Raw genomic sequence first — 72,089 nt, forward strand, 5'->3', positions numbered from 1 at the left:
TAATAAAATTTGGTTATATATCAAAAAAAAAAATATAGAGTTATATGTTAAACTCAAATTACTAAACATGTTTTCAAAATGATTGTTGGACACATTCCGAAATCTTACCCAAGTATTATTCACAGTTCCATAATTTACCTAGTTTTATATTACTATTTTTTATTTAAAATAGTAAAAAAAAAAACAAATTATAACAAATTAAATAAAAAAAAAAAAAAAAAAACTTTCTCTAATCTAAAAAATGATATTTAAGTGCAAACAAATTTTGACATAGATTAGCATTGTTTCCTTTAACAACAGAAAAATGCGTTCAAGTGAAAAATCCAACTGGTGAACTTTTGCCTCCACAATCTACAACCAAAAAGAGTTTCACAAGAACTTGAATATTATAAAACATAACAATAAATATAGTGATACGATATATTATGATATAGAATTTCGATTTATTTATCACAATTCTATTCTATATTATTCACAATTCTAATTGGTTAGTAAACTCAAATACCTTACCAACTCTGAAATATGGTGCATGGTCCAGAGTGTCATTCCATGACACTTGTGTCGGGTGAATTAGTGTAGGTACTCCTTCTGCCTACATTTGGATATTTAGGTCAAATATTGAATCACAATAATCTGTTGATAGAGAGATAATCTCATGGTCTTGGCCCCATAACAAGGAGATGCGGATCCATGAATAGAAAGATCATAATAGTCAAATGATCAGTACACCAATCCAAGAACCTCAATCACTTCCTAAATATTTCGGGGTTCACATCTCATTTTGTGAAGCTGAGACCATGAAATCACAAGACTTCATTGGAAAGCATGTTTTTGAAGTAACACGGTTAGCAAGTTACCTCAACAAAAATGCCATAGTAAGTAATCCTTTTGATGCAACAGTTCATGACATCTCCAACACTAAGTTTAGCCTGCAGTCACAGACAGCATAATAGCGTTAAGACTATAAATTACTTGTATCAATGGACATCTAGCTACAACATATGCATAAATTAAATGATTGAAATACAAAAAGCCACCCACGATGCCATAATTAAACAATACAATTTAAGAAAAGGCAATGCTTTAACATGATGTTTACATAAATCCAATCTATTTTAAATGAGAAGACATACTTAATCCCAGGCACAAAGAGTTCGACTAGTCATCCTGTAGGGGCCATCCATGTAAACCAACAGCAAATAGTTCAAAAATTGATATATTTAAATTCTATTTTAATAGACATGCTATTTAGAGCATCTCCAATGCACTAGGCATATAATACTTGTTAGTTAAAATGCCTAGTGTGATTCACTTTTTTCAATTCCAATGCACTAGGCATATGATAAGGCATTTTGGCTCAACTCATATTCACTAGCTACATGTAGCTAGCCTTCAACGCTAGGCAAAATGTATTCAATCATTAGGATCATTTCCCTCCATCTTTGTTGTTGACGTGGCATTCTATAAAATTAATAGTATTTGGATAAATAGCTAAAATAAAGAGTATGGTTGGAGTAAAAACATAAAACAGTTGATAGGCAAAATAAAATATATACTTTATAGTAATATTTAGATAGGTAAAATGCCTACTACCGTTGGAGATGCTTTAGGAAGGTGAGATTCCAGATTGATATTTCAACGCAAACAACACTCTTCCATGTAAAATCTTTAATTGCTTAGATAAAACTATATTATAACTTTTGTTAATATTTTCCAATATATTCTCATTGCTAGCTGCCTAATTCTTTCCTCCATTCTTCACAAACAAACTTTAATCATTGTCCCATAACAAAACTATGCAATTACTGCCTTGCCATGATGGCAATTAAAGCAAAAGTAAAAGCAAGCAAGAAGCATCTATAAGTTTAAACTGTACCGAGTTTCTTACCATGACACTTTTCTTTTTCAATGACACTTCAATTCATCTCACAAAATTTAATCTGACATTTCAACCTCTCATTCTGCCATTTTTTTTTTCTTTTCGGAAATGAACTCGAGATTACAAATAATAACTTGTTTGGTTTTGGTTTTCAGAAAACAATTTTCAAAAAATTCTACTCTTTTATTTTCCGTATTTTAATATTTTCAATGAATTTTTTTAATATCTTAAGAAATTTTTTATTTTAATTTTTAGATACACCTAACATATATAAACTTAAAAAGTATAATATTTGTGAAAAAAATATTTAAAAATATACTAAATACTAAAAAATACAAAAATTCAATACATTTTTCGTATTTTTGAGTATTTATTAATTTTTAAAAATATTTTTTCACAAATATTTTACTATTTAGATACATCTAAGTAAGGTGCATCTAAAAAAACAAAAAAAAATTACTTAAAATTTAAAAAATATACACTAAAAATAAAAAAATACGAAAAACAAAAAATTCGATTTTCAAAAAACTGAAACTAAACACAGTGAATAATAACAATGCAAAGGAGCACACACTCGCGTGTGCTCACACATAGACAGAGACAGAACAATCAGAACTCAACTTGTAGTTTATGTTGAAATTTTGATCAAGCAATTAGAGCACATCATAATAAAATTTCAGAGAGAGAAAGGAACCTTTAATCCTTTATGGAGGGAGGAAGGGAGAGAGAGAGAGAGAGGCCTCGAGGTCCTCCTAATGCAAGTGATCGAGATGGCGCTTGGCGGCGTCCAAGAGCGAAAAGGCCAATTCCTTCAGTTCCAAGATCGGACTTAGGGTTTTCTGACGAAGAGATATAGATGATGCTACAATGTTCTTGCTCTTGTTGCCATTCAGCTTGTTTGGTTTCATTTTTCTGAAAACAATTTTCAGAAAATTATACTTTCTTATTTTTCGTATTTTTTTGTTTTTACTGAATTTTTTTAATATTTTAATCAATTTTTTTTTAATTTTTAGACACACTTAACATAAATACACATAAAAAGTATAATTTTTGTGAAAAAATATTTTAAAAATTCAATAAATACCAAAAATACAAAAAAAAAATGAAAATTTAGTATATTTTTATGTATTTGTTAATTTTTTTAAATATTTTTTCATGAATTTTTTTACTTTTTAGATACATCTAAGTAAGATCCATCTAAAAAAGTAAAAAAAATGCTTAAAATTTTAAAAATATTCACTAAAAACAAAAAAATATGAAAAACAAAAAACTCAGTTTTCAAAAAATTTAATTCAGAAAACTCAAACCAAACACACTGATTGGTGTTGTTCCTCGAAGATAGAGTCAGTTTTAAGAGGCCGTTATATCACATAATCAACACAAATATTACACCGACAAATAAGCATTTTCGAAGAACAAATGTGAGCAACAGCTCGAAAACCAAGTCAATGAGACTGAAATCGATTAATCGATCAAGCTTGGATACTGAAATCGCTGTCGAGAGAAACATTATGAGACTCCTCGGGGACGAAATCAACAAACCACCAATTAGAAGTGCAGATCAAGAGTCTTTGAGAGATCAGATTAGGGATCGAAATCAACAAATCACCAATTCTGTAGAGAAGGAAATTAGGGATTCAATAGAGAGAGAGAGAGAAAGAAAGAGAGAGAGAGTTTGAATGAAATCCTGACTATTGAAGTTCAAAGAATGAAAATAAAATAATGTATTAGTTGAGTTTATTGGGGACCATCTAAAATTGTAGGGTAAGAAGTCACTAATCCTTTTACAACCAAATAGATTTGTCTCAAAAATGTAATAATATGATTAAATATATATTTTTTAAAATTCCTTCATTTTGTCCTTAAAAATATAATTTTTACAGATAAATTATTTTTATTCCTAAAAATTTGTATCTAAAATCTTAATTTCTTATAGTGTACGATAGGCTTGAAGGTAGACTGGTTTAGATTATCCACATGCAACTCTCTCCTCTTATGAGGAAAAGGGATTTTTTAAATGACCAAAATAAAATTTAAGCACAAGTTGGAGAATGAAAAGCATAATTTTGTTTATAATGTTACTCTTGTAATATCTTTAAAATGTGCTGACTTGAGTACTTTTTGTCCAAATTCTTGATGATAAGTGACGAGAGAGGTTAAAAATCTAAGAATTAAATTATTGCAATTTGAATATGAGTGACTAAAATAAAATTCATGTGAAAATTAAAGGTGAAAAATATAAATTACCTTAGTTTTATGTTTTTCTTTTTTAATTTTAATAAAGTGACAATTTTGAAAGCCAAAACCTAACCTTCCAAATGTACTAATTTATATTACATGGAAACCCTTTTTCTTTTTACTTTATGAGTATTCGTTTTCTAATTGCACATGCTCTACTCACTCTTCCACACCACAAATTTAATGTAATTTATATTGTAATTCAATGGGGCTTGATACCAATTAAATTTTGTTTCCATTAAATTTAAGGATAAATTACAATTACATCCTTTGAATTTTTTTTTTAATACCAATTTTCTTCTCGCATTTTGAAAATTATAAATATTTCAATTATTAGAATTTTCCCTACAACTAGCCTAACAGGAAATCAAATTACTCAAATACTCTCTAATACCTAATACGAAAATGAAACTATCCTACTATCCTCATTTTTATTCACCCACTATCAAATCCCTCTTTCTACACCACCAAAGTGTTTAACTTCTTAAAGGTTAATATAGGCATTTCTGAAGAAAAAAATTTATTACTTGCATCTTAATTACATTATAGCATCTTCAATTAGGCATTTTATCCATCTAAAAGTTACTATAATGTATTTTCTTTTATGTTGCCTGCTCACTTTTTTATGTTTTCACTCCAATTATACTTTTTATTTTAGCTATTTATCAAAATACTACTCACTTTATGAAATGGCATATCAACAACAAAGACGGAGAAAAAGGATCATACAGGTCAAATAGCTTTTGCCTAACCTTTGAAGGATGACTATATTTATCTAGTGAATGTGATCGTTGAGCCAAAATGTCTAATCATATACGTAGTACATTGGAGTTAAAAAAAATGAATTATAGTAGACATTTTAACTAACATGCATTACATACCTAATGGGTTAGAGATGCTCTCATATAACGATTGATTAATGGAGAGGGTCAGTTGTTATGTGATTAAAAATATTAAAGGATGAGATGTAATTTCTTAAACATGAGAGAAGAATTTGTATTTTTTATAAACCTCAAAAGATATATTTGTAATTTATCTTAAATTTAAACTATCTATCACAATTTGTTTGTTTAAAAAATGGGAATCGTAAATTAATGAGACACTTTAAAAACAATTACACTATACATGAATTTTTTTTTATTTGTGAAGTTGACAAGTAGACAATACTTGCTCTAAAGTACATGAAAAAAACTTGTACCAAATATATGACTGGCTTATAGTTATGGAATTATTTTTTTTCCACTATGCCCACTTATTTGAGTTTTTTTTTTTTTCATTTAAAAATTAGTAGTTTATATTTCAAAGCTTTTTAAGTACAGTGGTGCCTTATACCCCCAGTGGGGGTCGCACCCCCAGTGAGGTGGCGCGCCCCCACTGGCTGCCAACTGAAAAAAAAAAAAAAAAAAAAAAACAGTTTTTTTCCGCCAATCATGGCCCTCCACCTCACTGGGGGTCGACCCCCAGTGGGGGTATAAGTCATTTTTCTTTTAAGTATTGAGTAGGCTCGATGAGCCTTTGTTAAGAGACAATCACGATAAATTAAAATTAAAATTTGAAATACACATTTTATATTTCCTCCATTTCAATTTATTTGTCTAATTTAGAGAACTTAACTTATTAAGAAAATATGCAACCATCACATTTTAAATTTTGAAATGAATTTACCAGCACTACACTACCCTTCTACTTAAATTTTGAAATATGTTTATAATGATTTAAAGTGGGTGGTTTTGAAAATCTAACAAAATTTAGTACCGAAAATAGAAAGTGAACAAATATTTTGAGTCAGACCAAAATGGAGAGGTCGATAAACAAAATGGGATGGAGGAGATATAATTTAAATAGTAGTGTTGCATCCTCAATTTGCCCCGCCTCCCAAACCCGCCTAAATGAGGTGGCAAGATAGAATGTAAGTTCCATACCAATTGCTGACTAACTTTTGAAATTTTGCTTGCCATATCATTCATAGGATTTTGAGAAAAAAAAAAATTGTGTAGATGAATCATTTTTCTATTTCAAAATATTTTAAACACATACAAATAGATTGTATTCTCTCAAGTTAGCCATCCAACTTGAGAGAGTGCTTGGGTTTGGTAGTTTCATTTTAGAGTCGACCTCAATAATTTAAATTATTCACATTTTAAGACTTGTTGAGTAGAATATTCATACAAAAATTAATATGATCAAATATTGATAACTATATATTTGAATCACATTTGTTTTACAAAAATAGATGACAATCATAATCTCAAGAATAGTCATCTATTTTTTAAAATACAAAAGTGATTCAAATATAAAACTACCAATATCTCATATCTAATTTTTCACATAAATATTTTACTCAATAAATACTAAAAAATAAATAATTAAAATAAAATCGCTCTCAAAAATGAACTTACCAACCTAAATACTCTCTCAATTTGACAAAAGAGAATGAACAAAAAAAAAAGCCAAAAAATCACAAAAAGTCAAAAATCACGAAAGGATAAAAAAAATCTATCATTCCAAAGCTAAAAAACCAAAAAAACAATTAATAATACCAAACGAACAAAAAAGTCCCAGGTTAAAAAAGTTAAAAAAAATCAAAAAGTCAACTAAAAAAAATCATTACTAAACGAAGGCTAATAATATTAATAGTAATAATAGAGACTCCCCTCAAAATACAACCACACAACTTTCAAAATAATCTGAATTATTCATATCACCATCAGACACAATTCTTAAAAAAAATTCAAATACACCACTAAGGATGGCCAAGAGAATCCTCTTTTGCAAGGGCCCAGTGGTTATCGTTTCATTTTAATATCAGCAATGCTAGGTATCATGAAAAAACCTTTCATGAAAATAATCATGAAAACTTTGTAATTCTTGGATTATATTTAGAATAAAGTACCACCCACTAATTAAGATAATTCAAGAATCATAAATCTTTTAGAATCATTTTCATGAAAAAAATTTCACAATTCTTAATTTTTCTCTTTTAATATTTAAACCGTTGTCATAACCGACAAAACAAAACCATAACGTATCTCGAAACGCGGAAAGCCAGCAGTGTCAGTCCCAACCTTTCCCAACGGTTACTTCTTTCCCCTTCTCTCCTACCTCTATCTATATATATATACCCACGCCCCTAACTCACCATCACCACCATAAAACATTCTCTCTCTCTCTCTCTCTCTCTCTCTCTCTCTCTCTCTCTCCCTCCCTCTCTCTCCAAGAAGCTAAGCAGTGTCCATGGCTGGTTTTGCAAGAGCTATGTCTTCTTCTTCTTCTTCTTCATTGGTTGTTCTATTGTTGGTCTTCTTGGCAAGTACCAGCTTATCAGAAGCCAGAGAGTTCTTGGTTGGAGGGAAGACAGAAGCGTGGAATGTTCCTTCTTCCTCCTCTCATCACTCTCCTGATTCTCTCAATCAATGGGCCGAAAGCTCCCGCTTCCTCATTGGTGACTCTCTTGGTAATCAATCTTCCTCCTCCATTTCCAAGCTTTATCTCTTATCTCTTCCCAATTCAAAATTTAAGCCAAAAAAAACAGTAACAGAATTAACATAATCTTGTTGTGTTCTTGTTTGGTAGTTTGGAATTATGACAGCAACAAAGATTCAGTACTGCAAGTGAGCAAGAGAGACTATGTGACCTGCAACACTTCGAGCCCCATTGCAGAGTACAAGGACGGCAACACTAAGGTGAGACTCGACAAAGCAAGACCATTCTACTTCATTAGCGGAGCCGAGGGACACTGCGAGAAGGGACAGAGGCTGATTGTTGTGGTCATGTCTGAGAGACATAGGAGGCACTTGGGAATTGCTCCGGCACCATCCCCTGCGGAGTTCCAAGGTCCAGCCATTGCACCGACTAGCGGTGCCACCAGGTTCCAGGGCGGTTTAGTGGTGGTGACATTGGTTGTTTTGTCTGGGTTGGGTTTGATGTGGTGAGGGGTTTTGGGGGTTCCTCAATATTTTTAATTCAGTGCTATTCAATTTGATTTGATTTATATATTTGATGCATGGAGAGAAAATGAGATGTATTTTTTGGGGGCAATGATTTGATTTTCTATGTATGTGGGTTGACACTAGATGAGGTTCAGCTACACAACTAAAATTCAATATAAATTCATTTATTTATTTAATGTGCAGTGCCTTTTTATTTGGATAAATTACAATGTCATCCTTGGAGTTTGATTTAATACAGATTTTCTCTATATTTTAAAAATTACTCTTTTCTTCTTTTTTTTCTTTTTTTTTGATAATCGAGTGTCCAATTTGCACACATCTCAACTAATTTCAGAGTTTGGAAAGAAAATTATCAAAAGAGTGTTTATATAATAACAAACAACTAACCCGGTCATTTTATAAACTCATGTCATTATATTTTATCATCTCATTATCTCAACCCCCCAAAAAATAAGTGAATTTATTTCTCATAACATCAACTGTTAAAAAGCAACTAGTCTTTGAGTTTGTTGGAACTGTTAAAAGCGAAGAAAAAAAACTGATGTTTTTGTCTCAAAAAATCACTTAAAAGTGAAGTTCGAAAATGCTATGGACTCCTAAATAAATTATCAAATTTTTTACCAAACCTCTCACATGGATGAGACGCACACACATGTGATTTGTGTGAATCTCACATCCATATAAAAGGTTTAATAAAAAATTTAATAATTTATTTAAAATCCCTAACATAAATAAAATTTAATAATTTATTTAAAGTCAGTAAATGTCTGCACCCACCCAGAATGATGCACACGTACTTTTTTTAATAGTATTTTGGAATAGTTCTTTGTTATTATACAAACACTCTTTCGGTAATATGAAAAATAAAAATAAAAATAAAAAATCCTTATCATTATATATTTCACTCGGTCAAAATAAAAAACTCACATCAACAAGAAAAATATTAAAGCAGAACTGATCAGGAAACAACCACAAAAGCTCTTGCAAGTAGCAACACATGATTTTGTGTTTAATTTTTATAATTGATTGTGCGTAGCTCAATTGCATTAGCAACGGTCAATTCTAAAAATATAAATCATAATCCTCTTATAAATAATTACAAGATAAAAAAATTATAAATGATCTCACATAGATTCTCTCCCCCCCCCCCCCCAAATCTTAAGAAAAAAGATTGAGAGCTCTAAATTAAGAGCTCTAATAGCTCTAATTGATGTGTAAGTCCCATGTGATGTGATGTTTTGGCTTTGGTTTCTTTTTTTCTTTTTTCTTTTTTCATTTTCCACATCATTAGTGCTCTTTTAGAGCTCCCAAATTAGAGGAATGTATCATTTCTACAAGTCTCAAAGAGCATATCATAGTTTGAAAGGGCTTTAATTATGTTGTTACATGCAAACCCATCAATATGGGCACTTCTGAAGAAGAATGAAGACGGTTACAACCCGACCACTACATAACTAATGATGATGGATCAATTTTCGCGAACAAATGAATAAACATAAAATAAATGAAAATAACCCAATGCTCAAGACTTCGGCTAAAGTAGATTGGGAAGGGAAGAAATGACCAAATTTATTCTGAATATATATATATATATATATGTATATATAAACTGAACTGACTGAAACCACATGAATTATTGAAATCAGCTATTCATGAAGTTCAAAATTAATTGCATGACTGCAACAGTTCTGTTCCAGCAACCTCTCACAATTTATTCAGGGAGACTCCTCAACTTTCCTTTTTCTCACTAATGTTCTTCCCTATATCAGTTATTGTTAAGTTCAATTTTGGTTGATCCCCAACAAATGCATAGAGTGCAACTCCAAAGCTACTCATGCATAGAGAATTTTTTGGCACAGGCTCGGGTTTTGAATTGGATACCCAAAAGTAGTTATACGCACATGTGGATCCATTTGCCAATGACAACCCAAATTTAAAACCTAAAGACTCTGGAAATGCCAACAAAACCAAGTAGTTGTGTTGCATAGGCAGTCTGGACTATGGAAATCAGTACAGCCAGGTAAGACAACTACTATGATCTCTAAATTGGTTACGATCAAAATACTGAAAGTGACTTTACAACACCTCTATGAAAGTTCTAGAAGCAACAAGATACTGTTTTGCAGGAGGGAAAAAAAAAAGAAGAAGAAAAGCAAACACCACCTTTAAACTAGGGAAAACGCCAACAGTAGCATAAGAAATGATATGCAGATGCTCCATATGCAACCTTTACACTAGGGAAAATGCCAACAGTAGCATAACAATGCCCCTCAACTGAAATTTCGTCACCAACATTAGAACATCTGCTCCATATGATTCTGCTAGAGAAGAAAAAAGAAAAAAGAGAATTGTCAGAAAGCAGATTATAACTAAAGCTATACAAGTCCTCAACCACAAATACCATTTAAATGCAAACTTTCAAGGTTAACAGAAATTGGAAAGACAAAACTCCACACTTTTCGTGCTGACTAGAAGTTCAAAAATGATTTGTAAAGGAAAACAAAGATGAGAAAAAGGTTTATAAATTCAAAAACATGTATAAATTTGATGTTACCTAGCCACAATGACTTACAAAGAAAAAAGAGATGAGAAAAAGGTATAAAATTTTAAGAAACATGTATAAATTTGATATTACATGCCGCAATGACTTGTAAAGAATAAATAATGAAATTTTCGTGACGTCGATACGGATGTGGTTTTGCCCATTGAATAGGATTGATTAACTTATTACACAATCATTAATAAAGCATAAAGTAAAGCAATCACACACAACAAAACATGGAAATTCCAACGGTAAAAACCACGGGAACATAGCCGAATCCATGAGCCTTAGGTGTTGAATCCACAAGCTTGCGGGTGTGCTGCTTGTACTGAACGAATCCATGATCTCTTTCTTCAATCGATGATTGAGTGTCGAGCCCATGATACCTCTGGACTCCACCACGAACTGAACACGATCCACTAAAGCCTTGGAATCCACCAAAGTTCTCACAAACTCAAGAAATAATGATATGTAGAAAGCTTAGAAAATAATCACTAATAAGCTCTGCAGAGTAACGCCTCTTCAAGAGATCTGTCCAAGCATGTAAAAGTCTCCCACAGGGTTCTGTATTTATAGATGGGACAATCCTTGAAGTCCAAACTGTATTCTGGCTCAAATGGGGAAATCAGAACCACGCAGAACACTTGCAAGTTACAATACTCCGTCAAGTAGATAAAAACAATCATCAAACCATGAGAAGCCAGCTCGAGCTGGTATACATAGCCTCTCAAGTGGCCAATAACAATTTGTGCATTTAAAGCTTGGAGTTCACAAATAAAATGCATGGTCAGCACATTGTCCCCCAAATAGCCTAACAATTCCATTTTATTTGTAATAACGTGAACATGATTAATGAAAGGCAAAAATGTCAAATAGACCCTTTCTTTCTTTCTTCATTTTCTTGATATTTTACTTCCCGAATCCAATTATACCTTGCATATATATATATTTTGATAAACAAAAGCAATTTTATTGAGAGCAGCATCAAGCTGATGCTAATGAAAAGAATACAAAGAAGAACCACAATATGGGGGGAAACCCCCTAACCAATCAAGTCATCCAAAAAATCTAAAAAATGAACACATCCGGATCCACCCTTCCCTCAACCCAACTGCACAAAACTATTAACAGCTGATACTCTAATCAAGAATTATCCATTGTATATATTACATACATACATATACATACTATTACATACTAATGCTAGTAGAGAGGGAGGGTGGTTGTAGTGGATTTAGTAGAGAGAGAAAGGGTGGTGATGGTGGGCTTTTGTAGAAAAAGAAAGGGTGGTGTTGGTGGGCTTTTTTAGAGAGAAAAATGGGTGAGGTGGATTTTGGTAGAAAGAGATGTGATAGGGTGGTAATGGTGGTGGGGATGGTGGGTGGTAGCAGGAGGTGATGGCAGGTTGATAATGGAAGAGAAAAAATGTGAAGAAAGAAAAAAAATATTGTATAGGGTTCCAAAGATCATTATGCTACTGTAAATTGATATAAAAATAAAATAAAAATCCTGTGTGTATCCATTACTATGCATTAACCATGCCAAAAGAACAACAATGATAAGATCGCAAATTATTATTCCCATGCAAAACAAAACATATCACAGGTCTGGCTTCCTACAAATGAAACAAAAAATTGTTTAAATGAAGATTAGACAAAAACAGAAAAACAAGAAAGAAATGAGAAAGGTAAAGATCTGTTCGAAAGGAAAAATACATGAAAAATGGGGAGGAAAAAAAGAATGAAAGGAAAAGACAACTCTACATTGCAACACAAGCAAATGGAAAAACAAAGCTAAGATGGCACACCGCAATGTTCCTTACGTGGGTTCCAGCCTATGTCACATGGACTATTCTACATGTATAAAGTACCCGTGTTGAACACTCGACACCTAGATAAGGGCATGACATATATGTTCAACATGTATAAATATTTACATAGCAAGCATATTTAGTAATTCAAATTTACCATGAAAACCTATCAATAAAACCTGATATTATGCATGAAATGCTCTATGAACCTTGTGAACAGCATTTTAACCTAAAAATTAAAACAGGTATATTAAGAAATCCTTGGTCATGGGAATTAGATGAATCGGCCACGTAGACACATACCTACACTCAACACCGGTACCCAGCCATGTAATATAGGTTCCAGCCATGGAAATCATCAACCCATGAATGCAAGGGAGTTGTTACCTGAGCCGCACAAAAATAATAGTATCATATGCATAAAGTGAGACCAGTTAAGATCCATCAGGTTGTCCCATGTCAAAGCATACAAGGAAGCCCCTACAACTTTTTCTCAATCATTCTGTTGAAAACTTCCATATCTAAGATGAAAGGCAGAGGAGACGAAGGATCTCCCAAATGCAATCCCCTAGAAGTATTAAAAAAAGCCAGTTGGAGAGCCATTAAGTCCTCGTTTGGGAATAGGCTTTTTTTAATAACTTTTTGACTTTTTGGCTAAAATATGACGTAAAAAAAACTAGTGTGTTTGGGATGACTTTTTGATTTTTTACGAAAAGATGTGCAAAAAGTAGAGAGAAAATGAATCTTTGACTTTTTTTGTATAAGTTGTTGGTTTTTTGATTTTTTTAGTGACTTTTTAGCTTTTAGGCTAAAAACTGATGTTGCCAAACGAGGCCACTAACAACCTAACTGTGTCGAGATACAATATCGAATCCAGCCTCTCTACTAATCACCAAACCCCAACATATACCAATTTTGATACTAAAATCGTCCTTTTATAGCCACCAACACTACAACCAAAATCTACCTTCCTAGGACTTACACACCACCATAAGCAACACAACTTTTAGGCAAGTAGCAAGAACTTTTGTCAAAAGTTTCTATCCCTTCCAATCATGCCCAAAGGACTAAAGTCTCTAATATCCTCCCTCCTCCTCCCCCCTCCCTCTTCTTGCAAATTGAGGAAGAAGGCATTAAATCTCTATTTTCCATTGTTTGGTTGGTTAAAAAAAGCATGGTTGTTAAAATCGCGATCCGGATTGTAGGATTGTACGATCCTACGATCCTACTTTGCCAAAACGATCAAAATCGTTGTAGGATCGATGTTACAACAGAATCGCAAGTAGGATCGTGTAGGATCGCATGGGATCGTGTAGGATCGTATAGGATCGTAGGTAGGATCGCAAGTAGGATCGTAGATTTTATGATTTTTCACCTTATTTTTAATATGTATCATTTTAATTTTAATTTTTATCTTTTTTTTTAATAGAAAGTAGGATCTTACAATCCTCGATCCGATCCTACAATCCGATCCACCAGACCCTCTCACCGATCCTACCTAAGATCCCGATTTTAACAACCTTGAAAAAAAGTAACCAGTAGTTTTTAAGATATTTTTCATCAAAGGACAAAAAACAAATTACATATTACAAACCCGCAAGTCATTTTGTATATCTCACTTGATGTTTTGAAAACCCCAAAATGGTGAAGGTTGCTCTTGCTCAACCCTTCGAAAGACCCGAAAAGAGTGAGGCAGGAGAGATGGTGAAACATTGAATCGTTGTTTCATTCGCTCTTGTTTGAGGAGTCATTGGTGAATCACCAATGATTGTTTTCCGACTACATTGCGCTTCATCGGGTTTTCTATTGATCTAGGGTTCATATTCTATCTCACTATTTTATTTTGTTTGAAGCAACAGAGCATATGGTCACGAATCGTGAGGTTGCTTAATCTCATATTCAGATCTAAACTCTTTCAAGGCCTCACTGATTTCTTAATCTAATATTCAGATTTGAGTGCTCTCTCTTGCATATGTATATTTATACAAACATACATAGTTGATTTGAAGAATTGATATGAACTGGGTTTTGAGTTTGTGGTTTTTGTTGCTTGTGTTTAATCAAGTTAGGATTAAATATTTGTGCGGCTCTGTATTAGGTTCTAGGAGTTTTAGGCATGTTTGTCTTGTACATGCATATAACTTGTATCTTTATCAAATGTTTCCAGTTTGTGTCATATACTGTTTTGTGGATGTGATAATAGTTTGACTATTTTGATATTTTCTTGTGTTTTCCCCTCATATAATTGATACTGCCAATTAATGTTTGTATGTCCCAGAAAGCTGGCATTTGACTGTATTGTATTTGGTCACCAAGCAAGCATTGTTAGTTTATTATTCATATATGGTTTACTCTTCTTCAATAATCCAGTATCTAGAAGTCTGGTCATTCGAGTGAATCATTGATGATGTTTTTAGGCTAGGACCCAATATTGCTTGTTGCCTTAACATTCCTTATTCCAAGATTCTAGCATCCACGATTACTTTGTTAAGCTTCAGTCTCTTAAAATTTGAAACTAGTCATGACCACTATATTCTTGTTGGTCAATTCATATAAGAACCTAGAGGATGCCTATGGAGATGCTATAGAAGTTGAACTTTATTTGGTAGAAGAAGATCAACTTAATAATTGTCTTGAGGTAATTATGCAGTACCTAACATTGAATCATCACCTATGGTAACACTTGAAGAACAGTCCATTGGTTTTGTGTCCTTGCCTGCTATTCCGGATCCGCTAGATTTTAGTATGGACAATCCCCTCAATCCATTCACTCTGTTACTTTATCCGATTACATGCTTGAAGTTAGTAGCCCTTTAGCTGATATTCTAAATTCTCTTAAACATCAGGGCTTGCATGTGACTTTGGTGCACCCCGTGTCTAATTCATTCACATATTTCATGTTGACATCTCATGGGTGTATTGTTGTCCTTCTTGAATATAGACCACATGCATATTTTATTCACTCTTTTTTTTACTTTAAATATTGGCTCAATATTTCATATGGAGAATATGGTACTACTTGATTGAGGAACCTTGCAGCCTATTGTTTTGTTTGATGGTGTTTCTCCAAGAATTGTTGATGCTTGTCTACTACCTACTTATGTAATTGCTTCTTGTCAGTCCTCTGTTGGATTTCTTATGATGGATGCGATCAAGGGTCAAAATGTTGTTTTCAGGCATAAGCTTCATTTCCTAGATGACTTCTCTTACTCTCCGAAGAGTTTTTCGCAGCTGAGGAGAAATGATGCGAATAGAAAAGGCATTGGATGAGGAAGGATTTGGAGATTTTCAGAAAGATAAGGATTTTAGAAATTGTTACATTATTATAATATTACTTAAGATTTCACTATTCTTATTTTATTTTGGAAATTCTTACTTAGGATTTTTAATTATTGCCATGTTTTATTTTGGAAACTCATTAATTAGTGTCTTCTTGGTTGCCCATAAATAAGCCATTATGTAGTAAAGTTTTTTTAGCATTTGATGATGAAATTAAATTGAGAGAATTTCTTTGTTTTTTAGGGTTATGGTTTATTTTATTTGATTGGATCATTCCTTTTCCGTTATGTAATTTGTATTCTCAGGCCATCCTACATCAAATGCATGTCTCATTCTTCTATAGCCATTGCCACGCAACTAGCTATTTTGGTTTGGTGGAAACAACTAACCCTACACAAAAAACAAAATTTCCATTTGTTTCATTGAAACAACCGTAAAGTTTCCACTTCGTAAGAGACGCAAATGAAACACTAGTGGAATAATGAAATTCTAGTGTTTCCATCAAAACATAGAAAAACACACCAAAACAAAATGCAATATGCTGAAATAAATAAGTTTTGACGACATGAATTTAGGATTTTTTATAAATGCTTTTATAATTTGTTTTCAAGAATTATATATATATATATATATATAAGATTGGATTTTACCATATTAATAAATATTAGAAAATGCTAGTGTTAGAAAATGGGTAAAAAGTGTATTGTAATGTGTGAAAAATGTATAAAAATATGTATTTTGGGATATGTGTAAGTGTATTGGGAATTTGGGATTATAAATATTTTTGCATTTTGCATTCCTTACTGACAACCCTTAGGGTTGTCATTAGCAGGACCCATAAATAGTATAATTAGTAACATAGTAATGTGAGAATAATATGTAAATATATTAGATTGATTGTGTGAACATTAGATTGATTGTAGAATATAGTTTTATTCTTATTTCCTTTTTAGATTAGGTCTATATAACTTAGTTGTACCTTTGTATTATGGACACAATTGAATATACAGAATTCATTCAGAAAACTTACAAGTAACACTAATATTATTATTGTCTATGTAAATTTTAAACCTTATTTTGTTGGGATCCTACACTTTCAAAATCATCTACTTGTGTTCAATAAAATTGAGTTATTCGATAATAATTAACAATTTTTTGTTCATAAAAACATTGATTTTTTAAAATTTTACACTCATTCTTTTATGTGTAAGGCACATATATTCAGCCATGCCATGTGGCACCACCACGTCACCCTTTGAATGGTTGATCCAACAAGACTTTAGCACAACATGTACATGTCCAAGATGGCATGTGACCCAATCGAGCGCCAACACTTGGACAACCAAAGTCACCACCGACAAGCCACATCCAAAGATCTCATACTTCTACACACCCAGAACCTCAAGCTCGCTCAATGTGCTTGGCTTGCTAACAACTCTCATGGAGCATGCTTTGATCTAACAATCCGCAAAATTGAAGTCATTACTCACCTATGTTACACGAACTCTTCAAAATAAATCAAATACTTATGTCGAACACCCAACACTTGGATAAGGGTATGCGATATATGTTGGATATTTTTCATCGAACACTTCTTATATATATTTGTATTTAACACTATTAATATGTGTACATATTATTGTATAATTACTATAAATGTCTTTATTGTATATTACATATAATACTATTTTGTCTCACATAATAAATTAAAAATATAAAAATACGATATTTTTTTGCCGAGTCCACTTACCCTTAAATTTAGAGTTTGATGAGTTCAACCTCTAGATTACACACCCGCACCCAACACCCATACCCAAGTCTATGTAACATAACTACTACCTAAGCTGAGAGTACCTCACTCGAGACCACTAGAGGACCTACGGATCGAAGGATACAATTCAAGGGTTCGTCTAAACACTCACTAAGCTTACCATCAGTGACAAGACGAGATCATACTAGACTTAGAGAGAGAGAACCTTTGTCTAAGACATGTGAATACCTCAACGGTCGTATCATAACCTTTGAGCAATTCTGACACAACAAATGGGGACGTATCATACCTACCACTTGTTCACACCACATATGCTACGTCCCTCAAGGCCTCAATGAGGTTGCAGAGTTGACCAAAGTTCCCTCCATTTTGCTTAACAAGGGTGTTCAGCCACCTATCATCAGCTCAGTTGGCTTTCCCTAGCTTGTCACCCTATATAAAAGAGAGCTCACATGCAAATCGATACACTAAACTCCTTTTTTTTTCTTTTTTTCTTTTTTGATGACCGAATGTCCAAGCCAGCTTACACGCAACTCAACTAATCCCAGGACTCCTGCAAAGCGCCCCCTCTACGTGAATCGGGCAAATCTCAAGCAAAACCTACAGGCGTGGCCCCAAGAAGCAGATTGCTCCAAATGGGAGTTGAACCTGAGACTTAAAGAGAGCACACCCTTAGGCCCCAAGTTGTACCCACTAGGCCAACCCCTTGAAGTTGATACACTAAACGTCCTTTTGCTCATGTCTAGCATAGAGCTCTCCATTGCCACCCTCTCTCTATGCTAAGGTTGTCTTGGATCTCTCCTCTTCCACCTTCAGTGGTCTCCAACCCATCTGAACGTCTGCCATTTTCCCAATTCACCTCCCACAATCACAATGTGAATGACTATATAAATTTCAATATGTTTAATTAATCAAAACTCCGCCGGGGTTGTTAACAACTCCGTTGGTCCCAAGCCCGGGTTAAGGAGAAGGGTTGTGTGTTAGGTAGCCGACAGCCAATACGTAAAAAAGCTACTCGAATCCCTTATGACAATGAATCCTACTTTGAATTGTTTAAATGCTAGGTTGTTCCCCTCAAGTGACACGTTGCGCTTGCCTCTGGATGTTTCGAAAAGTAAGCAAGGGGTGCCGCATCAATGCCTAAGTGCAGTGAAAAATGGGCAAAGGTTCCCGCGTTTTCTAGACGAGCGTGGGTAAAGAATTTAGTCCAAGACTATAGATTTAGGGTAGCCACTTGGAATATAGAAACCTTAACTGGTAAGACGATGGAGTTGGTAGATGTTATGATTAGGAGGAGAGTTTGTATAACTTGCGTACAAAAAACTAAGTAGACGGGTGAGAAAGCTAGGAAAACTGAGGATACCAGTTTTAAACTGTATTATAGTGGTAAGGATAGATGCAGGAATGGGGTAAGAATCTTAATTGCCAAGGGTCTTGTGGAGAATGTAGTGGCGGTCTTTAGGAAAGGAGATAGAATTATGTTAGTTAAACAAGTTATTGGAGGGAATATAGTGAACGTTATTAGTGCATACGTCCCTCAAGTAGGATTAGATGATCAGACTAAGAGGGATTTTTGGAAGCAAATGGATGATATCTTACAGGAGATACCCATAAGAGAGAACCTGGTTATAGGTGGAGATTTTAATGGCCATGTAGGCATAGATAAACTAGGCTATGAAAGGGTGCATGGTGAATACTGTTTTGGTGACAGAAATGAGGCTGGAGAGAGTATGTTAGATTTTGCGTTGGCTTCTGACCTGGTGGTGGCCAATACTATGTATAAGAATAGGGAGGAGCATTTGATAACCTTTAAGAGTGGGTCAGTTAAGAGTCAAATAGAGTACGTCTTAGTGAGGAAAGTGGACTGTCTAAAATACAATGATTGTAAGGTGATTCCTGGAGAGAGCCTGACGTCTCAACATAGGATTTTGATACTAGATTTATGTTTTAGAGGACAATACCAAGTTTGGAAGGATGGTGGACGTCATAGGACGAGATGGTGGGACCTAGAAGGGGATAAATTAGAAATATTTAAAAATAGAATGAATAAGGAAGGTACTTGGGACTTGGAAGATGATGCTAACAGTATGTGGAACTCGATGGCCAATTGTATGAGGAGAATCTCAAGGGAAGTGCTTGGAAAGTCGAAAGGAACGGGACCCAGCTCTAGGAAAACTTGGTGGTGGAGGAAAGAGGTTCAAGCGGTAGTGAAGGCAAAAAAAGAGTGCTTTAAAAAGTGACAAAATGATAGAACTGAGGAAAACCTTAAGAGCTATAAATTGGCTAATAAGGAGGTCAAAAAAGTAGTGAGAGAGGCTAAGTTGAAAGCTTATGAAGACCTATACACTAGACTAGATAGTAAGGAGGGAGAGAAAAGGGTATACAAACTTGCTAAGATACGGGAAAAGAAAACAAGAGATTTTAATCAAGTTAAGTGCATCAAGAGTGAGGATTCTAAGGTATTGGTGAGAGATGAAGAGATTAAGGAAAGGATGAAAGAACTATTTTGAGAAACTATTAAATGAGGAACATGGAGGTACGGCAATAAGGGAAGAAATAGCCAGCAATACGATAAACCAAGAATGTAGGTTCTATCGCAGGATTCGGAACTTTGAAGTGGAAATTGCACTTAAGAAGATGAAATCAAATAAGACTTTAGGACCAGATGATATCCCTATTAAAGCTTGGAAGTGTTTGGGTAAAAAATGGATTGCTTGGTTGACTAGGTTGTTTAGCAAAATTTTGTTGACTAGGAACATGCCAAATGAGTGGAGGAAGAGTATGTTAGTGCCAATCTATAAGAATATAGGAGATGTCCAGAATTGCAACAACTATAGAGAAATCAAGCTAATGTGTCATATAATGAAAGTGTGGGAGACGGTGATAGAACGCCGATTGCAAAATATAACAAAGGTGTCAGAGAATCAATTTAAGTTTATGCTTGGCAGGTCAACAATGGAAGCGATCTATCTTTTGAGGAGAGTAATAGAAAAGTATAAAGAAAATACAAGAGACATTCATACGGTGTTAATCGATCTTGAGAAAGCATATAACAGAGTGCCCCAAGATATAATATAGTGGGTGTTAGCGAAGAAAAAGGTGACAAAAGGTTACATTGATGTGATTAGGGACATGTATGAAGGGGTGGTAACCACTATTAGATCGCCTGCTGGAGAGACAAATGAATTTCCTATCACTGTAGGGTTACACCAAGGATCTACCTTAAGTCCTTATCTTTTTGCTTTAGTTATGGATGAGTTGACGAGAAATATCTAGGATGACGTGCGTGTATACTTTTTGCAGACGATATAATGCTAGTGGATGAGATTAGAGAAGGAGTTAATATAAAATTGGAGATTTGGAGAAAAACTCTTGAATTTAAAGGATTCCGGATAAGCAGAACTAAGACAGAATACATGGAGTGTAAATTTAATAACAATAACAATGAAAGCAGAGGAGAAGTGCAGATTGAGAACCAAAAACTGCCTAAGAGTGAATATTTTTGTTATTTAGGGTCGATTATCACAACAGCAGGGGAGATTGATGCGAATATAGCCCATAGGATTAAGGCGGGATGGTGTAAGTGGAGAAGTGCGTCTGGGGTACTGTGTGATAAACGAATACCCACTAGACTTAAGGGTAAGTTTTATAGAACAGCTATTAGACTGGCGATGTTGTATGGGACGGAGTGTTGGGTAACCAAGAAACAACATGTAGATAAGATGAGAGTGGCTGAGATAAGAATGCTAAGGTGGATGTGTGGCAAGACTAGTCAAAATAGAATTATGAATGAATGTATTCGGGAATGGGTAGGAATAGCACCGATAGAAGATAAGTTGAGAGAGAATCGATTGAGATGGTTTGGTCATATTCAACGGAGACCAACAGAGGCAGTAGTGAAGAAATGCGATATTATAATGGTAGATGGAAGTGGTAGGGGACGGGGTAGGCCTACATTAACGTTGGTTAGCATTGTAAATAGAGATATGGATCTACTTAATTTAACTAATAAAATGACCTTTGATAGGGCCGCGTGAAGAAGAAGAATTCATGTAACCGACCCCATTTGATGGGACTTAAGGCTTGGTTTGATTTGGATTGGTTTGGTTTGATTAATCAATAGTTAGGCTTTTATATGTTTAGTTTAGATAGGTTCCAAATTATGTTTCCAAACAATTCAATGTATTTTCAGATTCTTTTGTCCCTCGAAAATTTGAAATGCTTCGTATACATTTCCGAAATGTCTTTGTTTTCACATTAATCAAAGCAACACATTGAAATAAAATTGTGAACCATGGCCATGTAGTATTCCAATTCAGCAATTCAGTGCATGGCAAGTACGGGTGCAAAGAAGTGATGGGCCAAATGCGCAAGCCCTCATCCCCTTCAATAGGTTCAATTCACTATTAATCAGTGATGTATGTTCAGGATTTTGCATAACAAAACTTTTCTATACACAACATCCAGCACTCCAACTCACTAAATTAGAGGGGAGATTGTAAGAAACTTAGAATGAGCACAAGATGGTCTCATTCCTCGGTTCTATGTAATCGTAGAATATCTTGTTTCTACTTTATTCCAGCTGTTATCGATCTTCCGAAAATTTAATGTAGAAATCCAATAAAATGCCCCTTCGAAATTTGTAAATTTGAATCCAGGTACAAAAGCTCACCTTAACTAGAAAAGATATAAACCCAATGAATGTCAAGCATGGTTACTCCACCTAAGATAAAGACTTAGCCACTACATTGTCAATAAGAATCAATACAGTTCACATATAAATCAAGATGAATACAACCATACAAGACCCTTCACTGGAGATTGTGGCAAGAGCACCAACCAATTAATAAAAATGAAAGACAAATTCCCCCCCCCCCCCCCACAACCCAAAAAAAAAAAAAAAAAAATTAAAAAAATGTGAATATAAATATAAAAGTACCAGTGTCAATCCATGGATAGGTCATCTTCATCTAAATCCTCAGGCTGCAGAGGTCCCTTAAAACCATTTTTATTATCACCAAGAAGCTCACGGGCTGCTTTCTCAAGAAATTCCTGGGTAGCAGTACGGACAGATTGTTGCCCAGATGACTGACATTTTCTCTTCTTGTGGACACTTCTCTCCACATACTTAATCTTTGGGCCCTCTCCTCTACTGATATCCCTCATACTTTGCCTCTGCTCTGCAAAAATAAAAATCTTTCAAACAGGATCAAAACATAAAGAAAGCTGCCACTGACAAGAAATTGATTGATCAGCTACCTGAAGTAAGATCGGGCAATGAATGCTCAATAAAACGTGTTGCTGCCTGGTAATTCAAGGTAGTTGAAGGTCTTAGCGGCGCTTCACGGACAAATAGAGAATTTGTAATCGATGTTAGGAAAATGATAAATATCAACCAAACTTATAAATCAAAGTAACAATAAGCCAATTAAAAAATTATGAATGAAATTGAATTCCAAATAAACGTACAAATGCCATAAACCTAAAATTCTTCCTTTCAAATGATGTGGCCTATTTGTACTTTGATATATAACTAGATGGCTAACTATTGCCTAGATGATTCCAAAAATGTCATTGCCAATGCCATGTCATTGAATATACAAATTCAAGGTAAGGACCACATGTTGCTAAGAAGATGCAAGAAATAAAATGTTGCAGCCTAGATTTTTCATTGGCTAAAATCTAAGGGGAAAGAAGTCCGAGCAAATGGGCCTAGAACCACTTTACTATTGTTTGTTTAGTCTAAGAAAATTTTGGAAAATGAAAATTATATCATAAACCAGATTCAAATTTTCATTTCTTTTTTTCCTTTTGTAAGAAGGTTAAGGGAAGGAAGAGTACCTTTACTCAAATCAATGAACCGTTGTAGTTTTTCTTGATACAACCTTAATCTCTCCTACATATACAGAAAACACAAACTAAAAGCCCTTGAATTAATTGATCAAATTCAAAACAAAAAAAAAATATTTAAAACAATACACAGCAGGCCAAATTTTCTGAACAAATCAAGGAAAGAGGGAAACTTTTATCAAACTCTCAATTAATAGAAGCCCATTTGATTAAAGGCAAAAATTAAAAAAGGAAAACGAAAAGAACAGATAGAAAAACATACAAGCTCTGATTTCACAGGGTGGTCATCTGAGCAAACACCACTGCACCTCAATTTCACTGAAACCAAGTCCAATTCAAATTCAAATTCAAATTCAGATTTTAAGAAAATAAAGAAAAAAAAATGAAATTAAAACCAAAAATAGCAACAGAAAAATGGAGTAACGGAGAGGAAGAATTTACAGGTGAAGAGAGTTGTAGTGGCCTTGGCGAGCAAGAGGAGAGACTGAGCACGTTGTAAAGGAAGCATTTCAGAGAGAACTTGAGGGTCGCAGAGAGACAAGAAGTCGACGAAATGGGTTCTGAATTCTTCCATGTTAGAAGATATTCTCTTCACTACCTCTATTACTGATTCTGGGACTAGTATATTGTCACTCCCACCTCCCTCCATTGCTCTTACCTCACTCTAGGTTTAGATATCTCTATCCCCTTTCTCTCTTTCTCTCTCTCTCTCAAATTTAGGGTTTTAGGGTTTTCATACGATCGTGATGACGTATATGTACTATCAGCCTTTCTCAGAAGGTTTAGAGTAGGCTTAACAAAAATGGGGCCAAGGATTCCTCTCCCCAAATATTCCTATCTACTTGGTCTTAAATACCTTATAATTATTACATATGTCTTGGAATTTTTAAATTTTTAAATTTTTATATAATTTCATAGTTGTGAGTGATTTGAGTTACGAGGACATAAATATTTAAAGACAAAAGATTCTTACTCCAAAAATGCGTATTTGTTTGGAGTTCGGATCCTCCAAGTGCCTATGTCTCCGATGCTTCTCTTTAGATTGGCCCACATCTCCCACTTAACAATAGACAACTCAGATTGTTTGGAGTTCAAATTCTCTGTAGTACATGTCTTGGGTGCTTTTTTTGGGGACGACTTAGATTGGCTCACATCCCCCCACCCAACAATAGGTGGCTTAGATTGTTTCAATACGAAAAAAAAAAAAAAAAAAAAAAAAAAAAAAAAATCAAATTTTTCCTTGGTGGTTGACCAGTCTATTGACTGGTTGGACGATCAGTTGATGAATTTTTACCCAGTTTTGCAGAAACACTATCACTCTTCTCGACCATGTGCGTCAAAATTACAACAATTTATATAATTTTTAGAAGATAATAAGTTGACGGCGTAGAGAAGAAAGATTGATCTTTACTTGTTCTAAAAACTTTCTACTGGCATGCTAGAGTAAGGAAAATGAGAAAGATATAATATCTGGTTTTCTTCAAGTCTGGTGAATACAAAGCTTTCGTTTGGCATGCCAGACTTTTTTGGTTATTTTACCCACAAGATGACAAAATAGACTTTTTAGCCCAATAAGACAAAACATCACATCCAAACTATAATTATTTCATTTTTTCTCTCACAAAAGTTTAAAAAACCAAAAAACCTATCCCAAACAAGACTTTTTAACCCCAAGTTAAAATAGCTAAAAAATCAATCCACATTCCAAATGAACCCAAACGGATCTTACCAATAGAAAATGCTTCCATGTGAAGTTTCTTATTGCTTCCATGGAAATCCTTCTCGGTCTCAAGGATTGGGATATGGCTGCCTCCGCTTCCGCCGGTGTACGTGGCAGTGGTCGTTGTCTTCCTCTTCCCTGTTATTTCCCTCTCTCTTCATGGAGTTTGAGTTCCTAAGTAGAGAAAAGAAGGACTTTGTTTTGTGGAAATTTTGAATTTTATTTTTTTATTGAAGCAATCTGATCTATCAATTGTTAAGTGGGTGACGTGGCTCAATCTAGACCGTCCCTCGGAGGAAACACTGGAGAGAGCTTATTGGAGAGGATCCAAACTCTTGTGTTTGCCTTAGTTTTCAAATCAAATCTATGGGTTGTAGCAACTTGGTAAGATCGTAAGATTTTTAAGAGTTAATTATCCGAGTAACAACACATACGGTTGGTAGGACGAACCTTTTAGGCCTGGGCAAACCATACCTAGTGTCAAGAGTGTGGATTCAAAGCCCGACCTATGTGTGAGTCCACAACTTATCGCGACATGATTGAGTGGCCATGCTCTATAGCACTGGGTGACCTCTGGAGCCTCGGCTCCTTAGGGCCTAGTCTGAGAGGCTACCCCTCTGTGATTAGGCCTAGTTTTCAAATCAATTTTTAAGAACTTAAAACCTAAAATTTGTTTGGTTTATAATTTTTTTTTAAAATTATTTTTAATCACTTTTCTATCTCCTCTCTCATTCTCTTTTATTCTGCACATTAATCAATATTTTTTCGCTCACACTATCTAGTCAATAACAAAAAAACACATCAGTGATTTTATAACAAATATATATTACAAAAAGATGATAAACATTATAAATATTAATAATCAAAATTACAAACTTTTTCACTTTTTGGTAAATTATTTTTCCTGATTCCACTGATAGATAATTCTCCCAAAAAACTACATATTATTCCAAACTACAAAACTCTATATTGCAAAACCCCAACTACAAAATTACAAAATTATTTTCAAAATATATAACCAAATAAATTTTTAAATTTTGAAAACTTTTTTTAAAAATTTATCATTTAAAATTGATTTCAAAACCAAACCAAACACAATTAGGGATTTTATTTTTCGAAGGCTGTTTGGGATGTTCGAAATAAGCACTTTTTTTTTCTTTTTTTTCTATTTGGTTTTAGTGATTTTTTTTCTTTAAATTACATCAATTTTTTTTAATTGAATCCACTTTATGTACACAAATTAAAAAAGTAAAAAAAATAAAATAAAATCTATAAAAAAATTGAAAAAAGCCAAAAATAATCCAAAAAAGTTCACTTTTTCTTATGGGCGAATTACACTAACAATCCATATAGTTTGGGGCTCGTGTCACTTTGGTTCTTAACTTTTCAATTGTAACACATTTGACTTATACAAATTTTAAATCTTGTTTCAAATAAGGACAATTGAAGATACTATTGCTCAATTTCTAGGACAAAGTCATCATTTTGATAAAATATACACTAATTTGACAAAAATAAATGTCAAAAAAATATTTTTGAATTTTTAAAAATTATTTCTACCCACCAAAGATAAAATTATGTAAAATTGATAAATCTTTTACACATTTATTTATTTATCAAATTAATTTTTATTATGTGTTTAAATGATGATCATGTAATGGGTGGTTGTTAAGCTTTTAATGTGTAATCGATATATTTAATATATGAAATTTTTTAGTTTTGGATTTTTTGATTTAATGGATTGGTTTAATAATGATATCAAAGTTGTCGCCATATTTGACTTTTGAAAAAATAGAAACTAATTTAATGAAAATAAAAACAATCATCCATTACATGATCATCATCTAAACACATAATAAAAATTAATTTGGTAAAATAAATAAATGTGTAAAAGATTTATCAATTTTACATAATTTTGTCTTTGGTAGGTAGAAATAATTTTAAAAAATTCAAAAATATTTTTTTGACATTTATTTTTGTCAAATTAGTTTATATTTTATCAAATTGACGACTTTGCCCTTGAAATTGAGTAATGGTATATTCAATTGTTCTTATTTGGAACAAGATTCAAAATTCAAGGTCAAATGTGTTACAATTGAAAACTCAGGGATCAAAGTGACACAAGTCCCAAACTATAGGGACCGTTAATGTAATTTGCCCATTTTTTATTTATTTTTGACTTTTCTAAACTTTTTAATTTTTCGTTCATCTTATTCAACAAAATCTAGAAGCCTAGAGTTTTTTTGAAGGAAAAAAAATCACTAAAGATGAAAATAAACTAACAAAAAAATTACCAGAAAAAGCAAACCTTAAAAACCTTAATGTGGTATTGAAGTAATGCCCATGTTTGGTGTAGGGCTGAACAAAAAAAAAATTTGAAAAATTGCAAATTGTTCTATTTAGACCAATTTGTAATGTTTAGTTTGATTTTCTCAATACCTCATTTGGTTTTGGCTTTTAATAGGTTGGTCCATGTTTTTATAGTTATTATTTCAATTTGAAACTAAACAAGACCGTTTAGATATATATATATATATATATAATTGTTATTTAGGATAGACACTCAAGTATTTTATTAATATCCTATATATTGAAAAAACCTAAGCAGGGATTGGTGATATATGATTACAGTCAATTTCCCAAATTCCCAAACAAAAACTCAATCTAAATCAACAAATCAAGAGGAATTGATTTAGATTGAATTCGAGCAATTCATAATTGAACACAACCAACTTATCGTAGAAAAAAAAAATCACAATTGAACTCCTCCAATTGTGATAAAACAAAATCACAACCCAAAAAAGTGAATAAATTCACTAAGATGAGAATGAAGATTACAAAAGATCTCACCAAGTCTACCCACTTATAAATCCACACAAGATCACCCAAAGACTCTTCTCAATCTTCAAAGCCCACTCTTATTCTAGGATTCACCCATTAATGAACTTGAATCCACAAGTTCCAACAATTTGGAATCTACCTGTAGAAAGCTAGAAAAGTTGATCTATCGAAACCCTTTTGATTTGAACAAGTTAATCCATGAGATATGCAAAGATCTCAATAATTCATCAAGGGAAACTAATCAAAACACTCATGAATATATTCTAATAGAAGTCATCCCCTGTTTTTTATGTCTTCCAGAGAGAACTAAACGAGATAGATCCATAATCAGAGATCTAAGGCGATTATAGCTCAACAAAGTCACATAGACCACTCAAGTGCAAGAATGACTGCGCGAACGGTGTGTATAGTGAAGCGGTTCTAACTGAAGACTTTGAATTATTATACCTCTTCATAGGCAATGATTCGACAATAATTGAAGAATCTCAACAAAAGGCAAAGTGGAAAAGTGGAAAAGCCATCAAGATAAACCATTCACTGAATGTCTAAGAATGAAGAAAGTCCAGTGCAATGCTCATACTAGAAAACAACTTAAGAATACAACACTAATGGTCCACCATAAGTACAAGAGAATAATCAAATATGTGGCATACAAACACTTGAGGTCAAGAGTAAAAATCCTCATAGCAAAATGCTTACGGCTATTGAAAAAATGAAGAAACCCACTGAATTGGGTTTGAGGGGGGTGCTGAAAAATCCAAACCCAATTCCATCAAGCACCAGAAGCTTTATACTTAGCAATGAAGCATCACATGTTAAATGTGTAAAAGAAAGAAGAAGCTTGCAGAATGATAAAAAAGCTTAAAAAAGAAAGAAGAAGAACCCAAAAACATAGAGAAGAAGATGAGGAAGCTTCAAGGAAGCTCACCTCCATTAATGGTCAAAAGCTTCACCATGAAGCAAATGAGGAAAACGTGAAGTTACGTGTTTGTTTGCACCTATTTTTGTCAAGCCTTGTCGACAGGTGGTCCAGCCAATGAAGGACACGTGCCCAAGTCCATAGTGAATTGTTATCATTAGAAGTTAGAGACCATCAACTAAGAAGCAAGGTTTGCATGTGGGGCTAACGTGGAAGGTGGAGCAATTATTGACAATGTGGTCATGGACTTAGTGGGCTACCATCAAGAGAAAGCATGGGCAGAATGGGAGTTTTCTTCTATCGAATGAGGGATAGAAGAACTCAGGGACATGTTAACTTCAAATGAATGAAGTTCGACAGGTAAAGGCGAGGGCGTGATGTGATTTGAAGATTGGGAAGTAAGAGTACAAGTTTGGGCAGTTACACAATAGTAGTTATAGATGGAATAGATCATGGGATCGTGGGAAAGGAGAGCTATAAGGGACCAGAAGTTGGCAGAAGAGTAGATATCAACAACCACCTAACAACTTAACTTTTAGACCTAAGAGTAGTTGAGATTGTAACTTAGGAGTAGTTCCTGTTATTGTAATTTGTACTTGTTGAATGGACGGGGGTGATTTCAGTATGAAGTTGCTTTTTTTTTTAATCTACCTTGTTACCATCTGTTGATACAAAAAGTTGGTTCTCTTTTCCTTCTTGTTTACTTTGTTGTCATCAATTGATCCAGAGAAGTCCTCATCCTTTTGTGGCAGTCGAACCAAAACCACAATTGCTTGATTGTTCATATTTAAGTTGTTTAGTTTGAATTATTGCTTAGTCGCTGTCGATCCAACCCTCAATCAAAGGTGTCAACATCCAATAATGGAATTTGAATCCATTATAAACTTGATCCATTTCAATTTCTGGGGCTTTATAGTCAATTTTTGTCCCCATATCTTGACATCTTAATCCTCCGTCCACTATTCTGCTCCCAAAAAATATACACAAGTCATTGTAATTAAGGGTGGGCGCGGGTCGGTTGCGGCCACGAAATCTCCAATCCGCTATCCGTCCGCCAAATTAGCGAATTGGAGAAAATCAATCTGTATCTATCCGCCAAAAAAGTATTACAATTACTGCATGCCTCATCAAAGAAAGAAAGTTTGAAACTTTATAGGGCAAATTACACAAATAGTCCCTATAGTTTGGGACTTGTGTCACTTTGGTCCCTGACTTTTCAATTGTGACACATTTGACCCTGAATTTTGAATCTTGTTCCAAATAAGGACAATTGAAGATATCATTAGATTTTTCAAGGGTAAAATTGTCAATTTGATAAAATATAAACTAATTTGACAAAAATAAATTTCAAACAAATATTTTTGAATTTTTAAAAATTATTTCTACCCATTAAAAATAAAATTAGGTAAAATTGATAAATCTTTTAGGCATTTATTTTTTTTTTTTTACCAAATTAATTTTTATTATGTGTTTGGATGATGATCATGTAAAATTAATTTTAAAAAATTAATCATGTAGTTTTTATTAATTTTTATTAATTTTACATAATTTTATAATTGGTGGATAAAAATATTTTTTAAAATATTTTTTTGACATTTATTTTTGTTAAATTAGTTTAGATTTTATCAAATTGACGATTTTACCCTTGAAAAATCTAATGATATTTTTAATTGTCCTTATTTGGAACAAGATTCAAAATTCAGGGTCAAATGTGTTACAATTGAAAAGTCAGGGAGCAAAGTAACACAAGTCCCAAACTATAGGGACTATTAGTGTAATTAACCTAACTTTATAATATTACAATCATTGCATGCCTCATCCACATATTATAATCACATTATGCCCCATCCACATAAAGTATTATAATTTGTGGTCCTAAAAATATAAAAACAATTCCAACTACCAAAACCATGAACAGAGCAGTAAAAGAGATTGTATGCCTCTGTATTGTTACATCTATATCTGTTTTTGAAAACAAAAACCAACCAGCATATATTATATTTTTTCTTTCTTATTTTTAGAGTTAGATTTAAAAACCAAAAAATATGGATAAATAATACTTTTATTTTTTTCAATTGAAAACACAAACAGAATATCTAAACAAATTGAAAACACAAAGTCTTACAAATTACTAGGGCAGTTTGGCGGTTTGGTTGCAGCCAAATGAACCCCAAATCCGCCATCCGTCTAAAACTAGGTGGATTGAAAAAAATCAATCAGCAATCGTCCGCTCGTTATCATGCATCCGTCCAAAATGCGACAGATTGGTTCGGTTCGATCGGTTTGGGTGGATCGATATATCCGCTGCTTACCCCTAATTGTAATACCCCAAGGTTTTATTTTTGTAAGCGATTGCATCTGGGGTGTTCCTGCAAAATATCATATTTACACTATAGTAATAAGTAACATCAATAATCAACTCGAAGTGAAAGTGGACATATCTCCAGAGTAGACCGATACCAATATGTATAATCCAATAATAGCTGAATGGTAAATATAATTCGTTGCTTTGATTTTTAACTACATTATAGTGAAAAACTTTCAATAGTGGAAAACCAAATAAGATACAAATGGATAGCTCGAATTACCCATTCAAGCAAATTAGAACTGAAATAATTTATATGCCAACTTATGTTTTCAACTTTTGGGGTTTTTTCTAAACTTGTTTTCAACTTAGAGTCAATTTTATTTTTTATTTTTTACATTTTAGGTCCGTCATGACTAGATGAATCTAAAAATTTATAAAGAAAATTTTGAGTCAATTTTGAAAAAGGTTCACTGAAGATGAATAGCCCATATTATATACATACATATATATATATATACATATAAAACAACATCTAATTAGTACACATTAATGTGTGTCTGGGAGGGAAAAGATTGAGTACACACTTAACCTTTGGCATAGTGCACAAAGTGGTTGTCCTGTGACTTGAACCTATAACCTCAAGGTTATTAGGCCAAGATTTTACTATTGAACCAATGGTCACCCCTGGCGTAGCGGTAAAGCTATCCCTTGGTGACTTGGTGGTCACGGGTTCGAGTCGTAGAAATAGCCTCTCCGCTTGTGGAAGTAAGGCTATGTACATTAACCCTTCCTTAGACCCCGCTTAAGTGAGGTAAGGCTGCATACATCAATCTTTCCCAAAATCCCGCTTAAGCAAGAGTTTCGTGCACTGAGTACACCTTTTCTATATATAAACTTACAGAAATTGGCTTATTTTCTTATTTTTTGAGTTTTTTTTTCATAAAAAAATCACATTTTTTTTAAATTTTTAGGATAGTTTAGTCAAGGGCTTAAAAAGAAGAAAAATTTAACATTATTTTTTAAAAAGTGCATTAAAGACAAAAATATGCCAAACTAGAAAAACCAAAAAAGCCAAAGAAATGCACCTTTATATAAGCGTCCCATTTATCATCATCAGCCACAATTATTTGCAGCCTTTCATCCCATGCAAATCCGCTTTGATTGAGAAGATTGTTGATGTCCTTGTAATGTTTCATCAAGCATATGTACTGATTTTCTAATGCATATTTGTCACACTGGACACCAAACTTTTCATTAAATGATGCATTCATGTATGCCCAAGCTTTCTAATCAAATGTGTGATTGATGTTATCCCATGTACGCACCAGCTCCAACATAACGTCAATAAAGTACCGATCCATTGATGGCGTCCAATCCATCACCGGATGTACACTAGCAGGGAACTGGTCTTCCTTCCCATCACCTAGAAATTGAGAAAAACCATTTATAGAAAGATTAAAAATGGAGGCTTTTTCCAAAATAGGCCTATTTACTAAGTTATTTCCCAAACTAAGCCTAGTTTGGCCGAAATTTCCAAAATAAGCTGAAGCGTGTTTACAAAACACGCTTTCAGCATGTTTCTAGCCCAGACGCACAAAATGAATAAAATCATAAAAGCGTGACGCTTTTAATTAAGAAAACACTATTCCTATTAGCGTTTTCATCTTTAAATGAAAGTGCGATTCAAAAACACGCTTTCAAGAGAAAAAGTGATTTATAACCACGCTTTTAAAGAAATTTGTTTTTAAAAGAAAGCGTGGTTAGTAACCACGCTTTTAAAAGCCATATAAAATGGCCCACCCCCCTCATTTGCAACCACGCTTTTTAAACACTTTGTTTTTTTCCCCCCAAGCCCGAACTAGTTCTCCCTCTACTCCCTTTCTCTCATCATGGGTTCTCTTCTCTCTCTCTCTGTGGGTCGCTCTCTGTTCTCTCTTTCGTTGGTATGCGGACTGTCTGTCTCTCTCTCAGTTTGAATTTTATTTGTGTTGATTTTGTTTGTGAAAATGTGAATGTGGGTACATAACAATGTGGGGTTTTGTGAATTCAAATTGGGGTTTTGTGAATTCAAATTGGGGAAGTTTGGAAGATAGAATAATTTGAATACAGTTTGGAAGATAGAATAGTTTTGTGTATTCAAATTGTTTTGTGAATTCAAAAAGATACCAATGTAGGTAGAATAGGGTTTGTGAATTGAAATTGTAGTTTTGAATTCACAGATTGAACCCTAGCCCTAGCCTTAACCCAATTCTAGGGTTTCAAATTGAACCCTAGCCTTAACCCAAAGTTTGTAATGCAAATTGAACCCTAGCCCTAACCCAATTCTAGGGTTTTCAACTGAATTTGAATTCACAAATTAGGGCTAGGGTTTTTTTTATTTTTTTTATTTGTTATGATTGTCAGACAAATGTTCATAAAAATAGTAAAAAATAAAAATTTTAGTCCTCGATTTGTATTGAAGAGTATTGTTCGAAGACATAGAGTGCATTACGAGTTTCATTATAATAATCTAAACCATTTGTTTTTTATTTTAAATTTTCCATTATTTAGTGTTTTTAGAGTACTAGTCTACATTATTCATGTAAGAATACTTGTCCAAAAATCTCTTACAAAAGAGAGAAAAAGAGTTGTACTAAAAACTCTTCATAAACCTACTAAAAACTCTTCATTTGAACCTGATGTTTTGTTTTGTTTTGTTTTTTTTGTTTGTAGATAGTCCCGACTATTGAGTTCAAAAATCAATATATAAAATAAAATAATGTATGGTTTCGGTTTATTAGGACCAACTAATATTGTTGGTAAAAGTGATTGATCCTTTTACAACCAAATAAACTTGTCTAAAAATGTAATAACATGATTAAATATATATTTTTTGAAATTCCTTTATTTTGTCCCTAAAAGTATAATTTTTGCAGACAAATTATTTTTGTCCCTAAATATTTGTCTCTAAAACCTTAATTTCTTGTAGTGATTGTCTCATGTTGCTTTGTTTTAAATGAATTAGTGATCAACAATTTAATATAATATGAAGTAAGTAATAAAATTATGTGTTCAAATCTAACCATCTAAAATTTAACATGATATAAAGCAGGCTCTCTAAGTCTACTCTTTGTTCTAAGTATGTATTTTGTTATAGTAATTGAGAGGGTAATTTTTGGGAAAAATTGGGCCGAGCTGCGAGTTGGGCTTTGAGGCCCAAAACGCGAAGGACTAAGTAAGAAGGCCGCAATAGATACTCCGGCCCAGAAGGGCAAGGTTACTCCGCCCTCGGGAAGACAAAGTTACTTCGGCCCAAGGAGGTGAAATTACTTCGGCTCACGAAGGATAAAGTTACTTCGGTTAGAGGATTGTAAACGAACTTCAGTCTGGGAGCAACTTGAAGATAGACCGGCCTTGAAGTTATACCGACCTTAGAGGTATACCGGTTTGGGAGTTATACCGGTCGAGTCGTTGGTTCAGTCCGAACACACCACGGTTCGTGTATGAAAGAGCCGAGATATGGTGTAGCATGAAGAAGAACCAAACTACTGTTAGTACGGCCTACTTTACCTCGGTCAAATGGTAGTTCGGCCATGGAGAAAACCATCCCACTTGGTTTAAGCAGTAGGGGAGGGTGTAAAAGGATAAGCATTATCCTTAGGAATATGAATCCTAGCAGGACTCTGCATGGAGAAATACAAGTCCTACTAGGATTGTGCCACGGGAAACTTATAAAAGCCCACAAGCACCACCTTGGAGGAGGTAATTGAACATAATTCTTTCTGAAAGCATAACTTTGTCTATTCGTCAAGCTTACTGACTTAGGCATCGGAGAGGTTTCCGGCACACACCCGCCGGCTAGCTCACGTTTGTGTTTTCAGGTAACAAGGCGACGTCGTACGGAGGAGCGTGGACTTAGTCAACAGGATTATACGAGGAGAATTATTTCTTCCCCGTACAATTGGCGCCGTCTGTGGGAAGAACAGACAAGAACAAAAACCTCTTGACTAAGCTTCTCCTTTTTCACAAATCAATGGCACACATTGAAGACCTACCGCAGTCCGCCGTCGACGGGCTAACTCCAGACGGGGGCGCGAGACGAGAAGGATTACCCTCTGTCCCTCCTATGGCAGATCTGGAGCCCCAACAACATAACTCCAGGAGGAGTGGCAGGGGAAGGCGGAATAGCAGCCCTCGTCACTCTCAAAGCCCTGACAGGCAAAGGAGGAGGATTGATCCTCAAGCCCTGGAAGATCGCGTGAAGGAACAAGATGAACTAATTCGGAAGATGGCGGCGGACATGGAAGCATTAAAACGCCAGATGAAGACTAAAGACGTGGCGACAGGAGAGGGGCGCAAGCACAAGACGCCCCCTCGCCACTCAGAGAATCGTAGTAGGAATACTACACCCTCCCAAGGAGAGAGCAGAAGCCTCAGGACAGGCGACACTCATTCCTTATCTTCCAGGACTCGTCACTCCAGGTCTGAGAGGACGAGATCCGAAAGATCATACACTGAAGGAAGCACGTATTGGCCGTCACACTCACACCAAACCAAATCTAGACAAACAGAGCTACCCAGGTCATCCGACTTACGAACCGTGCTCGAAGAAAAAGCACGATGCAAGGAGGATGCCAGGGCAAGGGATCCACGCCGAGTTTCGGCCTTACAACGGTTGGCTCCTCGAACGCATGGAAGCGTTGAGGTTGGAATGCCAATACCGCGACAGGCCTACGAACCGACGGACAAGGCATTGGCCAGACTACAGACTTCGCCGTTTGTCCCAGCGATCGAAAACGCGCCCCTACCATCAGGCTTCCTTCAGCCGAAATTCAATACATATGAAGGGAAGACGAACCCATATTCACACCTGAGCCACTTTCGCCAAGTCATGGCTGTGTACAGGCGAAACGAGGCCTTGATGTGTATACTCTTCCCGTCAAGCCTTGGCGACCTAGGCTTGACTTGGTTCGAAAAGCTCCCAGAAGGCAGCATAGCCTCCTGGGCCCAATTGGCAGAAGCGTTCGTAACGAGGTTTCGGACAAATACTAAAACACCGGTGGAGATAGACCAGTTACTCTCCATCGACATGGGTGAAAAGGAGACCCTCAGATCTTACAACAGTCGCTACTGGGAGACATTCAACCAGATTGGAGACTGCCCCACCAATCTAGCCATTGCGCAGTATAAACGAGGCCTTCTAGTCAGAAACAGACTAAGGGACTCGATCACCATGACGTCACCCCTTACCATGGAAGCCCTGATGGAGAGAGTGCATCAGCACATCAGGGTAGAAGAGGATGGCTCACATGCCAAAGCAAAATCTGGTGCAACCGCAGTACCAGAAAAGAAGACCTCAGCAAAGGTCAATACAGTAGATCGGCAGAATAAAAACGGGCGTGGCAGACGAGATAACGGAGAAGACCCAGACAAAAGATGGTTGAGAATCCGCACTGCCATAACAACGGTGTTCAAAAAACCCATATATCGGATTCTGAGCGAAATAAAAGATGAGCCTTTTGTCAAGTGGCCAGCCAAGCTGGGGGAAGCTCAGAAAAATTACGACGACAGATCACGGTGCACCTTCCACAAAGAAAAGGGGCACCGAACTGAGAATTGCACGCCACTAAGACAGCACTTGGAAGAATTTGTGGCAGCAGGCCACTTGGACGAATACATTGAAGGAGGGACGCAACCAGCCCCTCAAGATCATAATAATCATCCCAACAGAATGCCAATTGACTCCCCACCACAAGGCATCATCAATGTAATACATGGAGTCTTTGAACCTGAGCGTGTATGCGAGCTCAGGGGATCAATAAAGAAGGCTGAGCACTTTAGGGAAGTGTTAAGTGCCCAACCTGCCGCCAAGAAGGGGAAGACAGAGGCAACAAATGTCATGTCCTTTTCGGATAAGGACTTGGATCGAATATACTGTCCTCACAATGATGCGCTGGTCGTCACTCTCCGAGTCAAGGATTTTGACGTCAAGCGGATTCTGATTGACCAGGGTAGTTCGTGTGAGATCATGTACTACGACACATTCAAGCAACTAAAACTTCAAGACAAAGACTTGGCGCCTGCAGTTTCTCCCTTGATTGGATTCAACTCCATGCCAGAGTGGCCTGTCGGCAAAATAATCCTTCCAGTCAGAGCAGGGAGTGTAACAAAACAAGTGGAGTTCTGGGTATTGAAGGTCCCATCCACATACAACATCATCTTGGGCAGAACATGGCTGCATGCCATGCGTTCGGTAGCGTCGTCATACCATCAGGTAATGCGGTTCCCCAACGACACCGACATAATTGAAGAAGTCTATGGCGATCAGATCATGTCAAAACAATGCTTCGCCACAGCGAATGGAAGCCGAGCTGCCAAAGGATACGTTCATTCGGTGGAAGAACCAGAAAGTAATGAACTATTCGCAGACGTCGGCAAAGAGGCTGATCAGAAAGCGGTGGAGGATTTGGTGGAGGTAAAAATAGATGAGAAGAACCCGGATAAGTTCTTCTTGCTTGGCTCATCGTTGTCCAGCACTGAGAGATTAGAGGTCTTGGAATTCTTGACCTCTAATATCGAAGTGTTTGCCTGGACACCCTACGACATGCCAGGTATTGACCCAAACTTCATCAGTCACCAACTCAATGTCCACCCATCCGCCAGACCAGTCATTCAACGCACACGCAGATCGGCACTCCACCACGCCGAAATAGTGGCAGAAGAGGTAGGCAACCTGCTGGAGGCAGGGGCAATAAGAGAAGTGCACTACCCGAGATGGATCTCCAACACAGTTGTAGTGCCAAAAAAGAATGGTAAATGGCGTGTCTGCGTTGACTACAAAACAGTCAACAAGGCGTGCCCAAAAGATAGCTTTCCTCTTCCAAGGATAGATCAACTGGTGGACTTAACGGCAGGGCATAACCGACTTAGCTTTCTGGATGCATACAGAGGCTACCACCAGATCGCCATGCATGAACCAGACCAGGAGGTCACATCCTTCACAACACCAAGGGGGTTATATTGCTACAAGGTCATGCCCTTTGGCCTAAAGAACGCAGGGGCGACATTCCAAAGGATGGTCACCAAGATGTTCGAACCATTGTTAGGCAGAACAATGGAGGCTTACATCGACGACATGGTGGTCAAAAGCAAGGATGAGAGTGACCATCTAAAAGATTTAGGCGAGATGTTCCAGATCCTGAAGAGACACAAGTTGCGCCTCAATGCGTCCAAATGCGCATTCGGAGTTGGATCTGGCAAATTTTTGGGCTTCCTGGTGACCAACCGAGGTATAGAAGCAGACCCCTCTCAGATCAAAGCAATCCAGGAGTTGGAGAGACCAAACTCAGTCAAAGAAGTGCAGCATCTCACTGGTATGGCGGCTGCACTCAACCGGTTCATAAGCAGGTCATCAGACAGACTACGACCGTTCTTCCAAGCTTTAAAGGCCAAGTTTGAGTGGGATGAAGAATGCGACCGAGCTCTGGAAAGCTTGAAGGAGTACATGTCTTCCCCACCACTACTTGTTACTCCAGTACCTGGTGAAGAACTCTTTTTGTACCTGGCAGTCTCTCAGCACGCAGTCAGCGCAGTGTTGGTTCGTGCAGAAGGAATACAACACTTGCCCATCTTTTATGTCAGCAAGACATTGTCGGGAGCTGAAACAAGGTACTTGCCCTTGGAGAAACTAGCATTAGCATTAATGATGGCATCCAGAAAATTGGCGCACTACTTTCACGCCCACACCATAGTCGTTCTCACAGCCTTTCCACTAAAAGCTCTGTTTGAAAGGGCGAACTTTAGTGGGCGAATTTTGAAGTGGGCAGTAGAGTTGGGACAATTCGACATCAAGTTCCAACCCAAGACCGCAATAAAAGCCCAATCCTTGGCAGACTTCGTCGCAGAGTTTACTCCTGGAAGTCATCATATCTGCCCAGTCGACCTAACTGACACAACCGAACTAGGGACGGACGTTGACGCCGGAATAGCGCAACCCCTAGTAGAAGGTAGTCAATCAAGCACCAAGGCAGACCATACTAAGGACAACAAGGAAGAGACAAACAAAGGCTCATCAACAGTGCAAACAGAGGACGAAAGACAGATAGCCAACATGGACCTTGAAGAAAACACCATCCTTGACCCCACGGCATCATCTGATCCTTCCACTTGCTGGAAGTTATTCGTTGGAGAGATGTGGAAGCTCTTTGTGGATGGAGCACCCAACCGGCATGGTGCAGGACTTGGCATAGTCCTCATCTCTCCAGACGGCCTGGTTGTAGAGCAAGCAATCAACCTTGGCTTCCCAGCATCCAACAATGAAGCGGAGTATGAGGCGCTTCTCGCAGGACTCAAGTCGGCATACTACATGAAGGCCACCGAACTAATGGTATACAGTGACTCTCTGCTGGTTGTAAACCAAATTTCTGGCGAATACGAAGCAAAGGACGACAGAATGGCCAAATACCAAGAGTTAGTCAGAACAGAGATCAAGAAGTTTGATGTGGTAAGGATAGAACAAATTGGCAGGGAGGAAAACTGCCGAGCGGACGAACTGGCAGGCCTGGCCTCAATGACAGATACATCAATCCCTCATCCATTACTCATCGACTTCTTACCAAGACCAAGCATAGAAGACCCCGAAGCGGAAGAAGTATGTTGCACAGAGTTAGGCCCTTCTTGGATGGATCCCATCATCTTGTTCCTAAAAGACGGCATCCTACCAGAAGAGAAAAAAGAAGCCAACAAAATAAGGGCAAAGTCGCAGCGATTTTGGCTATCTCCATCTTCAGCATTATACAAGAAGTCATTCTCTGGGCCTTACCTCAAGTGCGTTCATCCCAGCAAAGTAGAAGCATTCTTATTCGAAATACACGAAGGGGTGTGTGGAAGTCATCAAGGAGGAAGGTCGCTCGCTTACAGGGCTATTTCGCAAGGATATTGGTGGCCATATATGCAAGCAGACTCAGAAAAATATGTGAAGAAGTGTGAGAAATGCCAAAAATTCGCGCACCAAATACATCAACCAGCAAGAGAACTCCTACCATTAACCAGCCCATGGCCTTTCGCAATGTGGGGCTTGGACATAGTAGGACCACTTCCAACAGCGCCCGGGGGCAGAAAATTCTTTCTCGCAGCAACAGACTACTTCACAAAGTGGGTGGAAGCAGAAGCATTGGCATCAATCAAAGAAAAAGACGTAAAGAAGTTTGTCTGGCAGAATATCATCACTCGGTTTGGCATACCAAAAGCATTGATCTCAGACAATGGAACTCAGTTCGACGGCAGAATCTTTAGAAGCTTTTGTAAAGAATACAAGATAGAGTTCTACAATTCCACACCGGTATATCCTCAAGCAAATGGGCAGGCTGAAGCATCAAATAAAGTCGTCTTGGATGGACTAAAGAAAAGGCTAGAGAAAGCAAAAGGCAAGTGGGCAGATGAACTTCCTCATGTTTTATGGGCTTACCGCACCATACCTCGGCGCTCAACAAGAGAAACACCATTCTCCCTAGCCTATGGAATGGAGGCAGTGATCCCACTAGAAGTTGGCCTCCCCACAATTCGAAGCGAGAATTTTGATCCAGACTTAAATGGAGAAGCCATAGCATTAGAACTCGACCTCACAGAAGAAAGAAGAGAAAAAGCACTAGTTCACATCGCCGCCTACCAACGAGAGTTAATCAGAAAATACAGCAAAAAGGTGCATCCAAGACAATTCAAGATTGGGGATTGGGTACTTCGCAAAGTAATGGGAAACACCTTGATCCCAGGAGACGGCAAGTTAGGCCCAAATTGGGAAGGTCCTTATAAGGTGGTTGGGTTAGCAGGCAAAGGGGCATACCACCTAGAAGACAAGGATGGCAAGGCAATCCCTAGGCCATGGAATACAGCCAATCTCAAGTTATTTTACTTTTAGCTTTTCTCTTTCCAACATATGTAATTTTTTCTTCCTTCAATAAAACAAGCAATTCTTTTTCAGCATAAGTTGTTCCTTGTAAAAGTTAGCTTTAATATAGATTAGGAGAATTGCAAGCATATTATTCTAAGTTAGCTGGAAAAACTAACTTAGAGGTTGGCTGGAATAAACCAACACCCCTCCTAAGCCCAGGATGAAGATCCAGGCTGCAGGACATTTGGTCGGAATAACCAAATATTATAAGTTAGCTGGAAAAACTAACTTCGATGGTTGGCTGGAATAAACCAACACTTGTTACTCTTCAGCCGAAGTAAATGTATGGCTGAAGAGTGGTTGGCTGAAATAAACCAACTCTTGTTACTCTTCAGCCGAAGTAAGTGCATGGCTGAAGAGTGGTTGGCTGGAATAAACCAACACTTGTTACTCTTCAGCCGAAGTAAGTGCATGGCTGAAGAGTGGTTGGCTGGAATAAACCAACACTTGTTACTCTTCAGCCGAAGTAAGTGTATGGCTGAAGAGTGGTTGGCTGGAATAAACCAACTCTTGTTACTCTTCAGCCGAAGTAAGTGCATGGCTGAAGAGTGGTTGGCTGGAATAAACCAACACTTGTTACTCTTCAGCCGAAGTGCATGGCTGAAGAGTGGTTGGCTGGAATAAACCAACACTTGTTACTCTTCAGCCGAAGTAAATGCATGGCTGAAGAGTGGTTGGCTGAAATAAACCAACACTTGTTACTCTTCAACCGAAGTAAGGGTACGGCTAAAGAGTGGTTGGCTGGAATATGTCAACTCTACTTACTCCTCAGCCGAAGCAAGCATATCGGCTAAGGAGTGGTTGGCTGGCAAATATAGCATACATATCACAACCGGAATAAGAGTTGAAGCAAATTTTTCATTCACTAAAAAAGTCATTACAGAAGGGCACAGCCCGGTTACAAAGACAAGGTAGCAAAAAACAGAGAAAAAAGTACAAAATCAAGAAAAGAGTTCTTGTATTTCAGCGTCAAAGGCCGCATCACCATCAACTTGCAAACCGGTTTCAAGGGGAAGATCACGTTCGGTCGCCGGGTTGGTTTCGGTTGGAACCACGGTGTCACTTGGTTGTTCAATAGGTGGGTCCTCTACCATGGGCTCCAACCGAAGTGACGGGCTTGCACCAACAACCGGAATGTCTTCAGGAGCAGAGGAGTCATCAGTGTCTGAGTCCTCCAGAAACTCTTGCTGCAAGGCGTCTGCATACGCCGCAAGGGATTTCGGTATAAAGTATGCTGGAGGGTCGAAGACCTCGGTCTGTTGATCATGACCGAGCTTCTCCACAGCCGCCCTCCAGCCGCACTTGAAGAAAAGCTCCTTGGCGGCGTCGCATTGTTTGACATAGGCATCTTCTGCCTCCTTGTAACCTCGCTTGTACCCCTCCTTTTCGGCCGCCTCCACACCCTCTTTTAGTTCGCTTATTTCGGCGTCTTTTCTCTTCTCAAGCTTCAACAACTCCCGCAGATATTTGTCTTTCATTTCAATGGCCACTTTTTGCCTCTCCACCTTAGCCGCGCTAACCAGATCGGCAAGTCGACCGTTCTTTGCTTGAAGCTCGGTCATTTTCCTTTCGGCCTCCGCTAGTTCGGCCGCCTTTGCCTCGGCTTCCGCCATTGCTTGCCTTGTGGTTTTTCTTAGTTCTTGGACTTTCTTGTATGTAATATTATTCTTTTGTAAGGCCTGGCAAAACAAAGATTTCCTTTGAGCCGAAGTAAAAGTTGGAAAATTTAGGCAGAAAAAACAAACAGAGCCACTTACTAAGATCATGGACTTGGAAGCAGACCGAATTGACTTCATTTCGGTGTTCAGTTGCTTTAAGTGGTGCTCCATGTCCTTGGGGAGGCACACACTTTTGGCCAGGTTAAAGGCCAATTGGTGGTCTTTTTCAGCCATGACCGAATCAGTAGCTTTGATGTTTCGGTCGTTGAAAGTCAGCGGCGGAACCCACTTCGGAGATTCAGCTCGGTCAGTTTGCTCCGGCTGGGGGGAAGGTTGAGGACTTCGGGGGATGGATTCAACCTCATCGACAAGTTGCTGTTCGGTCGATGTAGATCGAGCGCGTTTGGAAGGGCGAGATGAAGAAGGCCGTTGAGAGGGGAGGGCCATAACGGCAGGCTGCGCCTCAATCGTCGGTGGTACTTCGGCTCTAGTTGTCGAGGTCAGAAGGGCCCTAACTCTGCTTTTCTTTGCCATCTCTTCTTCAGCAGTTAATGGGACAAGTCGTATTTCTGGCAAGGTTGGGTCCGGTTCTGGTGCTTCCTCAAGAAGGAAATCGGTTACTCTTGCTTTTCGGCGACCGCTATATCGGTAGGTCGGTTCAAAGTTTAGAAGCTTGGCCCAACTTCTTTCTCTAATCCGTAGTGCGGCTCGCAAAATCGCAAGGTTGGGATAGCTATACAGGGAACGGAGGTGGGCGAAATCTGCAAAAAGACAAGTGTTAGTTCGGTCAATAGACTAAAAAACCGAAATAAAGTACAAGGAAGAAGACCGAAGTTAAATTACCAGGCTCTCCCTTTTTCCAATTTATAGGTCGGCCAGGAATTTGGGCTTGAAAATCCTCAAAATTCCCAGAGACCCAGAAGAAGTCATCATCATTAAGGTCTTTGTCCGGTGTGTGCTTAACTATCTTCTCTCGGCGGCGGCGGATCCTAAGGTAGTAGACCCACCCAGCATCTTTCGAGCCGATGGAATATTGATGGAATATTTCAGCAAGGCCAAGGTTTAAACCGGTTTTGTGGTTTAGTGCGGCTATTCCCATAATAATACGGTATGTATTGGTGGACAGTTGGGTGGGGCATAACCTAGTCTGCCTAAGAAATTCGCAGATCAACGGTTGGACAGGAAATCGTAGTCCGGTTTCTATTATGGATTGAAGGGTAAAAGGGACGAAGCCTTCATTTTCCCAAGGAATAACATCTTTTTTGGCCAACACCAGGTGGACGTCATCAGGAATTTGGTAATCTTTCCTAAATTCGGCCATGCCACCAGGGGTCTCAACTAGATACCTATACTTATCCATCTGATGAATACCTTACTTATAACTTATATCGGTTCAAAAATCGTGCTCAGTAGCTCGGTTGAGCACACGCAGGAGTGCCTGGGTAACCTAAGTCTGCAAAGTAAAAAACAGAGGGGGTTAAAGCACTGATCAATGGACCGCGCTACAAGTTAAAAGCAAGGTATAAAAGCCCTACTTCGGCCACAAAGAACTGGTTCTATCTCGGTTCATCAGTAGGTTTGGTAGCTCGGCTCGAGCAGTTTGCTCGGTAGACCGGTTTAACGTCTAAGGGCAGCTTTCTGAGTTCGGTCTAAAAAACTAAGAAAGCTGGTTTAGCCCCAAGGCCTAAATCGGTTGCAGTGTGAATAAAGTTACTTCGGTTGAGCCTCTAGGGGCGGCTTCCGGAGTTCAGTTTAAGAACTAAGAAAGCCGGCTTGGCCCCAAGAGCTTGGTTCGGTTGAAAACCGAGGTTCCTAGTTTGAAATGTTCAAAACTGGGTGATCTTACTTCGGCTAAAGAGAGTCGGGCATCGGTGACTCTTTGAGACTTTTATGTTCTAATTCGGTTATTGACTACGGTGATCTACCTACCGGCTAGCTCACGTTTGTGTTTTCAGGTAACAAGGCGACGTCGTACGGAGGAGCGTGGACTTAGTCAACAGGATTATACGAGGAGAATTATTTCCTCCCCGTACAGTAATGTTTGTTATGTTGTTAGATTATTTTGGAAAAAAAATTATTTGCTATGTTATTGTTGCAAGCTATTTGTTTTGATGTTCCTTATGATTTTCTCAATACATACATATTTATATTAATAGGGCCCAACTTTATTAAAAAATTAACCAGCCCACTTGAAAGAAAAAATAAATAAGAGTATAATTTAAATTTGTTGGTAATTTGGGCCTAATCTGAGTTCAATTTATTGAGCTTGGGCCAAGCTTGAATAGATAAATTCAAGTTAAAGATGGAGCGTAGGCAACTCTTTCGGGTTGAACTTACAACCCTTTAATTTAATAAAACTTGCCTGAATTACACTCCTAACTTTCATTAGCATCAAGTTGTTACAAATATTAATGCAATTGAGCACAATGTAGGATTTTGGAAAAACCAAACCTAGATTTAGAAATTAAGAAAAGATTCTTTAGCTACAAATCAAATTGAAAATCTTAGTTGTAAGAGTAATGCAATGTTTACCATTTTATTCTACCACATTAGCGTACTGTCTAAGGTAGCACCTTCACCTCACTAATCCAAATCAGCAAATGGCCTGCCTCAAGTGGTATGTGAGAGAGAGAGAGTTTTTTTTTTTTGGTTGACAATTGTTGTCATGGAAGATGAGGTAGAGGTGTTACCATAGATGATATACCACATTAATATATCTTCTAAGGTGGCACCTTCACCTCACCATTCCCAATCAACAAGCAGCCCACTTTAAGTGGTATGAAAGAGAGAATTATTTTTTTGGCTGATTGTTGACATGGAAGATGAGGTGGAGGTGCCACCTCAAGTAGTATACTAATGTGGTGAAATAAGATGGAAATTGTAGCATTACTCTTATTATAATATCTAACTTTTAATTACTTAAAGAAAATTGCCTTGGGTTAAGTCAGGTTGGACTTACAATATATAGAAAGAGGATATGTATCATACCAAGTTTGGCTTAGCTTGGTCGGGCACGTCATTGAGTCTAATCTAACCATCCCATGTCCAGCCTTAAAAAAATTTTAAATCTCAAACCCACTTATTTCAATTTTAAAATAGAAGCCATTAGTTTTTTGTTTTTTATTTTTGTCTCGAATGGCTCTTAAATTATTTAGATTCTTTTATTTATTATTTGAATTTGGAATGGTAATGAAATTCAATGGTAAAAAAAATATGATTTTTATCAAATGTTTTAATTTAAATCTTAGAAAGAAATATATATACAGACCCTTTTTTTTTATCTTTTATAATATTTTTACTTGATTTTATAGCTAAAATAATATAAAATAATAACTAATATTTTATAAATGGTCAGGGTGGGTTGGACTGAGTTAAAACTCTTTATCCTAAGCTCAATCCAATCTTATGAGCAAAATAATTTTTTTAACCCTAAAATATCGAGGGGTGAGTGGGCCATCAAGCTAATGGCCGCCCCTTAGGATTTGGGGTGGCTACTTGCTGTGCAGCCAAATGGGCTCATTTTGATGATTTAAACCGTTTACATTTTAGAATATATCGAGTAGAATGTACTTGCAAAAAATTAAGTTAATTGGATATCGTTAACCCTTTCATCCACGCACATTTGTATTCACTTTAATATTTTAAATCACAATTGTCATTTATTTTTGTAGATACAAATGTGAGTAGACGAAAAGGGTAACGATATCCGATTAAGTCAATTTTTTGCAAGTATGTTTTGCTCGATATATTCTAAAATGTGAACGGTTCAGATTATCAAAATAAACCCCGAAATAGGCCCATTTAGCCACACAGCAGTCATCCCAAATCCCCCATCACTAATACATCTCGACAAACTAAGATTCTCTTAGATGTTTTAAATAGAATTTAATGCTCTTAAATAACTATTCAAGAAGAGATAATCCTAATTCCTAAATGATTCCATCTTCTTCTCCAACTAACCATCTAGTTTCAATAACACTACACACAAAGTTAGTACACAGAATATATACACAAAAAATATATTAATAATTGAATATTTGAAATATGACTTACATCTCACTGAAGATTGATTTATAGTCTTCTAATATGGGCAAGTGAGTAAAAGAGTTGTACAAAAAACTCTTCATAAACCTACATCTTAAGATATTAGACTATGTATCCAAAAGTTGGACAAGAGAAGCGTCATGGATATATATATATATATATATTGCATATTATATAGTATTCTTAAATAAGATGTAAAACTATCTTTAAGATATTAGACTATGTATCCAAAACTATTTTTTATTTTTTAAGAATGTTACACCTAGTGAATGGTTTTGATTGGGAGTCGCATATTCTATGTTATTAAAATTATCTTTAAGGCAATTTATAATTTTTTTTTGTGACAAACTTTCTAATCGTACTAGACCTTGTAGACATCTTTTAGTTTTGGGATTAAAAATACAGAAAACTGATTTTTATGAGGAAATACCTTGTAGAAAAATACCTTGTACATATCTTTTTTTTGAAGTGCTACGTTTAGTAATTTCAACATTATAAGGAAATCCACATTTGCTCTCAACATAGAACACACGCGCATTTATACTTTGTCGTTATGTAATTTATACTAGAATCAGACCGCTGGGTCTATAAAAAATAATAAATAAATGATCAAACAGTTCATAAGATCACTATTTGGAATTCATTGGTGCATCACCCTTAACTTTTTCTGGAAATAAAATATTATTCTGAAAAATATTATGCATAGACGTAGACAATGTTTTCAGTTTTTTGAGTTTATAAAAATATAAAAAACTCGTGTCATTTAATCAGTGATTTTATATAATTTTTTTACAATCAGTTAAACCTTCCCAATTTAGTTTATAAACTCATGTTACAAATTGAAATATTTCTTAAAAATCATCTTTCGATTCAAGCAAAAATTATAGCAAGAATTGGGACTTTTGCATAAATTTATTCATATTAAACAATAATCTATTCTTAAATTTAAGAAGTTTTAAAATTATCATGAACCAATCAAATTTAAATTGATTGATAAAATTTTTAAATAATGTCTTTATAATTAATTTAACTTCTTCTACCCGAATCAACACTTAGACTAAATACATTCATAAAATTGATTTATTTATGAAAACTGTAAAGAAATTTGAAATAATATACTATAAAATCAAAATTAAGATATTAAGATTCCAAAAAATATTACGATTGCTAGACATGACCCCTCGCCACTTTTGAAAAAATTAAAATTTGATGTTGATTAGACTTGAATATTAAAGTCCAAATTGAAAAGAAAAAAAAAAATAGATGAGAGGGGAGGGGGAGGGGAAGTGTTATAATTTTAAGTTCAATGGGGAAAAAAGTGATATGAAGTGTAATTTGCCTTTAGATCACTGTGTTACAAAGGTAGGAAGTAAACTTTTTAAAAATTGGCTTACAAAATTTGTAATGATAAGTTATTTTAGAGACTATGACAAAAAATATTTTACTTAGTTTTAATTTAACCAAATAATAAAAAATATGTAATTATTTAAAAAAATTATTTTATGTCAAAACAAACCAACATTCTTTATGTGTTGTAAGCTTTTTTCTTAAAAAGCTAAAAAATCCAAAACATAATTATTTTAACTCATATTTTAATTAAAAAATCAATAATGATTGTTGTATTACAATTAATGATTACTTAAATAAAGTTCTTGACTCACAAGTAATTGTAATTGAATGAGTTAAAATTCATATAATTCTTTTAGAAGTAAAATCCAATATAAGTATATTGTTGATATTTTAATATTTTTTGTTTCATTGAAGCAAGTATATGGAGAGTGTTCCAATTATTTTCTACTAGGGAGGGAAACATAATTTGAGATCCTGATGAAGGTGTGTCATATGATGCTGAGTCGAAAGGGATATATGGGGTGCAACTTGGCACCACACTTAACAATTTGGAGGAGATGTTCATGTCCAAGGTGGCAAGTTACGGCGAAAGTCTCCGATTGAACTTCAAATGTAGATATCCTTATCGCCAGTGGCAAGCAATCAGCAAGTACAAGATATTACCGATCAATGACGATGAGACGTTGAACACCGTATCGGTGCAAGTTTCCAACCACCAAATTGTTTGGAAGTGTACATTGATAAAGAGGTTGTACACAATTTCCTGAATATGACACAGATGGATTCTCGTCCCTTCACTGAATTGTTTACATAAGGGATTGATACGACAGTGTTTCGGTCTCCTATGTATGAATCATATCAACATTATTCAGTGGGCTACACACAATAGACATTTGAGGGCCATGGTGTGGAATCAAGTTCACGTGGTGGATATGATTATGAATTTCACAATAACACAAAAGATGCGCCCACCTGTAGCCATCATACCACTCCAGTTGAAGTTACTGGGAGTATGGCAGAAACGGTGAACTATATGCAGTTTGCCGACAATATTGCTAACAATGACATGTATGGTCCTGACGTCGCCCTAGACGATGATGAAAATGAAATGTGTGATGAAGAAAATTTATTGACCGGATCAGATGATAATGATGAAGAAGATGATGCCGATGGCCCCATTGACCCTGAAAATGTCTCCATTTCACCTAGACCTGAAATCCCTTTCTATGAGAACATTCACATAGGTGGTGATTTTGACATGAGTAGCCATGATGTCGTTCCCCGTAACCGGATCTGGAACGCTGAAAATGCAGAGTTGGACAAAGGGATGGTTTTTGTCGATAAGAAGCAACTTGTACATGCTGTGAAATTGTACCACACAATAAATAATCGAGAGTATAAGGTCATAACCTCCAAGCGAGACCTTTGGGTGTCTGCTTGCAAGCACGATTGCAGGTGGTGGTTGCGTGCATCTCTTAATAAGAAACATGGTCTTTTTGAAATAAAGCAATACATAGGTCCTCACCATTGTTTATACCCACGAATGAACAGGGACCACACTAATATTGACTCCAGTTACATTGCTTCTCATCTTTTGGGACAAGTTGCGGTGAGTATAAAAAATAAATTTATATATATATATGTTTGTTTATAGTGTTCACACCCTAATAATCCAACTCATATTTGATTGTCGTATGCATAATGAACCTCATATGCCAATTAAGAATGTCATCGAAAATATCAAAAAGACCATGAATTACAGTATATCATACAAGAAGGCATGGCATGCAAGGTTAAAGGCAACTAAAATGGTATTCGGGGATTGGGATGAATCATATAGGCAGTTGCCTAAATTCATGCATGCATTACAGACATCTAATCCTGGCACCATCATTCAATGGAAGCATAGATATGCCGGAGGTATAACCATTATGCCGTCTTCCACTTTGTTTTCTGGTCTTTCAAACCCGTCATCGATGGATTCAGATATTGTAGGCCTGTTATAACCATAGAGGGTATATTCTTATATAGCAAATACACTGGTGTGTTGCTTGTAGCAACGATTGTTACTGCCAATGGCAAAGTATTACCGCTTGTATTCGCTGTTGTCGACACAGAGAGTTTGGAGTCTTGGTCGTTCTTCATTTCAAATATCAGGGAACATATTGTCATGGACCGACAGGGAGTGACTTTGATATCTGATCGAGCTGTGAGTATTTTAGCTGCTATGAGGCAGCATTGGCTGAATCCCTCGCTCCAATTTATTGGATATCATCGGCACTGTCTTCGACATATTTGTAGTAACTTTAACACAAAGTTTAAAAATAAGGAGCTAAAACAACTTCTATGAAAAGCAGGGAGTGCTCATCAACGACGAGAGTGTAATGATTACTTAGAACAGATACAGGCCACTAAGCCAAGATGTCATCGATTGGGTCCACAAGATGAATCCTGTGGAGTGGGCCCTTGCGTATGACGGTGGATATCGGTGGGGGCTATTGACTAGCAATGACGTAGAGTGCTTCAACAGTGTCTTGAAAGGTGCAAGGAACCTACCTATCTCAGCTATGGTTGAGTTTACATTTCGACAGCTCGTAAAATATTTTGACGAGTTAGGAGCCCAAGCAGAAATAGATGTACGGAATGAGTTCCAATACCCTAAAGAGATGCAAAAAACTATTGATGAGGGCATCGCAAGGGGAAATACTTTCCAGTTAATATCGTACGACAGGTTAGTTTGTAATGTAAACTAAATTGTGCTTATTATGTTGTGAAGTTAATTATGCCTAAAAATATGAACTTGATTAGTTTCTATCAATAATGTCTGATAGGCCCCGCCGCGTATTTGAGGGGCAAACATCTTTTCGCCATGGATGAGGTCGCAATACACAGATTGTGCGCATGAATCAACCCACGTACAGTTGTGCCAAATACGAGATAAGACACTATCCATGTTCCCATATGCTTGTTGTTATGTCTGAATGCGGTGACAATCCATTCTAGTATATTGATCTAGTACATAGGCTTCATGTATGCATGAGGGTTTGGGAAACTAAATTCAATCCAATATCGCATCAAGATTATTGGGATGATCCGTAGTGGACCTTAATACCTAATGCACTTCGTCTGCGAGAAGTAAAACGAGATCGTTAATCTATATCCTGTATTCCGAATGAGATGGATATATCAGATAGGCATTTGACCGCTCGTTGCAGTGAGTGCCAAGCAGACAGGTCATGACAGGCGGACATGTCCAACGCGGCTTGGTCAATGAAGACTATGTAATGCTTACATGAGTTTCGTGAATTGTGAAATTGTAAAATGGTTACGCTTTTTAATTGTGAGATTATAATTGGACAGCCCATGTGAATTTTTAACTTGTAATGCAAATGACCCTGTGGACTCGTCTTTTTCTCGTGCCCCGCCATTCGGAAAAGGGTTTGAAAAGAAGGCCTTACAGTTTGGACTCCCGCAGTTCTGAATCTAGTTTCACAAGTATAATGTGAAACTGATAAACACCAAAGAGTCCAAATCCGGCAAACCTTTTGGAAAATCAATTTTAAATCAAATAATGCCAAAATTAGACTGCTTTGCCAGATATAGAGTCACCACCTAAATATTTTTTCTTGGGGAAATTTAGGAAACCCTGACTCGTGCCAAAGGCTACGTGTCCGTCATCACCAAAGTTGCCTCGGCTTAGGAACTTAAGTACGAGAGGGGAAGGTCCTGAAATGAGCACCCCCGCTCGCCCGATCAAAGATTTGCCTCTACTAATCATGATATGTTCTTTTATAAACCTTATGTGTTCTTATTTTGGTTATTAAACTAGTTTTACTACGTGATGCGCACAAACAAATATAGACTAGTTGCAAGACTTGGAACAATTCAACTCATGTTTGTTCGCGAAAATGGTTTGAATTTGCCACCTCAAGTGGGCTTAAAAGTGTGGATTTGCCACCAAACATAGCGGGCTTAAAACATGATTTTGCCACAACAAAGTGAGCTTAAAACGCACATTCATTGAATTGTTCAAATTCAAACAACAAGCCTTCATCCGAAGGTATTCAAACAGTTTAGCACGTAAGTATATAGTCTCATGGTAAGCATGCAAAACATGGCAATATGGCAATCACACTCATGCAAGTATGCTAAAGCATAAAGACTTACCGAGTACTCCAAACCAAAACAGAAACTAGTTAGAAAAATGCAAGATCCTAACTATGTTAAGTGTCTAATGCAACACATGCAATGATGTAACTAAATAGGCTCGGCTACTTAATCATGGTATTGTAGACACCCCATTTTGACCGGCCCTAAGACTTGGGCACTTTCTTTCGATTACTCGATGATGAAAATAAGAATATGCTATCTCACAAAATTCTCAGTGAAAAGATGGAATGTAAACTTTAATCCCAGTCTTACACCTGTTTTTGCCAAATTATTTTAGATTCATTCTCCATTTTCTTTTCCTTTATTATGTATTATATATATATATATATATATATATTATGTTATATTATTATATAATATTTTATTAAATTTATTCGGTGCCATGGCTTCACCCACGCACCATACTTTTGTATACATATATACTAAATATTTTATATATTATTATATTATATAAGGGTACTATTCCTACTTTGAAAAAAATTCACTACACTCCCATCGTGTGTCTTTTTGTTTTCTGTGGCTTTAGACCCGCTTTGGTCAAATTATGTTGCATATTTGGCCTACTAAAATATATTTTATTAGTCCATATATTTTAATTTTACATATTCGTGTGTGTTTTTATATATTTCTGAGTATTTGTACATATATTTATGCTAATAATCCCTTTTATATATTGTAAAGTGCATAGTAATTTCACTGTGCAATGCACAGTAAGATCACTGTGCACCTTTTGCAATCAACTCCTTCCACCGTTTCTTCTTTTGTCTTTTTCTTAAAATTATTTTCTATAAAAAAAGGGAAAGATCACTGTGCACCTTTTGAAATCAACTCCTTCCACCGTTTCTTCTTTTGTCTTTTTCTTAAAATTATTTTCTATAAAAAGGGAAAGATCAGAGAATGATGAAGAGGATTTTTTTTTTAGGGGAGAGAGGAGAAAAGTCTGAGAAAATTGGGAGAGGGAATAAAAAAAAAAGTGGTGCGAGAGAGTTTTGAGAGAAAAAGAATCAGAAAGAAGGAACTGCTAAAGTTTTAATTCCAAATTTTGAACTGAGAATTGAGAACACATTCCACAGACTTAAGGGTAATCAAAAGAAAGTTTGTGAATTAAAAAATTCATCATTTCCCGAAAGGTAAGTTTTCGCAAACTTTCATTTAATTTAAAAATGTGATATAACTTGCTTAAATATTTCATTTACTACTTTTCATAACTATTTATTTTACCATTAATGGGAAGGCTGCACCACCCACATATTTATTGTAATTTATTTATTTTTATTGTTTTAACGGGAAGGCTGCACCACCCATATATCTGCTCTAATTTACTATTGTATATAAACTGTTGTAATTTACATAAAATGTTGTAGTTTACTATTTATAAATTGTTGTAATTTTACCACTTTAAATGGTCGGTCGAACCACCTAATTTGTTAAAAGATGTGACCTCACCGGATGAATAGTGATCGGTGGTGAATAGTAACCTCCGGCGGTAAATAGTAACTTCCGGCGGTGAATAGTAACCCCGACGATTAATAATAGCCCCGTCGATGAATAGTACCTCTCGCGATGAATAGTAATCGCGGATGAAAAATGCCCGGTAAAATGAATAACGATCAAGAAAGGTGAATAGTAATTGTCATGGTGAATAGTAACTTCCGGCAGTGAATAGTATCTCAGGATGAATAGTGCTTTCTGCAAAATAAGTTTCCCCGGACAGAACGGAGCAGTCTCCCTACGTCAAGCATAATATTTTCCGGCGCACATGAAGCATTTTTATTTTATTTTTTATTTTGAGAGTTTGTGAGGATTTTTTTTTTTTTAGTTTGTTGTACTATTTGTTTTCTTCCTCCTCCTTTATTTGGGTATATAATAATTCAAGTGTTGTAATAATTCCCCATCCCCGCTTCTTTATATCCCATTCTTTTACTTGCTTTCCTTATTTGTACATAAACATCATATTTATTTTTCATCATATTCATGCTTTGCATCTATGTTTCATGCACCTTGATTCGGCAAAGTTTGCATTTGTGGATTTAATCAATTCCTATGTGATTATGTGCGCTACCTCATGTTCTTGAGATGATTCACATGTCATATCTTAGAAGCCGAATCTTTAGTTGCATCTCATGAGTGAATTGCATTAGGATTTTGTATATAAGATCATGCATGTTTTACTAACTTTGTTTTGTAGCTTGTTCGTGAGTTGTCAAACATGTAAGTTTTTATGTTTTACCATCCCATTTGTGTGTGTTTTTCTTACTATGTTTAAGCATCCTACCATGTGGTTATTTGCTTATGTGATATAACTATATGAATGCCAGTGTGTAGACACCCCATCTTTGACCGACCTTAAGACTCAGACGTCACCGATTGAGCGCTTGGTGATGTTGCATATCGTGCTCGTTCAGAGGTTTCAGAGTCTCGGCTGCGAGCCTTGCCTCCAGACTTCCGGACTCTTTCATGCTTTGCCTCGGTTTGCGAACCAGGCTCTATTTTCTCTATTTTCTCTTCCCGAAGGGAGAGAGAGGTCTCATAGATCATCTCTTAGTGGCCGTAGGCTACGTTTCATGGTCGTAGGCCATTTTGCCCGTTTGGAGTTCGGTTTCCTGTTTTTCAAAGCCGTTGGCCGTGTGCCTCGGTTTGGGACCGCTTAACCACCTCCGTTTGCTCCGGTTTTTCGTATACATCTTATTTGCTCCCTTTTGAGGGACACTGTGGCTCGAGAGACCAACTTCGTGGTCGAACACCACTTCCGGTGCCTAACAGTCAATTTTCGGGGCCTCGGGCTGCACGTTTCGGCCCCTGAACCTTCATTTTGCATCGGTTTGGGTTCATTTTTGGCAGGGACCTCTGTTTCATTGTTAAGAAGGTCATAGAAGGGTGGGAGGCCAGTAATTTTTCTGACAACCAGTTTTATTCCTCCATCGCCCTCCGTCGCCCGTTTTTCTCACTTGAAAGCCAATGTTGACCACCCTAAGGCCACTTTTTCTTGCCCCAAACCACATATTTGTGTTGTACACACCTGGGAGGCCACCAATATCACATGGCCGGCCAGTAATTGTGTGTGATCCTTTTGAACCCCTCCTAAAAGTAGGCTTTTCTCTCTCCTGGTTTACTTTCTCCAGTTTTTGACCACATGGTTGTGTTGTGCACACATGGGAGGCCACCAATCTGGGATGGCCGGCCACTAATACTGCTTGACCCTTTTGACCCTTGGCCGGCCGGCCATGGGGAGGGCCGGCCGGCCACCTGCAACTTAGATACCCGGCCGGCCATGATCCCCTCCTCTGGTACATTACAAATATGTATTTTGTTTCCCCCCAGATTGTGTATCCGGGGGGGGCTGCACTTTTGGGGGGAAGTTTGAATTCCATTCCCTCCCTTTTTCCCCCCTCTTTTGCCTATATAACAGCACCTCCAGCTGCATTTCAAGGGGTTAAAAAATCTGGTCTAAAGCCTCCTACATTGTATCTCTCTCTCTCTATTCCAACCCTCAAAACCTCCTTAATCCTACACCATCTACCCTACACCTCATAGCACAAAGCCTCCATCTTCCATTCCAGCAATTTGAGGCTGTTTTCCAGAGGTTGAGAGCCACCAAACTTGGTCCAAGAGTTGTTGAAGACATAGGCTACAAGGGTAAGTCTCCTTCTCCCTCTTTCTTGCCCTATTTTTGCTCAATATATTAGCTCCTCTTACTTGCATATTTGGGCTCCGACCCTAACTGAGAATAGCATTATTTTGAGCTCCTTTTCATGTTTGTTAAAGGGCTTCTCCCAGTTTGAGGCTTCCTTTTTACAATTGCTTCTTTACCTCTCTTGTATGCCTCTTTCTTGCATAGTATTTTAGGCTCATTTGTAAACTGTTTTGAGCGTGGTCATAAACTGTAAAGTGGCTTATTTTGAGCCCTTATTCAACATTGTTGAAGGGCTCTTCACTGTTTGAGGCTTCCTTTTGTCACTTGCCTCTTTATCCCTCTTTTGACCTTATTTTTGCATGTTTTGTTAGCCCCTTGTGCTTGTATTTTTAGGCTCTGGTCCGAACTGTAAATAGCCTTATTTTGACCCCCTATTCATGTTTGATTAAGGGTCTTTTGCTGTTTGAGCCTCCCTTTTTACACTTTGTGTTTAAACCTTCTTTTAGGCCTATTTCTTGCATAGTATTTTAAGCTTACTTGTGCACTGTTTTGGGCTCGGACATAAACTGTAAAAATACCTTTTTTTGAGCCCCTATTCAACTTTGTTGAAGCGCTCTTGGCCATTTAGGGCCAGAAGCTGCTACTTCTTCATTATCTCTCTTTTGGGGCCATTTTTACATGTTAACTTAGCCCTATTTGTGTTCACTTTTTGGCCTTTCTTAAAACTAAAAATATGCATTTTTTGGGACTTTCTTGCTTCTGTCTTCATACTTCATGATCAAATAATGCATGTTTTGTATAGCTATAGGCCAATGCATATGCCTAGTTTTGTGTTTCGGGTTCATTCCATGCATCGGGTGCCATGTTTCCATGTTTCGGGGCTGTTTTGCATCATATTTCAGCACTGAAATTTGCATGTTTGCATACCATGTTTCATGCCTTGCCATGCCTTGTTAGTGTTGCATGCTATACCTTGGGTTCGGTCCTCGATTTGCGTGAATGTGTGCATGCATTTCGAGTGTCTCATTTTTCATCTCATGGCTACTGATGTGAGCGTGGCTGAGGTCCACTCATGTTGGTGTAAGTCCATTGTGCATTGTGTATGCCATTTCATTTCATAGCATTGTGTATGCTAGGTTGTATGTTAGCGCATTGTGTATGCCATGTTACCTCGTGCATCGTGTATGCCATTTCATAGCATTGTGCATGCTAGCTTGTATATTAGTTGCATTCATGCATGTCATGCATACTGCATTGTGCTTGGGATAGGAGTTAGCCCGAGCACGGGAAACGATGGACGTTTCGTACTTTGAGTGACGGAACGTATCTCATTTCCCAGTCACCGACACTCCGGATTATCCATGATAGAGTTTAGGTTTTGTTGTGTTTATATGTGCATTCATTTCATATTGAGTCGTGTAATTCGACTCCCCAGCCATCATGCATCGATATGCGTGATTGGTGGCACGAGGATCGAGGACTATACCCCCTGAAGGGTAGTCATGCATACATATGTGAAAATACTTTGTCACGCCCCTTTCTTGCTCTCTGTTACAGCAAATCAAGAGTCAGCAGCCTTCCGGAGCTTAGCGCGCATCCCGAGAACAATTGCAAACAGGGGCAAACCGGGGCATCGCAGTGGATTTTCGCGCAAGGCGACTCAAGCATGCATCATCTATCATTCGGAACAGAGTCGAGGCAGTCCCTGGCTTGCATGCCAATTTATTGCTTTCCTAATTTAATTTGTTAATTAATTAGGATTTTGTAATTATTTGGACTATAATTATTTATTCGGGACTGTATTATTTATTCGGACCCTCCGAGCGAGGGCACAACTGTAATAAGTGTGGGTGTGTGTGATGTATATCTTCCAACCCCACGTCTTTCTCCCTTTTATTTACCCGCTTATGATGGTTAGATTAGGGCATGTTTCAATTAGCATACAGTATGATAACATGTTTGTATTCATTCATCTGTTTTGCATGCACCGGGCTCGGCGCATCATACTAACTGCATCGTATTTTCAATTCCAAGTTGAATACATGCTAGCTGTAGCATTTCATATGCCATGTTTAGAATAGCCGAGCCTGCTATAGTTGCATTTTTGCATGTGTTGCATTAGGCATTTCTGTATAGTTAGGATCATGCATAGATTTCTAACCTAGCTTCTGTTTTGGCTTGGAGTACTCGGTAACTTTTACGCTTTAGAATCCTTGCATGCGTGTGAGTGAATGCCATGATAGCATGCTTACCATGAGGCTATGTGCTTATGTGATATAAACTGCCTGAATGCCTGTGGGTGAAGGTTGGGTTATTTGAATTGGAACAATTCATTAATTGTGAGTTTTAAGCCCACTAGATAGTGGCAAAATCATGTTTTCTAAGCCCACCTGAGGGTGGCAAATCCACGTCTTAGCCTACTTGCGAGTAGCACCATCAAACCATTTTCAAACAAACAAACATGAAATGTTTTGTTCCAATTCAGGCGATCCAGTCTATAATTATATGCTGTGCGCATCACATAGTAAATCTAGGCTAATAACCGGAATAAGAACGCATAATGTTTTCAAAAATAGACATCATGGTTAGTAGAGGCCGATCTTTGATCGGGCGAGCGGGGGTGCTCACGAAGTGACCTTCCCCAATCATACCCAAGTTCCCGAGCAGTGGCAATTTTGGTGATGACGGACACGTGGCCTTAGGCAAACGAGTCAGGGTTTCCTAAATTTTTCCAAAATAAAATATTTAGGTGGCGACTCTGTATCTGGCAAAGCAGTCCATATTTGGCACTTCTTTCAAAATCTGTTTTCTCAAAACGATTTGCCGGATTTGGACTCTTTGGTTCAGATTTAGAACCGTGACAAATTGAGAGTCCGAACTGTAGTGAGCCCAATATCGAACGGGGGGGGGGACTCGTTCCTCCCGGGGCGTTCGGGGACGTCTACAGTTTCTGGCGACTCTGCTGGGGATTTAGAGAACTTGACGCGAACTCATGATATCTTGTTTTGATTACACTTATGTGTTTCTTTGCATTGCATTTGCATTGGTGCGCCTAGGACACCGTGTTTGCCATCTGTTATTCCTGAACGGTTTGCCGGAGGCTTGTCTTGTCAAGGCATGACCATAAGGCTGACCGGTTGTGGGCTCTGCCAGTATGGGAACACAAACCTCGGTTTTACCGGGGCACCCTTTTGACCATTCGACCTAGTGCATATTCGAAATCCGTAGTGACCATTCCAAACTAGGACATGTTGCTTACCCGATTGTAGGTTGTTTGAAACCGTTGCGTACGTAATGAAACCCTAGCTCCTGACAAAATAGGACAGGGAAACCCTACCCCAACATAGGGGTGTTTTGGCTCTCACTTGTCTGGTATGTGCTTTTAGAGTGCGTCTCTATAGGAATGCATGTATCAGTCTACAAGTTTAGGCATCAGGCCTGCGGGCACCAGTTCAGTACTTTGGGATTCAGTTCACCTGAGGGTATCAGTTCACTGGCAGAATTTTGGACAAAATTCGGTAGAGAGCACACTCATTTAACTATGCTCATATCTGTTCAGGTGAAATCAGGCTGAGATGCTGCATGTTTTCTCTTTTGCTAGGGGTAGTCTTGGAACCATAGCTTCAGAAGGCTCCGATATCCCCCGAGGTTCATCGAACTTGTGTTGATAGACTTTGTCAGGTCAGAGATTCAGTTCAAGGGCAATCAGTGTTCCTTTGCCAGAGGCATGGTAAAAGGGCCAGTCAAGCACAAATCACCAGTTCAGCAGTTACCAAATCAGTGGCCCTTATCCACCCCACCAGTGAACAGTCAGGCTGAGGTCTCAGTTTCTACTGCAGGGATAGATACCAGTCAGTTAGATGGATCAGCAGAACACATTAGGGATGGAGGCAATGATACGCCAGATGCAAGAAAGTATGAAACTCATGCAGCAAGATGCTGTCCGCCAAGCTGAATTCGCCAAACAGTAGGCTGCGGTCATGGCCCAATAGGTAGAGCTAATCACCAGATTGCAACGGCAAAACGGAGCATCTGCTTCGCATCAAGCTCCCCCCACTAGTAGATCCAATACCCGGGGAGACGCCAAATGTCCAGGAAGGTACGGACATTCCGACAGGGCCGGCTCTGCCCCCAATCTTACCCCAGCTGTCTAAAGCACCAATCAACCCACCGGACTCTCCCTTTGAGTTCAAGGTAGACCATACAGTGTTAAAGTTGAGCAAGCTTGAAAAGTTGTTCAAAAAATCCCAGGGGGTAAAGTTCATCCCGAACATTGAGGACGGGTACACCGACGCAGCTGTGACACTGCCGGACAGGTTCAAGATGCCTCACATCGACCGTTTTGACGGGTCAGGAGATCCCATGGTCCACCTGAGTTTGTTTTTAGATGTTCTGCGCCCGATGGGCTTGACAAGATTACAGAAGCTTTCCCTTTTTGGCAGGACCCTGTCGGGTATTGCGGCCATCTGGTACGCCAATTGGAGGATTCAGTGAAACGAAGCTAGGAGGAGATGGCCGAGGCCTTCGTCACACAATATTCATACAATACCCAAATCGAGATTACGACTCGTGATCTTGAGATGATGAGACAGGAGCCTAAGGAGAGTTTCTCAGAATTCATGGCCCGCTGGAGGGCCAAGGCCTCAATGATGACCATTAGGCCAACGGATAAGGATCAAATACGGATGGTTGTGCGCAACCTCCAGTCCAAACTAGTGCAGAAAATGATCATGCTCTCCTTCCCTACCTTTTCAGATTTGCATGAGATGGGAGTACAGATCAAGGATGCTATGAAACAGGGCCTCATTGACCAGGAGAAGGAGCAGCCCAGGAGGACGTTTACCCGCAGTTCGAATGCGACCACCAGCGGTGACGCAACTGCAAGATCTTCCGAAGTGGGCATGGTCGCCACCACCATACCAAGAGCAGCCACCCTCTTTGTTGGTGCATCCACTTCAAACCCCCCGAACTTCAGACTATCTACCCCAAGGCAAGAGGGTTTTTACCCCACTCTATATGTCTTTGTCTAAAGCCCTGGGGGTCCTACTCAGGAAAGGACATCTGAAACCGTTAGAGCAACGGCCTCTACCCGATCATTTCCCTCCAAAACATGACCCGACTAAGTACTGTACTTTCCATCAACAAACCGGTCATGACACCGACAGTTGCGTCCGTCTCCGCCACGAGATACAAAATTTGATTGACAACGGGGTCATCCCCGCACCAGGTCCTTCAAAGTCTATCGGCACTTGATCAGTGAACTTGTAGGGGATAATGTGATGTGATCGAGGGATGAACCACCTGCGGGCGGCGTTCAGTTTATTTCAGATATGGTGTATGGCACGCACTGTTTTGAGCATTTGTGAATGCTGGTTTTTGTGCATTCTGACTTAGGTATTGGGTCAGTCTTGTTGTTTTGTTTTTGAGTCTGTCCTTTTGTTTTGAGTCAGTCTCTTTTGTTTTGGGTTTGTCTTGTTGTATCGAGTCAGTCCTGTTGTATAGGAGTCGGGTGATTCCGGGGGGGTGTTACCTCGGGCGTCACCATTTTGTTTTGTGTTTATCTTTTCGTTTTGTTTTGAGTCTGTTTCTGCCAGGGAACCAGTTGTGCCGACAGATTTTGAATGAAACAATAGTGATTTTCACGCTCTCGTATTTGCTTCTGCCTTGTGCCAGTTATGCCGGAAGTTCTGAATAAGATGGCAGTATTTGACTAAGAACTCTGCCTTTTCTGTGCCTTGAAGTCATTGTAATGACCTGAGTTTTTCAAAACTTTTTGAACGTTGCGATGAAAACAAAGAGGGAGGAATTCCTCGGGATTTGCAAAACTTTGACCAAACTGAGAGAAAGAGAGGCGTGCTAAGCCCCTTAATGAACGAAATCATGCTTGTTAGCGTGAGTACTGAGAAGGACCCTGGCTTGATCCAGACTGGTTTCACACTATCTTCAGCGCGAGCGATTTGTCGCTTTCTTAAAAATTTTCAAAAACAAAATGTTTTACGCGGTCTTGCGAAGACTTGTGTGGAATCGCTCTTGAGATTGTGCAGCTTAGGATCGCTCTCAGCCTCGAGACTTGAGCCCTTGCTTTCAAACCTTGACCTTGGATTCAGAGTGTTCAACGGTCAACCGCGATATGAGGCCTATGTGGCCAGATTTGAAACAGCCCTCGAACAAGAGGCACCAAAGACAAATCAAGAAGATCAGACCTCATCAGAAGAAACTTGCGAAGCTAGAACAGAAACACCCCTCGAACTAGGGGTGAAAATGTCCGATGTGCTTGAAGAGCCGAAGATGGATCCTTCTGAAAATCAATACAACAGCCACCCTCTTGGATACGGATGGCTTCGAGATCCTAAAACCATTTGGCATGGACTTGTTACACTTTTACCCTTTGAGAGGCTCGCTGGGCCGAAAACCCGGAAGGGCGGCCCAGGCAAAAGTTAGAGCAAGAAAAGAAGAAAAAGAACAAAAAAGAGAAAAGAACAAAAGAATAAAAAAGAAAGATGCAAAGAAAATAACAAAAAAAAAAGAAAATCAAAAAAGAAATGAAAAGAAAAGAAAAGAACACAAAAATTGAAAAGAAGAAAAACATAGCTCGCGAGGTTGAAAACCCGCAAAGGGCGGTCCTGGCAAAAGTTAGAGCGCAAAAGGAGAGGTTAAATACCCGAGTGTACCTTAACCCCGAACTACGTGAGGCTTGATTCCCATCTTTGGGATACGTAGGCAACTTCATTCTGAAGTCCAGCCGTAAAATACTTCAAATTCAACTGTGTCCATGTGATGGTTCTAGTCATCTTTGTCTTTTCTATATCCGAGAGTTCGGTTGCAATCATCGCTCTGAGGACTGATTACAATACACTACGGTGCCATTCAGACAAGGGACAACTTTCCGTTGCCATTCAATGCACCGCGCTGTCATTCAAACAAGGGGCAACTTTCCGTTGCCATTCAATGCGCTGCGGTGCCGTTCAAACAAGGGGCAACTTTTCATTGCCATGCAGCTCTCTTCGAGCAAGGGGGCAACTTTCCTCCAAATCCGAGGTTGTGCGTCTCAAGAGTAGGTTCCGTGCTTGTTAAGCATTGGCCGCTTGCAAAAATAGTTTTTGAGAATTTTTACTGAGGTTGACTATTCTCTAGAAAATTATTCCATTTTTTCCAAAAAATTGGACCATTTCTTGGGCCCAAAAAAGGAAAATTTTCAGTGCTCATAGCCTGACTCGCATGATTTTCAAATCAAAAATCGAACAAGCATGCTAATCTAACTTTCATGTTGGTCAAAATTGTTTTAAAACCAAAATAAAAAAAAAATGGCCAAAACGATGAACTAGGGGCACAGTTGAGTCAGGCTTCCTGTCTTTTCCCCGTTGTCAATACATTTGCCAGAAAGGGCACTCTACTTGCCAGAAAGGGCACCACTGAAGCTATCCGCAAAATGGCAGAAAGCTTTCGCATCCTCCAAGCAACGAGGTGTCAAGCCAAGTGTGAAGCATGAACTGGAATGGGGCGAGATGTTCCACTCCCTCATCTGGACAGATCTGATCATGTCCGAACTTCCCAGCAGAGCATCATCAACTGATGCCAGCTACAGATTTGCTACATACCCAGTTGTAGCGCAACCCCTCTGTGGGAGGAATTCACTGTTGTGAACAAGAATCAAAAGCTGGTAGAATACCAGGGGAAAGGGCCCACGACTTCCTGTTTATCCATCAACCATCCAGGGGAGGGATTGAAAAAAATGAGAGATTGAAGAATAGAGAGGTGTGCGCTGAGAGAAAAAGTGAGAAAATGGCTTTTTCAAAAAAACAGAGCTTGAGGGCCGAGTGATGTGAGAATCATAAATGAGAAAGGGTGGGAAATAATACCTGGAAAAACTGGCTCCTCGCGTACAGAGCGGTCTCTCGTCTTTGTAACATGTCTGTGTGTCATGTCTCTCGTTTTGTCTATCTCGATTCTTGCTTTGAGTCGTTCCGAGCGTGTCTCGATGTGTTTAGGTTGTTTTACCTTGTTTTTCCTTTGTTGAGTGGTGTTTAGGTTGTGTGCCTTTTATTTCCGTATTGAGTTGTCTTGCTGTGTTCAGTCGTAGGCTCAATACCTGGTCGAAAACTCATCTCTCAATTTCAAAAATAAAATAGTTTTGTGCTCAAAGTGCTGTGCCATTCTTCACGTTTGTGCAAAACAAGATTCGTTCTTTCATAAAACCGCACGGTTCAACCCAGGTCATGTGAGAACAGTAAAACCAGGACCTATCTGAAGCTATATGGGTTCCAGACTGCAAAGCAAAATAAAAGAGGGAAAATCGAAGCATCTGAGTGTGTTTCACCTTCAGCAAATTCCGTGATTGTACTCCGGATGTACCTCCTCAGGCCTTGTCACTACTCTGAAGCATGAGTGTATCTCGGCCCCAAGCTTAAGCCTATTCCAAGTCAGAATGGCAATTAAAGCAGCAGCAGATGTTATCTCTCTCTGGTATGAACAGGGTGTGCCCGTTTTGAGCTGAGTGTGTTGCAAACCCCTCCGAAAGGTATATCAGAGGTCGCGTTTGAATTTGGTCTCGTTAAGGCTTGTATTCCCTTATTCGGCATTTTGTTTTAAATATGCGTTGTCACGCACGTTCCATTTGCATCGTGATGCATGTTCCAATTGCATTGTTATGCACCCACTTCACTTGCATCGTGATGCACGTTCCAATTGCATTGTTATGCACCCACTTCACTAGCATTGTTATACCTATTCATTGCATTGATTATGCACATCTATCTCGCATTGTTATGCTCATTCATTGCATTGTTATGCACCAATTCACTTGCAATTATCATTCTTTCTCCTCGCGCGTGCGACGGCTTAGACCTCCTTTGGTTTAGAGCATTTGGAACACGTTCCAATGCCCGCATCTTTTATTCTGAAACACCGGGATACGTCCCTACATTTCTCCCACCATTCCAAAACAATGGGATACGTCCCTATGTTTCTCTCTTTATTCTGAAACACCGGGATACGTCCCTATGTTTCTCCATTTTCGGTTAAAAGTGTTCGGAATACGTTCCAATACTCACACCATTCTGAAACACCGGGATACGTCCCTATGTTTCTCCCTCTTCGATTAAAAGCGTTCAGAATACGTTCCAATGCTCACACCATTCCGAAACACCGGGATACGTCCCTAGGTTTCTCCCTCTTCGGTTAAAAGTGTTCGGAATACGTTCTAATGCTCACACCATTCTGAAACACCGGGATACGTCCCTATGTTTCTCCCCCTTCGGTTAAAAGCGTTCGGAATACGTTCCAATGCTTATACCATTCCGAAATACTGGGATAAGTCCCTATGTTTCTCTCTTTGTCCCCTTCCTCACACGATTTCAGGGTGTCTGGAATTTATCTTAGGATGCATAGAGCGCGCTCCTGATTAATCTTCTTTATTCTTCCTCCACTCACGGGTCCAACGTGGTTGGAGTATGTCACCATTTTGCATCTATTGTACTCTTTGTTGCATCACATCTCTTACATCCATTGCACCATATCTGTTTTATCGTCCGGTCTAAGGAGACTTTAAATCCTACATCATCATTCATGTTGTTTTGCGCATCGTACTTGCATTTCTTCGCACTATCTTGTGCACTCCCGGTCTAGGAGACCTTAAATCCTCTAAAGGTGTAATTCCTTTGGTGTTTGTCGTGCCCGAACGACTCCCCGTGGTCTGGTATAGCCACCTGCCTATGTTTGCGGTGAGTTCCTAGGAGACCAACTGAGACGGTGGAAACTAGAGTTCGAATGGCTCATGCCTAGAACACAAAGGTTCGGGATTTCCGAGACTAAAGTCTGGTTTAAATACCCAGAGGTATATCCTCGACTTGAAATCTGTATGGCAGCCCCATAGATTGAGATAGCATGTGTATGCGCCTCAATTCTGGATACTGAACCAACCTAGTCTGTCACCCTGTTGGAGAATAGGGAAAGCTGCGACCATAGTCAGGGAGAAAAGTAGTACCTGCAGTTCAACCAAGAAGAAGCGAAAGATCCCCAGCATGAGGTAAGTCATTGCCAATCGCCCCTGTAAGGTACCTTTACCTCTTAGCTATTACATTGCATTTTAGCCACTACATTACAGTACATTGCATGAATCCTCAATTATCAAACCGGTTTCGCGTAGCGTATAAGTCCAATTATCAAACCGGCTTCGCGTAGCGTATAAGTCCAATTATCAAATCGGCTTCGCGTAGCGTATAAGTCCAATTATCAAACCGGCTTCGCGTAGCGTATAAGTCCAATTATCAAACCGGCTTCGCGTAGCGTATAAGTCTAGTTTTCAAACTGGCTTCGCGTAGCGTATAAGTCCAATTATCGAAATCTTCCTGCATATCATTTTGCATCTTGCCCCATGCCTGCGGGCACACCTGCGGGCACATCTTTGTTATCTTGCCTGTTTGTCTAAGTCTTCGGCCTTGTCAAAAATGGGTCGTCTCTGGGCTTTGACATTCACTCCCGTCACACATGACTTTCGAGTTCTGTCAAAGAGGGGCAACTGTAGACACCCCATTTTTGACCGACCTTAAGACTCAGACGTCACCGATTGAGCGCTTGGTGATGCTGCATATCGTGCTCGTTCAGAGGTTTCAGAGTCTCGGCTGCGAGCCTTGCCTCCGGACTTCCGGACTCTTTCATGCTTTGCCTCGGTTTGCGAACCAGGCTCTGTTTTCTCTGTTTTCTCTTCCCGAAGGGAGAGAGGTCTCGTAGATCATCTCTTAGTGGCCGTAGGCTACGTTTCGTGGTCGTAGGCCATTTTGCCCGTTTGGAGTCCGGTTTCCGATTTTTCGGAGCCGTTGGCCGTGTGCCTCGGTTCGGGACCCCTTAACCACCTCCGTTTGCTCCGGTTTTTCGCATACATCTTATTTGCTCCCTTTTGAGGGACACTGTGGCTCGAGAGACCAACTTCGTGGTCGAACACCACTTCCGGTGCCTAACAGTCAATTTTCGGGGCCTCGGGCTGCACGTTTCGGCCCCTGAACCTTCATTTTGCATCGGTTTGGGTTCATTTTTGGCAGGGACCTCTGTTTCATTGTTAAGAAGGTCATAGAAGGGTGGGAGGCCAGTAATTTTTCTGACAACCAGTTTTATTCCTCCATCGCCCTCCGTCGCCCGTTTTTCTCACTTGAAAGCCAATGTTGACCACCCTAAGGCCACTTTTTCTTGCCCCAAACCACATATTTGTGTTGTACACACCTGGGAGGCCACCAATATCACATGGCCGGCCAGTAATTGTGTGTGACCCTTTTGAACCCCTCCTAAAAGTGGGTTTTTCTCTCTCCTGGTTTACTTTCTCCAGTTTTTGACCACATGGTTGTGTTGTGCACACATGGGAGGCCACCAATCTGGGATGGCCGGCCACTAATACTGCTTGACCCTTTTGACCCTTGGCCGACCGGCCATGGGGAGGGCCGGCCGGCCACCTACAACTTAGATACCCGGCCGGCCATGATCCCCTCTTCTGGTACATTACAAATATGTATTTTGTTTCCCTCCAGATTGTGTATCCGGGGGGGCTGCACTTTTTGGGGGTAAGTTTGAATTCCATTCCCTCCCTTTTTTCCCCCCTCTTTTGCCTATATAACAGCACCTCCAGCTGCATTTCAAGGGGTTAAAAAATCTGGTCTAAAGCCTCCTACATTGTGTCTCTCTCTCTCTATTCCAACCCTCAAAACCTCCTTAATCCTACACCATCTACCCTACACCTCATAGCACAAAGCCTCCATCTTCCATTCCAGAAATTTGAGGCTGTTTTCCAAAGGTTGAGAGCCACCAAACTTGGTCCAAGAGTTGTTGAAGGCATAGGCTACAAGGGTAAGTCTCCTTCTCCCTCTTTCTTGCCCTATTTTTGCTCAATATATTAGCTCCTCTTGCTTGCATTTTTGGGCTCCAACCCTAACTGAGAATAGCATTATTTTGAGCTCCTTTTCATGTTTGTTTAAGGGTCTCTCCCTGTTTGAGGATTCCTTTTTACACTTGCTTCTTTACCTCTCTTGTATGCCTCTTTCTTGCATAGTATTTTAGGCTCATTTGTAAACTGTTTTGAGCGTGGTCATAAACTGTAAAGTGGCTTATTTTGAGCCCTTATTCAACATTGTTGAGGGATCTTCACTGTTTGAGGCTTCCTTTTGTCACTTGCCTCTTTATGCCTCTTTTGGCCTTATTTTTGCATATTTTGTTAGCCCCTTGTGCTTGTATTTTTAGGCTCTGGTCTGAACTGTAAATAGCCTTATTTTGACCCCCTCTTCATGTTTGATCAAGGGTCTTTTGCTGTTTGAGCCTCCCTTTTTACACTTTGTGTTTAAACCTTCTTTTAGGCCTATTTCTTGCATAGTATTTTAAGCTTACTTGTGCACTGTTTTGGGCTCGGCCATAAATTGTAAAATACCTTTTTTTGAGCCCCTCTTCAACTTTGTTGAAGGGATCTTGGCCATTTAGGGCCAGAAGCTGCTACTTGCTTCATTATCTCTCTTTTGGGGCCATTTTTGCATGTTAACTTAGCCCTATTTTTGTTCACTTTTTGGCCTTTCTTAAAACTGGAAATATGCATTTTTTGGGACTATCTTGCTTCTGTCTTCATACTTTATGATCAAATAATGCATGTTTTGTATAGCTATAGGCCAATGCATATGCCTAGTTTTGTGTTTCGGGTTCATTCCATGCATCGGGTGCCATGTTTCCATATTTCGGGGCTATTTTGCATCATATTTTAGCACTGAAATTTGCATGTTTGCATACCATGTTTCATGCCTTGCCATGCCTTGTTAGTGTTGCATGCTATACCTTGGGTTCGATCCTCGGTTTGCGTGCATGTGTACGCGCATTTCGAGTGTCTCATTTTTCATCTCATGGCTACTGATGTGAGTGTGGCTGAGGTCCACTCATGTTGGTGTAAGTCCATTGTGCATTGTGTATGCCATTTCATTTCATAGCATTGTGTATGCTAGGTTGTATGTTAGCGCATTGTGTATGCCATGTTACCTCGTGCATCGTGTATGCCATTTCATAGCATTGTGCATGCTAGGTTGTATATTAGTTGCATTCATGCATGTCATGCATATTGCATTGTGCTTGGGATAAGAGTTAGCCCGAGCACGGGAAACGACGGACGTTTCGTACTTCGAGTGACGGAACGTGTCTCAATTCCCAGTCACCGACACTCCGGATTATCCATGATAGAGTTTAGGTTTTGTTGTGTTTATATGTGCATTCATTTCATATTGAGTCGTGCAATTCGACTCCCCGACCATCATGCATCGATATGCGTAGTTGGTGGCACGAGGATCGAAGACTACATCCCCTGAAGGGTAGTCATGCATACATATGTGAAAATACTTTGCCACGCCCCTTTCTTGCTCTCTGTTACAGCAAATCAAGAGTCAGCAGCCTTCCGGAGCTTAGCGCGTATCCCGAGAACAATTGCAAACAGGGGCAAACCGGGGCATCGCAGTGGATTTTCGCGCAAGGCAACTCAAGCATGCATCATCTATCATTCGGAACAGAGTCGAGGCAGTCCCTAGCTTGCATACCAATTTATTGCTTTCTTAATTTAATTTGTTAATTAATTAGGATTTTGTAATTATTTGGACTATAATTATTTATTCGGGACTGTATTATTTATTCGGACCCTCCGAGCGAGGGCACAACTGTAATAAGTGTGCGTGTGTGTGATGTATATCTTCCAACCCCACGTCTTTCTCCCTTTTATTTACCCGCTTATGATGGTTAGATTAGGGCATGTTTCAATTAGCATACAGTATGATAGCATGTTTGCATTCATTCATCTGTTTTGCATGCACCGGGCTCGGCGCATCATACTAACTGCATCGTATTTTCAATTCCAAGTTGAATACATGCTAGCTGTAGCATTTCATATGCCATGTTTAGAATAGCTGAGCCTGCTATAGTTGCATTTTTACATGTGTTGCATTAGGCATTTCTGTATAGTTAGGATCATGCATAGATTTCTAACCTAGCTTCTGTTTTGGCTTGGAGTACTCGGTAAGTTTTACGCTTTAGAATCCTTGCATGCGTGTGAGTGAATGCCATGATAGCATGCTTACCATGAGGCTATGTGCTTATGTGATATAAACTGCCTGAATGCCTGTGGGTGAAGGTTGGGTTGTTTGAATTGGAACAATTCATTAATTGTGAGTTTTAAGCCCACTAGATAGTGGCAAAATCATGTTTTCTAAGCCCACCTGAGGGTGGCAAATCCACGTCTTAGCCTACTTGCGAGTAGCACCATCAAACCATTTTCAAACAAACAAACATGAAATGTTTTGTTCCAATTCAGGTGATCCAGTCTATAATTATATGTTGTGCGCATCACATAGTAAATCTAGGCTAATAACCGGAATAAGAACGCATAATGTTTTCAAAAATAGATATCATGGTTAGTAGAGGCCGATCTTTGATCGGGCGAGCGGGGGTGCTCACGAAGTGACCTTCCCCAATCGTACCCAAGTTTCCGAGCAGTGGCAACTTTGGTGATGACGGACACGTGGCCTTAGGCAAACGAGTCAGGGTTTCCTAAATTTCCCCAAAATAAAATATTTAGGTGGCGACTCTGTATCTGACAAAGCAGTCCATGTTTGGCACTTCTTTCAAAATCTGTTTTCTCAAAACGATTTGCCGAATTTGGACTCTTTGGTTCAGATTTAGAACCGTAACAAATTGAGAGTCCGAACTGTAGTGAGCCCAATATCGAACGGGGGGGGACTCGTTCCTCCCGGGGCGTTCGGGGACGTCTACACAGTGGATGGAGGTTCTGTTGCTTAATTTGGAACGATGTTGATTTTCATATTTGTAAACTCAATTTATTTGGGTTGTACATTTTCAAAACTACATGAAATCGAGTTGGTCCAAAATGGGTGATATAGTTTATACTTGTATGTTTCACATAATAAATTGATTTATTAAATAATCAGAACATGAATATATAAAAAAAATAAAATTCATATCATGGCTTAGTAGAGGCCGATCTTCTGATCGGGTGAGCGGGGGTGCTCTATTAATGACCTTCCCCCTTCATACCTAAGGTTCCGAGCCAAGCATCCTTGGTTACGACGAACAGTGGCCTTGGCACGAGTCATGGGTTTCCTAATTTTCTCAAAATAAATATTAGGTGGCGACTTTGAGATCTGATGACACAATCCATTTTTGACAAAATTGCAATAAAATGGATTTTTACTAAAAGTTGCCAAAGCTGGACTCTCATCTACGTTTCACATTGCACTCGTGAGACTAGATCAAACAGATCTCGGGAGTCCAAACAGTATAACGCGCGCGGGTACCCCCTGGGCATGTTACAGGTATTTGTAACACTTTGATAGTATGCTTTGAAACACGTATTCAAAGAAGTATTGAAATTGACAATGCAGTTTGAATGATGCGCCGAGCATCGGTGCATGCAAGACAAATGAATAAGTGCAAACTTACAAGCATAAGGTATGCTAATTGAAAATGTCTGTAATCTAACCACCAAAAGCGATTAAATAAAAGGGAGAAAGACGTGGGGTTGGAAGACATGCACACACGCACGCACACTTATTACAACATTAGGCCATCGCGAAGGAGGGTCTGAATGAATAAGGTAACTAGATATGCTAATTAAGCTAACTACTTTACAACACAAAATTTAACTAACTATTCTAAGCTAATTAAATATTACAAATCAATCGAATTAGCTAAACACTTAACTAATTAATTACAAAGCGATTAAGTTAATTAATTACAACATGAATTAACTAACTAATCTACTTAACTAATTGCAACATTTGCATGAATTAGCTACCATTAACTAACTAAGCAAAGCAACTAAAAGGCCTCAGGAAGTGAGGGATGCATGCATGCTCAGTTTCTCCACCCGAAAAGCCACTGCCTTGCCATTGAACACTAAAGAAGCTACCAACTTCCACAACACCTCTGCTCCCCTTTTCCATCACACTGTGCAAAATTCTTCATTGATGGTCGATCGGCTACCATTGGTGGCCGTCGGCCACTGTTGGTGGCCAGTCGGCCACCCCTGCCCTGAACTTCCTTTTGCTACAACACAGAGCAAACATAGGCAAAGTAGTGTATTCTCAGGGGTTGTCTGTATTGTTACTTTCCTTATCATCACACAAGCTCAAAGGAGTGTAACTCTCGGCCCTCAAACCATCAACCAAGCATTTTCAAT

The 72,089-nt window shown here is 38.2% G+C and overlaps 2 protein-coding genes across 7 annotated transcripts; one reads left to right on the plus strand and one right to left on the minus strand.

The window, feature by feature from the left end:
• Window positions 1-7,253: 7,253 nt before the first annotated feature.
• On the plus strand, window positions 7,254-8,243 carry LOC114312143 (early nodulin-like protein 15). The gene is made up of 2 exons (XM_028258357.2): window positions 7,254-7,571; window positions 7,691-8,243. Exons 1-2 carry the CDS (start codon window positions 7,352-7,354, stop codon window positions 8,047-8,049), a joined length of 579 nt encoding a protein of 192 aa, XP_028114158.2. The 5' UTR covers window positions 7,254-7,351; the 3' UTR covers window positions 8,050-8,243.
• A 1,780-nt stretch (window positions 8,244-10,023) lies between these two features.
• Window positions 10,024-24,151, minus strand: LOC114312183 (uncharacterized). 6 transcript variants are annotated; one of them, XR_003646771.2, is made up of 7 exons: window positions 23,761-24,151; window positions 23,582-23,637; window positions 23,311-23,365; window positions 22,729-22,809; window positions 22,409-22,649; window positions 12,723-12,806; window positions 10,024-10,385 (listed from the first exon to the last, which is right to left on the minus strand). XR_003646771.2 is itself a non-coding variant. In XM_028258388.2 (6 exons), exons 1-5 carry the CDS (start codon window positions 23,966-23,968, stop codon window positions 22,414-22,416), a joined length of 636 nt encoding a protein of 211 aa, XP_028114189.2. In that variant the 5' UTR covers window positions 23,969-24,151; the 3' UTR covers window positions 10,024-10,385; window positions 22,409-22,413. The 6 variants fall into 6 exon arrangements, 4 of the variants coding, with proteins under 4 accessions (XP_028114189.2, XP_028114190.2, XP_082722461.1 ...); XR_014327598.1 differs by having other exon boundaries at window positions 10,024-10,388; XM_028258388.2 differs by lacking the exon at window positions 12,723-12,806.
• Window positions 24,152-72,089: the final 47,938 nt, after the last annotated feature.

This window comes from Camellia sinensis, chromosome 4 (assembly GCF_055761805.1).
Source record: "Camellia sinensis isolate YWXY chromosome 4, ASM5576180v1, whole genome shotgun sequence".
In the NCBI taxonomy this organism is placed as follows: domain Eukaryota; kingdom Viridiplantae; phylum Streptophyta; class Magnoliopsida; order Ericales; family Theaceae; genus Camellia; species Camellia sinensis.

Excerpts from the sequence above, each read along its gene's own strand:
- LOC114312143 (XM_028258357.2), top strand. The coding sequence starts at position 7,352 with ATGGCTGGTTTTGCAAGAGCTATGTCTTCTTCTTCTTCTTCTTCATTG. Across the intron at positions 7,572-7,690 it reads CCTCATTGGTGACTCTCTTG|TTTGGAATTATGACAGCAAC; the intron begins GTAATCAATCTT and ends CTTGTTTGGTAG.
- LOC114312183 (XM_028258388.2), bottom strand. The coding sequence starts at position 23,968 with ATGGAGGGAGGTGGGAGTGACAATATACTAGTCCCAGAATCAGTAATA. Across the intron at positions 23,638-23,760 it reads CACTACAACTCTCTTCACCT|TGAAATTGAGGTGCAGTGGT; the intron begins GTAAATTCTTCC and ends ACTTGGTTTCAG. Across the intron at positions 23,366-23,581 it reads ACCCTGTGAAATCAGAGCTT|GAGAGATTAAGGTTGTATCA; the intron begins GTATGTTTTTCT and ends CTGTATATGTAG.